The sequence below is a fragment of the Lacerta agilis genome, chromosome 5, assembly GCF_009819535.1.
Source record: "Lacerta agilis isolate rLacAgi1 chromosome 5, rLacAgi1.pri, whole genome shotgun sequence".
Taxonomy (NCBI): domain Eukaryota; kingdom Metazoa; phylum Chordata; class Lepidosauria; order Squamata; family Lacertidae; genus Lacerta; species Lacerta agilis.
Genome location: NC_046316.1, coordinates 33,240,277 through 33,308,561, shown reverse-complemented (window position 1 = coordinate 33,308,561; position 68,285 = coordinate 33,240,277). Strand labels below are relative to the sequence as shown.

The 68,285-nt window shown below is 44.2% G+C and overlaps 2 protein-coding genes across 2 annotated transcripts; one reads left to right on the top strand and one right to left on the bottom strand.

Moving 5' to 3' along the window:
• Nucleotides 1–17,758: 17,758 nt before the first annotated feature.
• Nucleotides 17,759–28,048, top strand: ANKRD1 (ankyrin repeat domain 1). Its single transcript, XM_033149237.1, has 9 exons — nt 17,759–17,902; nt 21,086–21,265; nt 23,503–23,640; nt 23,734–23,841; nt 24,673–24,771; nt 25,089–25,187; nt 25,358–25,456; nt 26,432–26,530; nt 27,025–28,048. The coding sequence occupies exons 1-9, from the start codon at nt 17,876–17,878 to the stop codon at nt 27,133–27,135; spliced, it is 960 nt and encodes a 319-aa protein (XP_033005128.1). The 5' UTR covers nt 17,759–17,875; the 3' UTR covers nt 27,136–28,048.
• A 2,512-nt stretch (nt 28,049–30,560) lies between these two features.
• On the bottom strand, nt 30,561–55,517 carry RPP30 (ribonuclease P/MRP subunit p30). Its single transcript, XM_033149238.1, has 11 exons — nt 55,392–55,517; nt 54,027–54,082; nt 52,148–52,204; nt 49,955–50,029; nt 47,954–48,025; nt 44,198–44,287; nt 42,420–42,536; nt 39,638–39,667; nt 38,977–39,014; nt 32,832–32,911; nt 30,561–31,101 (listed from the first exon to the last, which is right to left on the bottom strand). Exons 1-11 carry the CDS (start codon nt 55,471–55,473, stop codon nt 30,995–30,997), a joined length of 804 nt encoding a protein of 267 aa, XP_033005129.1. The 5' UTR covers nt 55,474–55,517; the 3' UTR covers nt 30,561–30,994.
• Between the last annotated feature and the right edge of the window lie 12,768 nt (nt 55,518–68,285).

Genomic DNA, 68,285 nt, shown 5'->3' with positions numbered 1-68,285 from the left:
TTTCACACGCTAGCAAGGTTATGCTTAAAATTCTACAAGGCAGGCTTAAGCAGTATGTGGACCGAGAACTCCCAGAAGTGCAAGCTGGATTTCGAAGGGGCAGAGGAACCAGAGACCAAATTGCAAACATGCGCTGGATTATGGAGAAAGCTAGAGAGTTCCAGAAAAACATCTACTTCTGCTTCATTGACTACGCAAAAGCATTTGACTGTGTCGACCACAGCAAACTATGGCAAGTTCTTAAAGAAATGGGAGTGCCGGATCACCTCATTTGTCTCCTGAGAAATCTCTATGTGGGACAAGAAGCTACAGTTAGAACTGGATATGGAACAACTGATTGGTTCAAAATTGGGAAAGGAGTACGACAAGGCTGTATATTGTCTCCCTGCTTATTTAACTTATATGCAGAATTCATCATGCGAAAGGCTGGACTGGATGAATCCCAAACCGGAATTAAGATTGCCGGAAAAAATATCAACAACCTCAGATATGCTGATGATACTACCCTGATGGCAGAAAGTGAGGAGGAATTAAAGAACCTTTTAATGAGGGTGAAAGAGGAGAGCGCTAAATATGGTCTGAAGCTCAACATCAAAAAAACTAAGATCATGGCCACTGGTCCCATCACCTCCTGGCAAATAGAAGGGGAAGAAATGGAGGCAGTGAGAGATTTCACTTTCTTGGGTTCCATGATCACTGCAGATGGTGACAGCAGTCACGAAATTAGAAGACGCCTGCTTCTTGGGAGAAAAGCAATGACAAACCTAGACAACATCTTAAAAAGCAAAGACCTCACCTTGCCGACAAAGGTCCGTATAGTTAAAGCTATGGTTTTCCCAGTAGTAATGTATGGAAGTGAGAGCTGGACCATAAAGAAGGCTGATCGCCGAAGAATTGATGCTTTTGAATTATGGTGCTGGAGGAGACTCTTGAGGGTTCCATGGACTGCAAGAAGATCAAACCTATCCATTCTCAAAGAAATCAGCCCTGAGTGCTCACTAGAAGGACAGATCCTGAAGTTGAGGCTCCAGTACTTTGGCCACCTCATGAGAAGAGAAGACTCCCTAGAAAAGACCCTGATGTTGGGAAAGATGGAGGGCACAAGGAGAAAGGGACGACAGAGGATGAGATGGTTGGACAGTGTTCTCGAAGCTACTAACATGAGTTTGGCCAAACTGCGGGAGGCAGTGAAGGATAGGCGTGCCTGGCGTGCTCTGGTCCATGGGGTCACGAAGAGTCGGACACGACTGAACGACTGAACAACAACAACAACAACAAACAATCCAGCTTCATAGACGGAGTTTCATCTTACATGCAGAAACTCATGAAGACAGTTTCTGAAAACGAATGACCAATACCCCCAACAGTCCCTCTCAGTCTTTTCAGAACAACTATTTACAGAGCATAAACAGAGTGCTTACTTAGTATGGTTATCCAAACCCAAATGTTCAGCCATCATTTAGCATTCCAGGAATGTCAGAGGTTTTGTCATTGCATCAGCAATATTCTGGTTACTTTCAAAGTACACTGGCATAATTACATTCTGTGCTGCATTACATTTTACATTCTGGTACAGTGGAACCTTGATTCTCAAACGGCTTAGTTGATGAACAAATCAGCTCCCGCATGCCGAAAACCTGGAAGTAAGTGTTCTGGTTTTCAAACATTTTTTGGAAGCTGAACGTCCGATGCAGCTGTCGGTTATTGTTTCTGGGACACCTGCGCCAATCGGAAGCTGTGTCTTGGTTTTTGAACGTTTCGGGAGTCAAACGGACTTCCAGAACGGATTACGTTCGAGAACCAGGGTACCACTGTATTTAATTTCAATATGTTTTGATCGTCCTTTAAAATGATCAGATTTAGCAAGAGATATACATATACATGCCTGATTATCTATAGAGAATCTCTATTGGAGAGTCACATTTCTCTCCCATATCAAGCAATAACTGTTTAAAATAGACCAGTTCACAGCACAATTCACTCAGATTACTCAGCTTCAGTGAAGGATACACTTGCAAGACCCTGTTTTCGAGATTTCCATCCTATCAGGGAACCTCCAAACTGTATTACCAGTCCAGTTATTGACTTTCTATCTACCTATTGCTGAATGATAGAGATCTGGATGCTCAAAGTCTGAGTTCTCAGATTGTAGCCCTTTGAGGAAACCAGTCTCCATTGGACTCCCTGCTCACTTGCAGTTCTTCATATTAAACCTCTCTAGTAACTGAACTATTTTATCATTCTGGCTGAGCAGAAAACTTCCATCATTGGTTCTGTGCACTTCTACTCCAAGATACATTTCCTAGATCTCTTACTTTGAACTTCAGACCTAGCTGAGTGGCAAAGCTTTTGACTGGCTCCTCACTCTTCACAGCCAATAAAACATCGCCCACAAATGACAAGCAATATCCACGTTTGTCACCTGACCCCTTGGTATACTTGCAATTGTCCGCCACATTTCTCTTGAACCCAAGTAAAGTATTATCCAGGCATTCTTTCCAGTTTCTAGCTGATTGGCATGGACCATAAATAGCTTTGTGTAATTTGTACACCTCCCCTGGATTCCCAGTCTCAAATCATGGGGCTTTATCCATGTAGATCAACTGATCCAAATCTGCATTTAGATATGCTGTCTGAATGTCAAAATGGTTTACTTTTAACCCACGCTGTGCTGCAATGGTCAGGAGTAAAAGCATACTTTCACTATGTGCTGTTGGAGCAAATACCTCATCAAAATCACACCCTCTCCGTTGGGAGTAACCTTTGGCAACTAAACGTGCCTTGTGTTTAACTTCACCAGATACAAGCATCTTTAGCTTGAACACCCACCAATGGCCTTCTGTCCCTCTGGCAGTGGTGTAACTGAAAACACTTCATGATCTTTTAATGACTGCATTTCCTCCTGCATGGCTCTTTTCCAAAGCACTGCTTCCTCTGGAGGTAACTGCATCACCTGCTCACAGCTCTGTGGCTCACTACACCATACATGATATTCTCTAGCTCCATTGATAGTATAATTGATAGTATTCCTCCTTTGTGAGTGTCTTGGAAAAAACCTCAGCTTCCCCCTCATCTTCCGCCTCAGAATCTGTGTCCTGCTTGGGAGAGATAAATTTTTGCTTTGAAGAGCTTTGACTCCTCCTAGCCCCCAGCTGTTGTATATTTGAAGATGAGGAGGTGCCTGTCTTCCTCCTCCTCCTCCTCCTCCTCCTCCTCCTCCTCCTCCTCCTCCTCCTCCACTGTTTTGCTTTCTGAGCTCTCTGCACTCTGAGAATTATCCCTTTCAGACTCATTTCTTGAACCCTCTAACAAAACCTCAGAGTTTGCTTGCAACCGTGACCAACCATCCTGTTCACAAAAACTTGCATTTTTGCTTATCACAATTCTGTTTGCACCAGCTGCGAACCGACATCCTTTAGTTAGGACCTGGTTCGAATCCCTGCCACGGGGTGAGCTCCCGTTGCTTGGTCCCAGCTCCTGCCCACCTAGCAGTTCGAAAGCACGTCAAAGTGCAAGTAGATAAATAGGGACCGCTCCAGCGGGAAGGTAAACGGCGTTTCCGTGCGCTGCTCTGGTTCGCCAGAAGCGGCTTTGTCATGCTGGCCACATGACCCGGAAGCTGTCTGCGGACAAACGCTGGCTCCCTCGGCCTATAGAGCGAGATGAGCGCCGCAACCCCAGAGTCGGACACGACTGGACCTGATGGTCAGGGGTCCCTTTACCTTTACCTTTACTTCACAAAATGCAGCTTTTGGCTCACCCTCCTTTGTGATTGAGGAATGTGGACCCATGCATAGACTCCAAAAGTCCTCAGATGGTTAACAGGTGGTTTCTTGCCATGCAATAGAAAATAGGGAGTGTTTCCTAGGGCAGAATGAAACAGTCTATTCTGCTTCTCCCCAGAATAAAGCAGAGTCACTTAACAGCACATCTTGCATTTCCTGTAAATATTGGTTTTTTCTCCCACAATCCCATTTTTGGGGGACTGTGAGCATTAATCTTTCTGTGGTTTATTCCTTGCTTTCTAAGCCAAGACGGAAACCCGCCAGACAACCCCCCCCCCCGTCTGACTGCAACTGTGCCACCTTGTGAGAAAACTTCCTCTCCACAAAGCGAACACTACACAATACCCACTTCTGTATCAAGCAAGAAATAGATATCAAGTTGTTTTCCACATGTCATTGTCCAGATGCTTGCCAAAACAGGAAATATACACAGATCCCCAACCCTGGACCTGAGTCCCCTGCCCGTCAGTCAAAACAATGTCCTTCTTCGGCGCAGAGCTCTTCTTGGCAAACCAGGCCTCGGAGTTGACTAGGTGCTTTGTGCTGCCAGAGTCCAGCAACCAGGAACATGCCTGCACTGCATCTGAGTCGTGCATCAATGCTGCAACATAATGAGCCCCTTCTGCTCTTTGGACTTCTTGCTACGCTGCTGCTGCTGCTTGCTGCTTGCTGCTTGCTGCTTGCTGCTTTTGTTATCTCCACTTACAGGACAGGATTTGCATAGGTGTTTGCATGGGCGTACGCAGGGGGGGCAGCTGCCCCTCCAGAAGCAAAAAAATAATAAAAAAATTAAATGGTTATCTGCAGCCTAAAAGGAAAAAAAGCTCAAGACTGGTCTTTCTCCCCCTCCCCAAATCTCAATAACAATTGAGCTCTTCCGCTCTTGCCGAGGCAGTTGCCCACTCTCTCTCTCTCTCTGTGTGTGTGTGTGTTGCGCCAGCTGTTTCCCCCTCCCTCATGCCGACAAAGAGCTGGCGTGCCTATCAGAGACCGGATCCCAGCCTGCACCCTGCTTGGTCAAATGGGGATGCAGGCTGAGACTTGGGCAGTGTCAGGGGGCGAATTCATCGTTGCCGGGATTCATCGTTGCAAGGGAGCTTGGCAAACTGAGTTCCCTTGCATGGTGAGTAGTTCCTTTGCAAGGACTGAGGATCCTGGGAAACTGAGTTTTTCAGCCATTTGGGGCTTTCTGTTTGAAGAAGAAGAGTTTGGATTTGATATCCCGCTTTTCACTACCTGAGGGAGTCTCAAAGCGGCTAACATTCTCCTTTCCTTTCCTCCCCCACAACAAACACTCTGTGAGGTGAGTGGGGCTGAGAGACTTCAAAGAAGTGTGACTAGCCCAAGGTCACCCAGCAGCTGCATGTGGGGGAGTGGAGACGTGAACCCGGTTCCCCAGATTACAAGTCTACCACTCTTAACCACTATACCACCCTGGCTCTCAGACGGAAGCACGGTCCTGTGGCCATGAAATCCTTCCTCATTCCCCTTATTCTGCTGACCTCGCACCATCAGACTTCCACTTCTTTCCAACCATGAAGTTATTTTTGGTGGCCATTGGTGGGTGTTCAAGCTAAAGATGCTTGTATCTGGTGAAGTTAAACACAAGGCACGTTTAGTTGCTTGCCTTGGGCACCTTTTAAGTTTGGAGCCAAATCCCAATGGCAGCCAATCCCTGCACTCGACACTGACATGAAATCAAGTGGGGCTGTGATGGAAAAGGCCCTGCCACAGGCTCAAGCCTGTGAAGGTAGTTATTCTGCCATGGCTGAGGCTGTGAGCTATGAGCCAGGACATCAGTAGCGTCATTAGGTTGTACCTCAGCCGCAACTGAAATATTTGTGTTTGGAAAGATTCTCTCAACCTCAAGCCTCCATCTGCAAGATGGTGGTGCTGACACGGTCCTACCTTGCTGGACTCTTAACAAAGATTACCGAGGGAATGGATACAGAAGAGCTTTGAGCACTTCAAAGCCTTTGTCGGAAATCTGAGCTCTGGCGTGAAGGGCAAACTAGAGTGGGGAGTGTGGAAAAACAGGTGGTGGCTCTTGGTGAGGATTAGTGGGGTGTGGAGGTATTTTAAGTGTTCGAGATTGATGGAATATGGCAAGTGGCTGCTGCTGCTGGGTTAACCATTGTGAGAGTCTTTCATGGGTACTGTTTTTTTAAATTAGTCACATTTTAGTATTGCTAAGAAGATTTATTCTCAGGGATGAAAATTCCAAATGGCAAACCATTCTTGATAAAACAGCAAATATTTTAAAAATACACTTTTTAAAATCTTTTTTTCATCGGAGCAAATCCTGCTCTGGATCCCTGTGACAATTGTTCTCTCTACTAAACCATAGCAAATGTTTTTTGTGGGGCCCGTGGGACTGATACTAATGGGCCTCTCCTTAGAGATGGGCAAAACTGTCAATTCCAGTTGCTCTCAGCTTTTCCCAGGTTTAAGTTCAGTTCTCTACATTACCATATCAGTTTGTGATTTTTTTTTAAGTCCTCATGAAAATCCATCAACATTTAAGTGTGAATTTCTCCAAACAAACATATTTTTGTATGCACATTTTTTGCAAACCAATTTTCCCTAACACAATTTCCCACAACTTTTACATTGCTTATATTTGAGCAGGAAAACAGGAAAATCCAAGGAACTTGCAACATTTTTTCCTGGTTGCTGCGAGGCAGACTATTGCACAAAGATGAAAAACACTGCATAGTTTGAACATTTTAGGGAGAAAAAAAAATCGCTCATAATTGATATTTTGCACACGATATGGCGGAACTTTTATTATATATGCTACCCGTTTGAACATTCTTGAACAGCTGCTCACAGTACCCCTGGAAATTTGGAATAAAATATAAAATAGTCCTGATTGTGTACCCATAATTGTACACACACTGTACCTGCATATACATGTGAGACACATACTGTACATATCTTTGGTTGATTTCTTCTCTTGTTCTTTTTTGTTTCTCTCTCCTCTGGATTTCTTGAATTTGTTTTCCTGGTTTATGCAATCATTTAAAAAATGCTGGGGTTTTTAGTGTGCCACTTAAGAAGATTTGTTTGGGACAAATGAAAAGCAACAGCACAATCCTGTCTTCTTCCAGGGAATACCAGGCACAAGCATTGCTTCCAAACTTGCCTCGAACTGCGATTGTTATTGCAACCTTTGTATTCCTTTCATGTCTGCAACACAACTCAAATACATAAAGTGATTTGCTGCAAGCAACATTCAATAAGGCTTAATCTGAAAATTAAATACCAAGTGATAATCATAAACATTTTTATTTTTACTCATCCAGGCTACTTGGCTGGAGCCTGGAGATCAGTTACCTAAGTATATGTGTTCCCAAGTGAGCAATACTTTAATACTCCGAGAGTCGCGATTACATTAGCAAGCATTCCTCTCGCATGAGAATATATTTGTTCTCTTCTAGTTGTAAACAATTTATAGCTGATAGAGAATAGCCTGCCCTTCCTTCTGAAAGTCAGCCACCACCAACTCTTTAGTGAACCTGAACTTTAAAGGGAAAATGAATGAGGAACAATACCAGGGGCGATGCAGATAGCATCAGAGAAGATCCAGATGCCTCTGCAGGGAACCATTCATGTTGTTGATCCAACTCCCTCACATCAGTAGCTTGTGAGACCGGAACATCCACATTTCCCTCACTCTTGTGCCAAGAGTGATGGTTTCTGTCCCAACCATCTGGGAATCTCTGCCACCCTTCTTACTTCAGTATGAGTGCTCTTGCTGCCATTTCTTCTACTTGCTGCTGTTAAATGCCAGTGACACTGGATGAAGATGATGCCGTAGAGATAAAGGAAAAGTTCCTGGAAAGCATCTCTGGAAAGGAGCAAGAAAAACGGTTGACCATGGATTTGTGGGTGACAGAGGGACAGATGGATCTGTCAATGTCAGCTTCTCTCAGTTTCTAATTTTTGCAGTCTTAAATTGAGCCCCTCACATTTCCATATGTTTTTTCTAATAGTTATCATGAAAATTCACCAGTGTTTTAGTGCAAAGCTCTCCTAATTTACGCAGTTTAGCAACACAATTTTCCTTAACACACACATTTTGACAAAGCAATTTCCCCTAACAAAATGCATTTTTTGAGCCCTATTCTCACCCATACCTGTATTTTTATATACACTTTACCTTAGCATATGCGTTTTTGTACTTGGCTGGAGAACTGCATTGAAAAATTCAGAGAAATGCAAATTTCAAAGGATGGTTGTGTTTCAGTTCACTTATTGTTTCTGAAAGCTCGAATCAGGTAGGTTTGCCTTTAGATGCAAATGGCATCAAATCTCTCCCCCTGTCCTTGCATATTCCGCCTAACTCCCATAACCTTTGTGCTGCAGATCACGCACCTTAAGTATAACACTTTTCTGCCATGCTGAAGATAAGGGAGGTTTAAAAAACAGAATGCTTGAATCTTTTAACATATAATCTTGTATTGTACATATGGAATTGGCCACAGGGACATGGCAGGTATTCTGCATTGTTTCTTCATACCTTCTTCATATGCTTACTTCAACACAGTCTTTCCAGTGTGCTGGTGCAAAAATAAGAAAGAAAAACGGTAAGGAGATTCTTCACATTTCCCCAGTGCAATTCTTCCGTATGTGAACATTTTGAGCAGGTCACATGCTGTGGGAGATTAACAGTCTTTGAAAAGAACTGACAATTCTAGCATAATTTGAACAGCAGGATTCTTTTAGAAACTATTATTTTAACAGTATTGCTGGAGGCAAGTGGAAAGGAAAACCCAGTGCGCAAGCTGCAAGCCACAGGTTTTATTGTTGTCTAGTGACAGCTCTGATCCAGCATGAAAAGCTCAGAGTTCAACCAATTATTGGTGTAGTCTTCGCAGTGAGAAGTTTCCTCTGCACATAATGTGAAAGTCAATATTCTATAGTGAGGGTGGTGAGTGTGGGCCCCTCCAGATACTGCGGAGTCCGTTCGGACCCAGCCAGCATGGGAATTACATCACATGACTTTTGGAGGGTACCACACTGGCTACCCCTGATCTACACCTAAAACTAAAAGAGCAATTCTTACTTTAAAGCAGGGTTTTCCATACTTGGGTCTCCAAGTACACAAAACACACCCACCCAAAAGTCCCTTTGATCCTGCAGAACAGCTGTTCCAACTCTCCGTCTTTTCATTACTCACATCATGCAACATGCCCTTGGAGGTGTGTTCAATGTAAATCGGGTGCTCCCTCAAAGAGGGCACGTGTTGCGGTGAGACCTGGAGACTGATCCCCTGTGTTGTGAGTGGGTAAGATTGGTCAGCCACAACACCCAATTGGTAGGTCTCTTGTTGCTGGGTGGAATCTGGCCAATGGGGTGCAGTCTAAATGTATTGAGGGACCCATGCATGTGTCCCAGAGCTTCCTCTTTTGGCACGTGCATTCGGAACACCCACCCACCTCTCCCTACTTTTAGGGCTTTTTGCGCTTGACCTTGCTATGCCGTCGTGAGTCACCTGTCATTGGGACAGGGGCACGGCAGGAATTTTCCCCACTTGGCTGATTGGCTGTTGCCATTTGGGTTTCGCCTGCCGCGTACCAAATCGTCACAACATGTAAGGTTGCGGATAGGTTCAGGTGATAGGGATGGGTGATAGGGATGGGAGAACGCTCTCTCCATCCCTATGTGAAGGGTATTCCGTTAAAGGAATCCAGGGACTCAAATGGTTTGGTCAACCCCTGAGAGGGGGTTGTGCCCGTGCCTGAGTCCAGGGGGACATTTGGGTGGTGGACATAGTCTGTTCCCGGCTTTCCGCTTATCCAGGTGTTCACCCTTGGCTGACCTATGCTGGTGCCCTGGGTCAGCGCTACCTGCAAGGGTGCAGGGAGGTAGTGGAACCAGAGCCTATGCAACCGTTCACTTTCTGTAATCAATAAAGTTGTGGCCTAAATTCTGCCAAAAACCAAACTAAAATTTGAGTCAGATGTGAGTTCATGGGGGGGGGGGGAGGTCTCTGGGTCTGAACACGCAATTTCCCAGTTGCCACTATTTTTTATTTTTAAAAAAGTTTTATCCTACTCCTTCCTCCAGTGTGCTCAGGGTTCCCTCCCCATCTTATTGCTGCAACAACCCTGCAAGGTAGATCAGGACAAGCAAGCGTGGCACATCCCATTTCAGCACTTCAGACGAAACAGGAAATGCCGCCTTGCACATGCTGCCACTATTTCTGCTTGCCCTGCCACCTCCGCCGCTGGCAGTGAAGCAACACCAACATCAGTGCCAATTTGTTTTTTTTTGTTTTTTTTAACAAAATTTTATTAGCATTTTCATAATAAACACAAACCCAACCCCACACCTACAAATACAAAAACAAATACAAATACACATAAAGTCAGGATTCTTCTTCTTATTTATATACCTTACCAAAAAAAAAATTCTAGTTCTAAATCTTGACGTTTGACTTCCCCCGCCTTTTCACCTTCGGTTTTAATTCAATATACTATTTCCTTAACAACTTTTCTCTATAAAAAGATTTAACTTTACTTAAAAAAGAAAAAAAAACATATTTATCTCAGTCTTTGCTTTATAACCTAAATCATAACCAAATATTCTTATAGCTAAACTTATTTCTTCTGTCCTTTATCATGCTGCTTTTAACTTAAAAATTCAATATCTCCTTACTTATTTAAAATAAACTTGTAATTAACAGACTTCACACTCCGATCTCGGGTACCATGGCAGACCATTTAGATTATACATTTAATACTTCAACCCACTCCCCCTCTATCCATTGTCTTTTCCTGTCTTTCTCCAAAACCAAATCTCCAATTTTCTTCCTCTGAGTGTCCACAGTGTCCACAGATCCAGGCAGCATCCACAGCAAACCCCGCATCGAGCCTCAGGGCATTCCTCATCTCCATTCTGGGCTCCTCCTTTCCTTTTTCTCCTTCTTCCTGTAAAAATCTTGATTCCATGTCCCTTGCCCCCGAGCTGCCACCTCGGAGTCTGGATATAGTAAGTTTTCCCGTTTCAGGTTCCTTTTCCATTTGCCCAGCCATTTCAGACCATCCTTCAAGCGCCCCTCCCAGCTCTTTGCCAAAGCTTGATTCCATTGTGTAGAACTTTTGAAAAGCCTCCTCTGTGGAAAGTACATCCTTTTTATGAATAATTCCACTCAAGACTTGTAGTTTCCGATTAAGCAATTCCATCTGCAAGACAGTGAGCATTTCCTCATCCTTTAAATCAGAGTTCGATACCAGTGAGAGCGCAAAGTCCAGCATTTTAAGAGAGAGGGTGAGTATCAGATTTCAGTTCCTGTCTCTTCCTTCCTTTGTTTCAATTTTTTCCCACGACAAACCAAGTCGCCGCCATTTCTCCGAAGCCGGAGTATAAAGACCAAAACTCCAAGCGGAGATATTTTTCCCCCAGTTAACCCCCGAAGGGAGATCTCAACAGACTCAGTTTTCAAATTCCAAATACTTTCTATTGATTGTTGTAGCAGCAGTCACTTAAAGAGTTAATTTCTTTCGCCACCGAAGGGAGGGAGGCGGGCTGCCTTTCTTCTTTCCCCCAGATCGTTCCAGGAATACAAAGAGTCAATCAATTACTCACAGCCTCTGGGTTCTTATCAGCTCCTTAATGACAGGTAGAACTTAGACGCTCATCACAGGCTTTGTCGCCGCAATTCCATCCCGGTTGGGGCATGTCCCCTATAGCCCGGCTCCGTCGTCCCTTCACCCCCACTCCCCCTTTACAGGGGGCGTGGGGGAAGGGTTCGGAGCCACAACGGGCACAGCCGGGGAGCCCAGAGTGCGGGACGCTCTTCCCGCACCCCAACCGGAGCCCCGCTATGCGGTTGCAGGGCTCCTAACCCCCGGGATGAACTGGGTGCTTCGCAGCCGAAGCATCCCACGACCACCCATAATGGCGTCAGCCGCCGGAAGCCAACATCAGTGCCAATTTGGGGCAAAATCTCATTGGCGCTGCCTCTGCACCACCGCTGGGGCAGCCATGAGGCTTCTGCCTTGGGGACTACTGCCACCTTCAGATTGTCTAATGACTAAGCCGGCTCTGAGGTTGAGGAATAGTGATTGGCATAAGAACATAAGAGGAGCCTTGGATCAGGCCAAAGACCCATCATGGTCTAGCATCCTGCCCTCACAGTGTGCACCAGATACCTATCAGAAGCCCACAAATCAACTCTGAGATCACCCAATTTGTGGAGATTTGAAATGGGTCCCCCAGTTCTAGTTGAGCTCCAAAATCAGTACACTACAACAGTTCAATACAAGTTGGAAGTCGCCCAGAGTGGCTGGGGCAACGATGTCAGATGGGTGGGGTATAAACAGTAAAAATTATTATTATAAGTAGTAGTAGTAGTAGTAGTAGTATGGAATAGGATGTCTCTATTTTCATTGGAGAAATGTTGGAGGGTATGGGTTTGCCTAGGGTGGGTTCCCACCATTTTCTTTCTTTCCACCCCTCTAATGACACCACTTCCTGTAGTTTTAACAGTGCCGTAGACATGTGGAGATTTAATAAGCAAAGCCCTTCCTGGCATGAAGGTAAGAGGCCAGGAAAGCTTCACCTCCTTGAGTTTCTGCGTGAGGCAGTTGCTTCTGCTGCTTCCGTTAAAGGCGAGTGCCACAATAACATCCACACACCCCAACAACACCCAAACATTCACCACTGTGACATTCAGAGATAAAATTGAATGCTACGTGCAGTTATGGTAAAAAAAAAAGGATGCCGTCATCACTGAAGATCTGTTTTTAAAAACCCTGTAGTAAATGATGCAACCAGCATGATTCAGTTCTATTTTAAGGACCTGACACAAGAAGGCTCTGCTGTTCCGAGCAGGCATGTGCCAGATTCTGAGATTTTTCACTCTTTCTTTTATTATCAGCTCTTTTGTCTCAACAGCCTGGCTGTGCATCATCACAGCTAATTTGCTGAGCCACGCTGCTAGATTTAAAAGAAATTTATTCATTTAAACAGAAATTGGTTATTTTTTATTTTTTGTTTCACACTCAGACGGGAGCCGTGCACAAACAATAGGCAGAATTAGTAGTGGGTGGACCACCCATGTCTCACACCAAATTGACTTGGAAATAAGCGCAGCCGTTTCCCACAAAATCTAGAAATAGTTTAACAGTTAAACTGGTCCAAGTTCAGCCTAGCAAAATTTGAATCCCCCACCCTCAAGTCCTCCTTTCCTTCTTACCGATCCTTCACTCCTGGTAGCCCCAAGGAAATGACCTTGCGGTGACTCTTCAGAAAACCACATTTTCCAAGGGGCACCGGGGTCTTGGATTTGGAAACCTCTTCCTTCTCCTCACCCTGTGGCTTCTTGTCATCCACAGCCAGGCAGGTAAGTGGGGTTAAAGGGAAGGGGTGGTGGGGGTTGATGTAGTTTGGCATAATAGTTAGAGTGTTGGACTAGGACCTGGGAGATCAGGGTTTGAATCCCCGCTCAGCTGCTCACTGGGTGACCTTGGGCCAGTCTTGTAGCCTAACCTACCCCACAGGGTTGTTGTGAGGAAGAAATGGGGAGGATGCAAACCATGTGCCCCACCTTGAGATCCTTGGCAGATAAAAGTGGTATGCAAATGTAATAAATAAATGAAGGCACACAAATATCATTTAATCCGTCATATATGGAAATTCAGACCCACGAGATGTATTTTTTATTCGTATCTCAGAACTTGTGGCCCAACACTAACCAGCTCTAGCAACGCTAAAAAATTAAATAAAAATGGAAAGGCATCTCAAATTCCTTGTAGCCCAGATTCCAAGAGCAAGACCAGTGAATGTGATAGGCATCAGGGAAGTCATCCTCCTGTCTCTAAACCTTGGAAATTATTCAGTCAGTAACATGAAACAAAATGCTTACAGTAAAGGGAAGGCTCCTCTGTGGCCCCACCTGCCCTGTCCTCTTGGACCTTGTCATGCTTGTGATGCTTGTGGGCACAACTACAGATCCAGGATTGGAGGGTGGTTTAATACACCAATAGCATTGAGTTGAATCATCGTTTTCAAGACTCCGCCGTCTACATCTTTGAGGTTCCTTACTGTGCTGATGGAATGACTATCAACGTCTAGCCAGGAGGCTTCCAAGAAGCGGAATAGTAGATCATATCAGGCAGAGCTACGCCTATTTGCAGCAGCTGGGAATCTAGGCCACGTTCCACCAAGAGGCAAGTCTGCAGGTGTTTCTGCCATTATATACACACACACAATGGTGGTTGCTTTTTTAATCGAAAGTGAAAAGCCAAATTGATGGCCTTTTGGCTCTGGGCTAGAAAGAGCTCGCGTTTTAAGAGAAAATGGCAGATAAGAAGAAATGGGAGGCAGCAAGACGATAGCCCTTTCTGCAGTGAACCAAACAGTCAATCCAGTTCAATGTTATTTGATTAAATGCAATTTATTACTGAGATCATGCCAGTGTTGGGGCTGTGCATCTGTCGACGGAGGTGAAATTTGATGTAGTTTGTACTTAAAGGCAAACTTAGCAAGTTCACACACTTCCCAGAAAAATCAAGCAACATTATTCTTAGAAATTTGTATTTCTATGAATTCTGCAGTGCAGTTCTTCAGCCAGGTGCAAAAATGCATATATTAAGGGAATGTTAGCGAAAATAACATGCATGTATTAGTGAAAACGGCTTGCAAAAAATGTGTATATTTGTTAAAACTGCAGATGGAAATGTGTTGATTAGGAAAAGTTTGCAACAGAACACCGATTAATTTCCAGTATGATTGCCAATAAACAAACAAACAAACAAATAAATGGCGAACTGCTGCAGCAACGTTGCAAACTGAATTTTAGACTGGGGGGGGGAAGAGAAATTGGGAGAACGAAAATTGACAGCTCGGTCCATGCCTATTTCCTGGGCATTGCCCACATTTTGTTTTTCAGACATGCAGGATGTTCCTGCCTCACCACTGTGGGAGCAGCAGCCTTTGTGGGAGCTGAACTAAAACTTTACAGCCGGGCTTTGAAATCTCTTTGTTAACAAACAGGAGAACAGGGCAGACACAAGCAGGTTGGAAGCAGGTTGACTTAACCGATTAAGCAATTAAACACAAATGCTATGCAATTGAAGCTGTCTGGGGACTTCTATCACTCTGTATAGCTTTTGTTTCTGAGGCTTACCTGCCACTGCCTCCACTAGAATCAGGAATATATATATATGTATATGGCTTTGTTTTGGTTGCATAGGTTGAGCGAGGACGGGCAAGCACGCCTGGGAAGTGTCATGTTACAACTAGTGAGTTCAATGGAGGGCAAAGGCCTTGGGATGCTACTGCTATACGCAGAGGGAGTGCCGAAGTTCTATAACTTGTTTTGACTTGACTACTCAAGACCATTCCATTCCATTCCATTCCAATCAGGCATTCTGAGTGTCAGTTTGTTTCCTGGAAGTCACGCCATATTCAACAAGGTGACCCAACAGGCTGAAACTGACATCGCTGTTGTTGTTTTTCCCTTTCCCTTTTGCCCTTCATCCAAAGAGCCCAAGGTGGCATGGCTTCATCCACCCATTTTTTCTTACAAAGACTTTGTGAGGTAGGAGAGGTTCAGAGAGAGAGAGAGAGAGAGAGAGAGAGAGAGAGAGAGGGGAAGATCAGCATACCATCCAAAACTTGGACACGAGTCTTCCAAGATGCATTCCCGGGTGAATCACAGGACCTGTGCCGTACTCTCGACCTGGAAAAGCACCTTTTCGGGGAGATCTCATGCGGCACCAAAAGAGACGATTGTTTTTTTCAGGGCCAGAGCACACTGAAAATGGCTGCCGTGATCTCATGCGAAAAAACAGGGCGTCTCGTTTTTTCCAGGCCACTTGGCAGGTATGCATGTAGTGATCTGATCCTAGGTGAACACTCTAACCTAACCTTGCCCAACCTGGTGGCATTCCCAATATTCTGGATTGTAACTCCCATCATCGACGACTATTGATCATGCTGACTTGGGCTGGCAGGAACTGTTAGTCCCAAACAACTGGAGTGCCACAGTTGCTGTAGTGATTACATCACACTGGCTTTGTAATGTTGATTAGAGAGTCTAGCTATTAAGGCTCACCTTATTTTGAACCACAGAAATAGATGGGGTTGCAAGACCCTCATCCCCAAAGATACAACCATACTACATTGGCTCCCAGCACTTTTCTGAGCACAGTTCAAAGTGTTGGTGCTGACCTTTAAAGCCCTAAACGGCCTCGGCTCAGTATACCTGAAGGAGCGTCTCCACCCCATCGTTCAGCCCAGACACTGAAGTCCAGCTCTGAGGGACTTCTGGCAGTTCCCTCACTGTGAGAAGTGAGGCTACAGAGAACCAGGCAGAGGGCCTTCTCGATAGTGGCACCCACCCTGTGGAACGGCCTTCCATCAGATGTCAAGGAAATAAAAAACTATCTGACTTTCAGAAGACATCTGAAGGCAGCCCTGTTTAGGGAAGTTTGTAATGTTTGATGTTTTATCGTGTTTTTAATATTCTGTTGGGAGCTGCCCAGGGTGGCTGGGGAAACCCGGCCAGATGGGTAGGGTATAAATAAATTTATTATTATTATTAAATGCACTGATCAACCTGAATTTAATTAACTTTGATCAGCAAGGGAAAACCTTCTTGTTTGCGAAAGCTTTTGCCATTGGGTAAGGGGAAATCCTGTTAGAACCCAAGCACACCTCACAAAGCAACCTATTTGTTGTTCAGATTTGTACATTGTCTCGAGTCCTTTGGGGCAGATTGTGATGTATAAAAGCAGTAAATGAATGAATATACCTGAAGGGGAACAGATTTAACTTAAAAGTTCATAACAAAATAAAAAATTCTTTCCAGTAGCACCTTAGAGACCAACTAAGCTTGTTCTTTGTATGAGTTTTCGTGTGCATGCACACTTCTTCAGATACCAAGAACAAACTTAGTTGGTCTCTAAGGTGCTACTGGAAAGAAATTTTATTTTGTTTTGACTATGGCAGACCAACACGGCTACCCACCTGTAACTTAAAAGTTCATATATTCCTATATTTCTCAGGGCTCATGGGACAGTCAGCTATTGCTGATTTTCACGAGTTAGTACATCTTGCGCAATTTCCTTACAGTTAAAAGCCAACAAATGTACATCCCCAAAACACCACCTTGGGGCAACTTTGTGAGGATGTTGTGGTGTTCCTATCTGTCCAGTTTCCAATGGAAGTCATCACCACTCAAGGTTTAATTTTATTTCCCCCCGTCTCCTTTTCGAACTGCAGATCGTCACTCATTATTCTGTTTATAAGGAGTGACAGATTTCAGGGGGAGAAAAATGCAAAGCTGGCGGGTTCTGAGCTCTTGCTCTGATGGCAACTTATCGTGTCATTGAGCCTTTTTAGCACCAGAGACATCATTCTGGCTTCATAATCCCTTCGGAGAATTCCTTCTTCCAACAAATATAGACGAGTGCCGTCATGGTGAGCGGAGGGAGAGGAAAAGAAAAGCCCTTTTCCTCCGAAACTATTTGCCATCCAGGAACAGAAAATAATGCAAATAATGGCTTCCCATAACCGAGAGGATCACATGTTTGCTTATCAGAAAGTGATGCTGCGAGCTCAGTGCCTGGGTCAATCATCCTCCCCCCCACCCCCCAGTGTCTGTTGCTCATGTGAAAGTCACTTACGGGATACAGTGTGGTATCTGCAGACAGCTGTCCTACTGGGCACTGGACAGACAGAATGGCTAGCATTGCTGAGCTATGTTGTCATTTGCGAATGGAATGAAGCTCTTGCGTTTCACAGTGATTCACATATGCAGTACTGTTACACTGCAAGACTCATCCCTTTCCCCCCTCCCTCCCTCCCCTTGACACTAGATCTGGCTAGTTAACATGCCTGGAATGAGAAAGCACCTATCTCGGAGCTGGCGGGGCTGAGGGCGTACTCGGATTCCCAGGTTGGAAGATTATCTCACTCCAAAGAAGTTCTTCCAGCAATATATAAACTAAACTAGATTGGCGTTATCTCAGTAAAGCTGCCTTGGGTGGAGGAGGCATCCATTCTTAAAGGAGTACCACACACACACACACACACAGAGAGGGAGCACTATTGTTCTTTGATAAGCAGCAGCAACTATGATGATGCTGAGAGTGGAAGAGCTGGTAGGTACAAAACTCACCTTTCGTAATAACTGCTAAGTTAAGGTTTGAACTGTGTCCACTTTAATTGTGTGCAGGGTATTACATTCTTCTGCAAATTGTCTCTTATTAATGCGGTGACTTATATCACTACGAAAAGCTTGGTTGTTCTTTTGGTGGTAGTTTTAACTCATGCCATGCATGATGAGTTGAGCGGATTGTGCTGGGATGCAATTTGCCCAGGTGAGTTTGTGTGGTGGTTAAGAGCATGAGCAAAGAGCTGAAAATCCGCCCAATTCAAATCTCAACAGAGCTGTGGGCTTGCCTGGTGGCTTCAGGCAGGCTGGTATCTCATGTTCTCAAGCCTTTATTGCATTATATCACGAGGTAAATAATGTTGGAAGTATTAATGAAATACTAAGCATCTTTGCTGAAGAAAATGGTCTAACTTTAGGGTAGTCCCAGAGTGTATAAATCGGATTATGTGCTGTAAATCATTATGCATGTAAGGAAGAAGGAGGTGGTCCTACCCTAGGAGATATAAGGGACTCTTAAAGAAAAAAACAAAATAATGGAAGGAAGGAATATCTGCTTTTTTGTCTTATTTTGATCCAATGGGACCTTCAAGGTGGTTCAAAACAAAATGTAACTATTATCTGTGCTGGGAACAGGGATGGATTGCAGCTCCTAATCTGATAAATTACATGTGATTCAGCTCTTGCCAGCTGCATCCGAATTAGCATCTAGGTAAAGAAACTCGTGAGCATGTTTCCAGCTATGTTTGCGCTGTGCCAAGCACGCAAGCTGGACTCAGAAGTAATTGGGAACAATTCCGGGCAGGATAATAAAGAGCCAAAAGGAGCTGAGTGGCTTAATGGGCCTCTTCTCACCTCTGATGTTTATAACTGCGATTGATGACAGGGATTAGTAATGAAAGTAAGCAAGCACAAGGCAGGATTCTTCTGGACTTGCGGCTTGCATGAAAGGGTCCAATGAGTGCATTTCCTAGCATTATTGTATCCGCTTCACCCAGGAGTTGCCCAGTCTGTCAAGTAAAAGAGACATTTACTGAGTTCACTACTTTGCTAGAGGGGATGTTTGTCAAGCCGTTCTTGCCAGATGCGATAATGCTTGTTGAACGCTCCAGTGACTTAAGTCAATGAAAACTGATCAAGGCTGCTATCCCAGACACAAGTATCTCACAGCAAGTCAGATCAGTGGCTTACTTCTGAGTAGACATGCCTAGGATTGAACTGTTAAGAATTCGATCCCTGGAAGGGTTGGATCAGATTCTCAAATAAAAGTGCATTCCTAACAAATAAATACATCTAAGCAAGAAGTTTGGAAACGAAATGCGTCTGGATCTAAAGAACCACTCCATTTATTTTGTGCATGTAAAGGACCTTTGGACTTGTGCTTTTTGACAGCAGGTGCCCACACTACACGAGGAATTTCAGAATCAGATGGCATAGAGGTCTGCCAGTTAATTGTGGTGGGGGAAAGATAATTTTTTTAAAAAACCCATTGAGTTTAAGTAAGCTCTTGGGCACTCTCCTGTTGGCTCTCAGAATCCCAGTTACCATCCCCAATCCAGCTAACGTTAGTCAGGAATAACATACATTAGTCATACGCATCTAACTTGCTTCCTTGATTTCAGTGAGATGTAGTCGCAACTATCTTTAGCTTGCTCCAATGCATGCATTGTACTGCCTGATTACAGCACACTTCCAACAGGGAAAGAAAAACACTTGATTTTAAATGTGATGTACAGAATGCCTGAGGCCACAGATTTAGTTCGTTATTTCTAACAGACAGGAGGAATTTTGTACCTGGACATGCGTACTGCTGCGTCCATGTATGACATTTGTATAGCATTTGTCCACCATGGAGAATTCCATTTTAAACTTACTCACTTCTCAGTCTATTTGTTTCCAAGGGCCCAGTTATCAGATGGTTACAAGATGGTTCCAATCAATATGTGAAATTCAGCCCATCATTCACTGCTTCTGGGCCTTTGACGTCCTTTTAGAGTTGCCAGGTCAACAATGCTTCAGTGACAGGAGATGGCACAGCCAAGACAATTCTCCTGACTGGCCTTAAGCCTTAGGATCAAGGAAAGCCCTCCAGAGGTTTCCATCAGCCCCAACCAGTACAACCAGGGATAACTGTACATTGTACAATGATAATTCTATCTGAGGTGACTGCATAGTAGGTGATAATGTTTAGGTCCAAAACATCGGACGGGTACCAGGTTGGCTAGCCCTACTTTAGACTTAGCAACCCAATGCACCCTTGGACCACAGCCCCGCCTCCAACTCTCCTTTTGCCTGCCCATTTCCTTCCTCTGTGGAGTTCACAGACCCTCCTACCCCTAAGCCCAAATATGTGGCTTTACCCAGTTTTACTTTCCCCTGGATTTCTCCATTCTCCCACCTGCAAGCCTAAAATGCCCATCCCATCCTCAAGTCTTTATTTTTCAGACCACTGTCTCGTTGGGCCACTTACTTCAGTAACCTTGTCTTTTGATGTCCTCCCTCTCATTCCTGTCTTCCTGCCCCAAATGGCAGAGAGCTCATTGTGCCATAAGCTAAAGATAACCCAAGCTGCCTGCTTCAGCTCCCTTATTTCATTCTTCTCCAGCCTGGTTGCTGGACTCCAGATGTCACCACCCTTGACCTTTGGCCATGCTGGCTGAGGATGATTAGAGTTGGAGTCCAGCAAGGTCTGGAGGGCACCAGGTTGGGGGTGGCTGACTCATTTCCTCAGGCCCTTTCCTCAAGCCTCACCTCTTTTTCTTTCGGATCAACTTCCTACTTTGCACCCTTTCTTCAACCTCCTCCTTGCCTCTGACCTTCATGCTTCTTATCTCTCCTGAATATATCTTTCCCTCCACCAACATACCTTACAAAGCAGTCTCTGGGTCATGCGAGGGGTGTTAAATTGACAGCTTTCCTTTCCAGATGCTGGGCTATGCACATTTCTACCTGTTCCCTGAGCATTTGGAATCAGATGAACAACGTTCAGTGCCATGATTTCAACTCGCCCCTTGTTTTCTGAAAAGGCACCCTGTCTTTGAGCCATCATTTTCACCTCAGTTTCCTCGGTATTTCTCGAGGGCTGCCTGACCTGTCCTCATGTGTTAGCTCTGCTTCTCAATCTGTCAGAAAGCAAGACGTTGACACGCTTGAACCATTGTTCCTTTGACAGGTGACAGGCAAAAAGGCAGACGGTAGAGAGACGGGAGATTTCCTCCCAGAGGACTTCAAAAATGGAGAGTATGAAGCTGCTGTAAGGTTAGAGAAACAAGAGGACCTGAAGACCCTCACAGACCACTCACTGGCACGACACAATCTGACCTACAAAGAAGAGAAAGCACTAGAAGCTGAGGTAAAATTTTGTGTTTCTTGTGTATCTTTTTGCACTTCTGGAGCTCTGAAGTTTTGAATTCCTGTGGTCTGCCCTCTAACTAAGAAGGAAGTTTACAAAAATAGAAAGGTCCTGATAGATGTACATTGGAAACCAGTAGAAAGATTCCCACCCCCAACCCCCAGGGTCTTGTTACATTGCCAATATGTTATTAACCAGGACTCAACATATCCTAATTATAACTAGAAAACCAGGAATGAGAGGAAATTAGAAGGGATAGGCCACAACTCCCTAGGGAATACACCTGTTTTACATTTTAAAAAAATCCATGCTCTACATACAAAAGTATATTCAGCTAAGCGTGTAACAAACTACAGGATTTGGGGAAAGGTGTCTCTGAAAATCTGGGAAATGGCTACCAGTTATGGCTGAAAGCCATGGATTAGATGGACCATTAGCCAGAGACAAACCAAGACATTTTGGCATTTGAGGCAAAAAGTAATCTCAAGTCTCCAGGCAGATGACTCTCCTCTTCAATGGAGATGCTGGGGATTAGGGATGGACAAATCTGTTAATTTCGTTTTCTCATTTCCCCACATTTTTTCTGCATCAATTTGTGATTTATATATTTTTAAATAATGTTCTCATAAAAATTTATCACTTTAATGTAAATGTCTACTATACATATACTTTCATGCAGTTTTGCCTGCTATACATACCCCCCCCCTAAAAAAACAGAATGCATTTTATGTGATTTTAAGGAAAATATGAATTTCTATGCAAACTTTGTCTTAATATATGAATTTACAAAAGAACTGCAGCAAAAATTCAGAGAAGTACAATTTTGTAAAGATAGCTTGTGTTTTGGTTTTGCACATAGGCCAGTTTGCATTAAAATGTGAACCAAATTTCTCACCCCTCTCAGCTGAGACAATTCACACTGAGACTTTCTGCATGCAAAGAATGTGTTACCCCATCCCTCACATGTTGGAACATCTGGGCTTTCCTCCTTAAAAACATTTTTGCCTTCCGTTTAGAAGATATGGTCATCTGTAATTGTTTGGTTCAATGCCCACAGAATTTTGTCCATCATTTCAAAGCATGGCAACATTATTAAAATCTTCCTCAATGAGAACAAAAATTTAAGGTGGGCAATAAAAATAAGATTCCACCAGCCCTCCCTCAAAGATACATGAAAATAGGAAAGACATTACTGGAATTTAAATCCACAGACTTTTCCTTTGAAGTAACAGATTATTGTGAGCTGGTGATTTTACAGCTTCCCTGGCGATGGATTATTCAAATGAAGAATTACAGAATAGTGTTAAGTTTAAGGGGATCCAAATTCTACATGGATTTTAAAGGGTTTTGAATCAACCGCCCCTTCCCCAGCCCAACACACTTTTTGCAATGAAGGTTCAACTTGAAACTTGATCAAGAATCACTCCAAAAAGGAGATAGGGTGAATCTGCCAGAGCAAGAATCATTCTACATTTGGGGGATAAATTATGTCACTCATTAGCAACTTGTTCTGTGAAAAGCAAGTTGGGTTGTTACTCTATATTAAAGATGTAGCCTGTGCTCTAAATACAGGCTGACACATATTTATAAATAGAATAAATTCTAAGGAACATGTGACCCTATGTTATGTCTGGATGGTTCCTTAATCACTTATCCGTCTTACATTTAAATAACTAGTAGCATTTTTTTCAGCAGGATTTCAAGTGGTATCTTTAAATTTGAATTGTTGTATTGACATAACCTCCTGTGGTATTAGAAGCTGAAGTAACGCCTTTTCTGATTATTTTAACTGTTGAAAGGGATCCCAGAGATTGTATGTTGAAGCTAATGTTATTGTTCCTCATATTGCTCTAATTTCTTGGCAGTCACTCACAATGGCTACTTCCAGTGCCCTTTTCCCTAGAAAGACGTGCCGGAACTCACCATGAACAGTTCCCTTGTTCTCTTAGAATGGCAATAGCGCCCACCTAAGAGGTGCCGGAACTAAGCTCCATTGAGTTCTGGCTGAAAAAAAGCCCTGGCTATTTCCACCATTAGAGGCCGTATGACTCTGAATATGAGTTGCAGAGATTCACAAATGGGAGCAGGACATTTACACTCAGTTCCTGCTTGCAGGCTTTCCATAGGCATTTGGTTGGCCACTGTGAGAACAGGATGCTGGAGTAGATAAAACAGCTGTCTGGTCCAGGAGGGATCTTCTCATGTTCTTATTTGCTTTTGTTGTTGTTGTTGTTCAGATCAAGAAAAAGAAATTAGAGGCGAGACCAAAACTTGAGAGCTTGGAAGATCTTGAAAAAATCATTCAGCTGAAGAAAAGGAAAAAATTCAAGAAGGTGAAAGTGCCTGTTGTAAAGGAGCCTGAGCAAGAAGTTATAGTAAGTTCAGGGGGCAAAACAAGTCTTCTCTGCTGTCTTTATTGGGTTCCCCCACACGGAACTGAACTAACGCTTATTTCTGCTCTCCATCAGACTGAACCCGTGGATGTTCCAACATTTTTAAAGGCTGCACTGGAGAACAAGATGCCAATAATTGAAAAATACCTGGCAGATAAAGGAGATCCAAACGTTTGCGATGAAGTATGATTTGTTCATCAATTTCTGTCCCAAATCTCCTGTAAGGTGCACATCTTTGATCTTAGCTTTAACAGTCATGGCTTTCCCGAAGGATCCTGGGAGTTGTTGTTTGATGAGGGTAGAGAAGGTTCTCTCTCTTTAAAGAGCCTGATCTCTCCCTAACCACTGCTGTTTCCTGATCTCCCTAGGGGGAATGACTCTCAAACCAGTTTTTAGAGGTTTTTATGTCCTCCTTAAAAATTGTATCTTAAGGTTAAATTTAAAAACAACCACCACTCTGTTAGTGTTACCTTATGAAGTAGATACACTTTTCATGAACTCCCAAGACAGGAGAACATTGTTTCTTTAAATGGGCATTCAAGCAATATCAAAAATCTATTTCCTTGTGCTTTTTGGCGTGTTTTATCTTCACGAATTTATGCTGTTTAAATTGTACAGCTAAGAGAGCCTACTGTTACTGAAGGGTGGCTTATAAACTGACAAAACTAAACAAGTACAGTACATAAATGCCATACGGGGCTGTTGTTAACACAGACTGAAATTATGATTTATCTGGCATTGTATACATATATCTGTACATGACACCATACATGGTAATGAAAGAGAAGGCCTTGCCTTCAGGAGCTTCATTTAAATGAGGGGGAGGGGAGTTTAGCGAGGCACGAAGGAAATGAAAAACTTTACATGTGCATGTCTTGTTTTGGTAAGGGCGAGACTGGCAGGGTGAATTTATGTGTGAAGCGTTTCGAATATTCAACTTGCGAAGGGTTGTATGATTTATTTCAAAGCCATGCAGGTTAAAATTGACCACACTATGACTATTCCATTTGACAGTACAAGCGCACAGCCTTGCACAGAGCATGCTCAGAAGGGCACCTGGCAGTTGTGGAGAAGTTAGTAGAAGCAGGAGCCAACCTTGAATTCCAGGATATGGTAAGTGCTCATTGGATACATGCAGAGTTCCTTGGGGTGGTTCACAGAGACACGTGTTCGCTACTCATCCACTGTAACAATCAGTAAGCCATGCCTAGCTTGTTGCACATGGAACCACTATTACCTCCTGCTATCTCAAACACAAGGCTTTTCTTTTCAATAATTTATTTTCCAGTGTAATAAAACATTTATCAACAATAACTGGGTCCAAGTCTAGTGGCCAAGACTCACCAGGACATGAGTAATTAGGTGCTGAAAACTCACCATTATATGTGAACCAGTTGACAAATATTTATTATTATTTTCCTCTGGCGTAGCTTGAATCCACAGCTATTCATTGGACCTGCCGTGGGGGCAATGTGGAAATCCTGAAGTACTTGCTGAACAAAGGAATAAACAGGAATGCTAGAGATAAGGTAAGCTATTATTTCCGTTTGAAAAACTGAGGTGGGAAAAAGTTAAAAGTGGATTTGTGAGCTGTTTGTACAAGAGGCCCTTTTAGATCCAAGCTTCTTGTTTCTCACCTTAGAATGCCTTGCCTTGCTTCTGTTGATTATGCCTCTCCCTGCCCTTCCTTTTCTACCAGCTGCTCAGCAGTCCTCTACACGTGGCTGTAAGGACAGGTCAGTACGAATGCGGGGAGCACCTCATCGCCTGTGAAGCAGATCTCAATGCCAAAGACAGGGTAAGTGCATTCCAGATGTGTGAGCTAGGCTGTAAATTCCACCATCCCTATTAGTTATGCAAGCTGGGGCTAAAGGGATCTGGCAGCCCCAGCAACATCTGGGTGGTGGTGGTGGTCAAAGGTTATCCTTTTAGCTGAAGGTCCATTTCCATGGGGCATTCTTTTTCCATATGACATTCTTATTAGGGCAAGCCATATCAAACAACACTCCCATGCAGTAGAAGGGAAAGTGGATGTACAAGCCTTTCCCCCAAGGCTACATGTACAGGATAGCTAAGCAGCAAGTCACAATGCTGCTCAGAGAAGATGCCAATGGGTACTACATGGGTCCAGCTCTGAGGCCCTTCTAGCAGTTCCCTCACTGTGAGAAGGGAACCAGGGAGAGGGCCTTCTCAGTAGTGGAACCCACCCTGTGGAACACCCTCCCACCAGATGTCAAACAGATAAACAACTACATGACTTTCCAAAGACATTTGAAGGCAGCCCTGTATTGGGAAGTTTTCAATGTCTAATGTTGGAAGCTGCCCAGAGTGGCTGGGGCAACCCAGTCAGATGGGTGGGGTACAGCATGCTGGTCTGTTTTCAAGGAATGTGCATTATTGCAGGAATGAGGGCCTGTAGCCCTATTGTCTCCGAAATCCACCAACCCCAGCGAGCATAAGCAATAGTGAGGGATGATGGAGGTGCAATGACTTCTGCAGTTTACAGGCTCCCCATTGCTCAGTTAGTGTCTTTAGGGCGGTAAAATAGCAGGTGATTGTGATCTCTAAAGGAAACTTCAGGGAGAGAATAGCAACAGTACTTAACATTCCTTTGAACCACCCATTTCAACTCAGCTTCACAACAGCACACTTAAATAATAATCATTATCACTATTGGGTGTAAGATGATGGTGTATTTTATTGAGTGCTTTCACTGTTACGCCAGTAGAGTCCCCAAAGCTCATCATATTCATTTTTGTTTCCTCTGTTCTAGGAAGGAGATAGTCCTATGCACGACGCAGTGAGACTGAATCGTTATAAAATGATTCGACTCCTGATCATGTATGGTGCCAACCTCAACATGAAGAATGCAGTAAGTATTCCCTAACCCTTTGCTGTTTTCCTAAGTAAGCCATGTTGAGTTTATAAAGAAAACCAGGGCACTAGTTACTAAAATAAAAACACCAAGACGACTGCAGTAGGATTCGATTGCATCTAACTTTTGCTGGTTTCCACGTTCGTAGATTTTGCTGTCCACATTCACTTTCTAGTCTCAAACATTTGTGCTAGCAAATTGTCTGGTTGTGAGGAATAGGTGCAATTGGGCAAGAAAGATGCACTTGTTGAATGGAATTAAGTGTGTGTGGGGATGCACATTCATTGCCCATGCACCACCCTCAAAGTTGACATGCACCCGGAAAGACACTTTTGATGCATTTGTCACTTCAAAGAGGCGTAAACAGTCATTATTCAGACAGCTTCCCACTACCACAACTGCAGAAAGCTAAGTCACAGAAACAGAGGAGAGCAATGATGACATTTCAAGGGTGTAAAAATTAATGCCATTTCCCTAACTTTCCTCCACAGGAAGGGAAAACTCCAATGGATCTTGTTCTGCAGTGGCAAAATGGCACCAAAGAAATATTCAACAGCCTGAAGGCGAACTCTTACAAGAGCTCCCCTATAGACACATTCTGAAGACTCAAAACGTCAATGGACTGGACAGTTTCCTTGCAAAAAGCAAGATATCACCAATGTGAAGAGCAGTAGCATTATAAATGCCGCCACCTTCATAGAATACAAGCATTTTGTCTTGCTGCCTTTGCTAAAGCCACAAGGAACCAAAAGGGGGTCCTGAAATACTTCAAAGGCAGTTTCAAGTGTTGAGACGCCGCTGATTTCAAGCTGGTTTATTTATTTCTATTCCATCATTTCTCCCAGAGTGTTTCTTTGCCGATATTTTCAATAAGTCATGTTGGTACTGCTGTTCTATAGAAAAAGACCATCCTACTAATGTGGTAATCTGAACCAGTCAGGAGCTTTAAAAAACACACAAGCCAACAGGCTTTCATAGCCTGTTAGTAGTGCTTCCCATTAAACCCTCTTTCGATAGGCAGCATTTGTTATTGTCACCCGTTTCTGCTGAATTGCTATTGTCAGAGCAAGCTGTTAAAAAAGCAAAGATCAGAGGGTTGGAGAACAGTAGTGAGAAAGGGGAAAGCAAAGTGGAATAATAATAAAAAAGGAAGGGCTCTGCTCTTCTGTGGAAGTTTTTAATTCAGGCTACCTGAACTACACAAGAGGCAGCCAACATGGCACTGTCCTGGTGTTGTGGGATTAAACCTCCCTACCAACCCCATCGACTGGCCATGCTGGCTGGGGCTGGTGGGAATTGGGAGTCTAGGAACCTCTAGAGGCCGCCATATTGGCTACCTCTAAACTGCAGCGTTCAAGACAGGAAGTTGGGCAGACGAGGAGGACGGAATCCAAAGATGAAGAGGGAAAGTTGCCATTACTGTCGAAGCTCGATATTGTTAACAAATGGTAGTGTATATTTGTATGGCTTTTATGTACATTTTGTATTAAACGCTATTTAAACGTTTTAAAAGAAGCAACAGAACCGCTCGCTTTTTTCTTCAATTGAAGATGTTAAGAGGCATAGAAGATGCTGGAGATAACGAGTCACGGGGAAAAGAAAGTACACCCTCTTTGAATTCTGTGGACATAATAACAACAATCTGTTCCTTAGCAGCTCTTAAAATTAGGTAAATACAACCTCAGATTAACATATTACAGCACGATTTATTCAACAAAAATCAAGCTAAACTGTCCTAATGTAAAACTACAGAATTCAAAGAGGGTGTACTTTCCTCTCCCCACTCCCTCACTATATTTAAGGGTCTGGTGACTTCCGTTTCAGTGTATCTGAAGAAGTGTGCATGCACACGAAAGCTCATACCAAGAACAAACTTAGTTGGTCTCTAAGGTGCTACTGGAATGAATTTTTTATTTTATTTTGTATTTCCTTTTCCCATTTGTGTGTGTGTGTGCACACACACACGTATGTTTCAACCAAGACAAAAAAATGGTTACCATCTTCTTTGTTAGCAGGAGCCCTGAAAGTTATTAACTCTGAGGCAGGGGAAAAATCTTTAAAGGCCACATTTCTCAATGATTTGAAGGGTACTAAGACAGCCCTATCCCAAACCATTCCCATTGTCTAGCTCAGGTCCGGATTCTACAGAAACCTACCACCAGACCATTTTATAACCGATAAAGCTCAAGTAGCATCTTAGTTGAATTAAAGGAGGAAAAGTCAGTGGCAAGAGGACACACACACTCTGCAGAGTAAACATTTCTGAATGATTCTTAAGTTTACTCAAGAGATCAAAGCCAAGCCCAATCAGTTCTGCCAAGGCAAGAGTTTCAGGCGGCGACGCACGCCAGTTGCAAAATAAATATGAAATACTTTTGAAGCTGTAACAGCAACACCTGAAGCTACTTGGTAATAAGCAATCCTGACGGTATTTGCTGGCATTCCTGTTGAGAGTTTCAGAGCCACAGCCCACAAACAGCCATTCCTTTATCTTGTCAACCGCTCTGAGATCTTCCAATGAAGGGGAGTATATAGTTAATTAATTAATTGTGGCACCAGCAAGCAGGTCTTTGGGACACAATGTAGTTGCAATGCAAACCCTTTCAAACTCTTTGCTAGGCTGCTATTGGGGGTCTAATTAGATGCAAGGGAAGCCCAACCCATGTGGTAGAATATACAAATTTCGGAGAGAGCACACATTGGTGCCGAGAGAAGAATTAGGGGCAATTTAAAGTGGAGAAGCAGAAGGAACAAAGCTGAGCACTCCCTTCCAAAATCACCTATCCCAGGCTTCCTCAACCACAGCCCTCCAGATGTTTTTGGCCTACAACTCCCATGATCCCTAGCTAGCAAGACCAGTGGTCAGGGATGATGGGAATTGTAGTCTCAAAACATCTGGAGGGCCGAGGTTGAGGAAGCCTGACCTACCCTCACTTAATTTCCTCCTGGGAAGGCTTGCTTCTGGCCTTGGATCCTAGACAGAAGAAAAGCAGCACCATTCTGCTAACCACCCCTTCTCTGCATGAAATCGCCTCTGCCCACCCTCCCCCACTCTGTCTCCTCTGGACGGCAACCTGTGTTCCAGAGCAGTTCTGCTAGTGTCATAACGAGCATATCCTTTTAATTCAAACCCTTAATTTAATGCAATAAAAAGAAAAGCTCTTAGAACTTCTCTTCCTCCTCACACACACACCTACCTTTGGGGAGAAAGCCAATTACAGCCGTGCCTTAGGAAACTGAAGATAAAAGGGTGTCATGTGGAAGAATAGACATTCCAAGATAATGAGACAGAAAGCACCAGCCAAGTCTTAATTCTCTTGTTCCCGTCAAGGGGAAGATGGCTGTTGCAGTTACAGCTGGGCAGCCAGTAAGCTGTCTCTTATATGTGTAGGCAACAATCTTGTTAGTCAATGGCAGAGGGCCTTCTCCGTGGTGGCCTGATGTTAAGGAAATAAACAACCACCTGACTTTTAGAAGACACCTGAAACCAGCCCTGTTTAGGGAAGTTTTTAATGTTTGATCTTTTATAGTGTTTTTAATATTCTGTTGGGAGCTGCTCAGAGTGACTGGGGAAACCCAGCCAGATGGGTGGGGTATAAATTTTATTATTATTATTAGGCCCCTTGCTCAGGATGTGAAACAACCATTGTGCGTGTTCAAATAGTTCTGAGAGGGGAACAAATACATCAGGCAATTGATACTACACTCAGCTGCAATCCATCCACAGGTGTGGATAGGAAAATGGCAGACCACGCTAAAGAAAAACATTGAAATCTACCAGTGGTGGAGCAGGTTTGTTGCTGTTCCACAAACAGCTAAAAACGTAGAAGCAACAGCAGTGGAAACCACTCTAGTTGCACTAGACCTAATGCACGTTGCCCAAAATGTTCCAGATGGTCAGCTCTCCTTACTATAGACACACATAAGGAACGGCTAGCAAACGTATAACCTCAGCTCCCACTGCAGAGTACGCAACTTCTTTCCCTGGGCACAAACAATAGAATATGCTCACAGCTCTGCTGTTTGTAATTCACAGTTGCAACCTGTGACTTTAATCTGGTGGTCAGGTGCCAGGAAAACTCTGCAATCATTTGTGTGTGTGCGCACGAACTGATTTGATAGCGATCAGGGCAATTACGCATGTAGGGAGATTCCAGTCCTAGAAACTTACCGAACAACAGGGTTGGTAAAAATAAAACAAGTCTTCAGTACAAAAGGCTTCATCATAAAAGAGTGTGTCCATAACCTCCCATTCCTATTCCACTGGGAAGCCATGGAGGAGTGTCTCCTTCAAGATGCAACATTATCTTCTGCCCCGGCATCCACAGTCAAGTCACTCCACTGAGGCTTACCCACAATGAATTGTCAAATCGTAAAAGCACCCTATTCTCATCAAGCCATGCAACTGGGTTATTTTAGACGTTTGGGGGTTGATGGGCTCCCTTGAAAAGAGCCTTCTTGTCACAAAGCTGTCTTTGCTTTTTTACTGACTGGAGTAGTCTCATCTTCCTCCGTGGCTCGAGTTTTTTTCTTGGTGTACACTACGCCAGAGGCAGTCTTCCGGGCTTCTGAAATCAAAACGGAGGGGGACATTTAGAAAGGATCCTTGAATCACAAGCTGCTGGCTTGCAAAACGGCACCCGGAACGAGGCACGGCTAAGTGCACAAGGCAAGGGCTCCACACCACTGTGCTATAGCGACTTCAACCAAGGAAGCCACACCTGTACAACTAAGGGAGCTGACCTATTGCAGTGGAAACTGCCACCATCACCATCATAGCAGCGTTTTGCTATCAAAAAAGTGACCAGATGGATGTTGAGCAGATGAAATGTGGCACATGAACAGGTATGTCAGCTATAACCAAGCAAGATAGGCAGCCTTTGCATTGGAGCATCATTATTAACACTGCCACTAATTGGGCAAAACAAAATAAAATAAAAAATTCCTTCCAGTAGCACCTTAGAGACCAACTAAGTCTGTTCTTGGTATGAGCTTTCGTGTGCATGCACACTTCTTCAGATCTGAAGAATATATAGTATCTGAATAGGTATCTGAAGAAGTGTGCATGCACACGAAAGCTCATGCCAAGAACAGACTTAGTTTGTTTTGACTATGGCAGACCAACACGGCTACCTACCTGTAACTGGAACTAATTGGGCAGGTGAACAGGGCAGGTCAACCGGCTCTTGCAAGATGCCCTAGAAACTAGGTCAGCACAAACCTATTCTGCGCACTCCCGAGCTCCACAGACCTATAAAGTCAAAGCACTTCTTTGGAACCATTTAAATGAAGGCAGTGCTGACACATCCGCTGCTCATCCAGGACAGTAGTCTAGGCCAGGAACCTGTGGCCCTCCAGCTGTCGTTGGGACTCTTAAAACTCCCCTCAGCGCCAGCCAGCATGGCCAAACGTCATAGACAAGGAGAGCCGTGCTCCAACAACTGCTGAGTACATCGTGCCAAGCAATCCTGGTCTAGGGAACATGGCGTTTTAAATGCTGAACTGCAACAAAATCAGAAAAGGTGCTCTTTCACCGTTTATACCACTCAGGGTGAGGGCCTGGATGGCTGGAGGGTGTGGGGGAAAGATGTTAGGCTACTCAAAAGCCACAGAGTGAGAATCTGTTGGCACAGAGCGCAGCCCACTTCGTGTGACGGACAGAGAAGTAACACTTGGGCTGCATTAAGTGGAAAAGTCGGGTGGGAACTGCAGCTCAAACCACCGGTTGTTTATCCTGTTTCAATCTGCTTGAATGTTTTATTTACTTTTACCTAGGTGTTTGGTTAAATTGGAAATAATTTTGATGCTGTAGTTTTGCTTGTTTACCTTATGGTAGATTGTCAAGTTGTTTCTTGGACCTGTTTATACGATTTTGCAATTTATGTATCTTGCCCCCGCTCTCCCCCACCCACCCGGTGACTTTTCCTATGACTTCTTTGGGACTGAACACATTCATTGAAGAGCGGGCAGAAATACTATAAATAAATAAAGCTAGAGTTTTACATCAGCGCAGGTATACTATTTCCCCCCTGTGGTTTTCATATGTTACAATAAGCCCACATTGCACTTTTTAAATAGACATTATGAATACATTGCTTAGATTTAAGTAGGTAGCCGTGTTGGTCTGACGCAGTAGATATATATATATATAAATAGAAAAATTGTCCAGTAGCACCTTAGAGACCAACTAAGTTTGTTCTTGGTATGAGCTTTCATGTGTATGCACCCTTCTTCAGATTTGTTAACTTTGGACATTCTTGCAAATACGTCCGTTATCCCAGTTACTGTTCCAGCTTACCTCCATGAAGCAGGACTCCTCGGCCATTTGTAGAAACTGCTGCCTTGGCATTGCTTTCAGACAGGCCAAACAGCCATCCTCTTTCCACTTTGGTTAAGGATCTTCAAGCACAAAGAGGGCAAAACACACTTGAGGCATAGCTAAGCACAGCTCCTCTACCAACCTACAAAAGCTACTATGGTACACAGGACAGAATATTGAAGTTGTCAATGTTCAACATGTTCAAATCACTCTTTCAGTCTCAGCTCCCCAGATATTGTGAGGACGGAAATCAGAATAACCTGTCTGACAAAAGTGCTTGTCAAATTAAAGGGGTGGGGAATCTGCAGCCCTCCTGATGTTGTTAAGACCACAACTTCCACCATCCACTGCTATTTGGCTCCAGCTCCCAGCCAGCATGGACAGCATCATCATTCTAGAGGGCCACACCAATATTTTAAATTGGGGTGGCTGTGGCACTATATTCCACTATATATGGCCCCAAAGGGAAGAAAAGTTCCAAGACAGTTAGTGATTGCTTGATTGTGTTCAACAACAGATATCAAAGAGACTATATCTTGGACCTACATTACAAGAACAACCTAGTGGTGCAGCAAAATAGAGTTGTGCTTTTTAAAGACATCCCCAAATTTTTCCTAGACAGAAGACCACCTTACAACGATTTAACAACAGAGCTAAGAAGAAGAAACATCTCCTTTAGCTGGGAATTCCCAGAAGGACTGACTTTTATGTTCAAAGAAAAAAGAATTAGGATAAGATCCCTGGCTGACAAACAAAAATTTCTGGACAAACATTTGGAAGATTTCAAGGGTTCCGCTTTAGACCCAGCGTTTGCATACTCACTCCCTGGAGTGTTCCCACCACCAGGGACCCCAGGAGTGTTTTCAGTACCAGGGACCTCAGGAACAGGGGATTCAAAGGATCCAGAAAAAGACAAGAAGGACCTAGCAACAGGAGGAACAGAATAAAGATTTAAAGATGGCTCTAAAACTGATGACTTGGAATGTTCGGGGATTGAACCAGAGACCAAAGAGACACAGAGTGTTTTATAGCTTGGAAAAAAAGAATTTGGACATAATATGTCTACAGGAGACCCATGTAGTTCGACGACATAGAAGGATTTTACAAAACAAAAAATTAGGCCAAGAATTTATATCATCGGATAAAGTCAAGAAGAGAGGAGTGATAATATATGCAAAAGAGAAATACAGCCCAAGACAGCTATTCAAAGATGAAGAAGGGAGATACATTGCTATTGAAATCAAAGTACAAGGCGAAAAATTCCTGATTCTGGGACTTTATGCACCTAATGATGGTAAGTCAACTTTTTATAAGAAAATACATGACCTGCTGTTGGAATACTTGGACTATAAAATAGTATGCCTTGGAGACTTTAATGGGGCAGTTTCCACTTTAATGGATAGATCTCAGAGGGCCAAAATAACAAATGACGGGAAACTGCCGAAGACTTTTTTTGAAATGGTGGATAATTTGAATTTGGTAGATGCTTGGAGGTTAAGAAACCCCATGGAAACAGAGGCAACTTTTTTCAGCGAACCTCAGCAGTCATGGTCGAGAATAGATTACATCTGGATTTCGAATGAGTTGGCACCAAAATTGTGTAAAGCAGAAATTGGCCCAAAAACACACTCAGACCATAATCCTGTACAAGCAAATCTAAAATTAATCTCCAAGGATTCTTTCAGATGGAGAATGGATGATGCCTTGATGAGAGATACCAAGCTGGTAGAAAGGGCAGCTAAAAAGATGAAGGAGTATTTCCAATTCAATTTAAATTCGGAGGTGGAAAAGAGGACTGTTTGGGATGCAAGTAAGGCAGTAATGAGAGGGTTCCTGATAAGTGAAAAGGCAAAAAAGAAGAGACAACAAAATGCAGAAATGGAAAGACTTTTGAAATTAATCAAAGGAAAAGAGAAAGAATTAAGAGGACACCCTAGAAATCAAAAAATACAAAAAGAAATCAAATATTTGCAATCCCAATATGCAAAAATTATAAACCAAGATATTGAGTGGAAGATCAAAATGATGAAACAGAGATCCTTTGAATCGGCAAATAAATGTGGGAAATTACTAGCTTGGCAATTAAAGAAAAGACAGAAAGCAAATATCATCAACAATTTGGTTGTAAATGGTAAAATCGTGGAGAACCCAGAGGAGATTAGAAGGCATTTTCAAAAGTTCTACAAACAATTGTACAAGGAGGAGAAGACAGATGAAACAGAGATGGACCAATTTCTGGAGAAAAACGGATTGCAAAAAGTCCCAGAAGATAAATTAAGTACACTCAACCACCCCGTATCTACACAAGAGATTGAAGAAGCAATCAACAATATGCAGATAGGAAAGGCCCCAGGACCAGATGGATTGACTGCAAAATATTATAAAAGTTTGAAAGATTGGCTATCACAGCCTTTAAAAGAAGTTTGCAACAAAATACTAGAAGGAGATAGGGCACCAGAGACGTGGAAAGAGGCCTATATCACACTGATCCCGAAACCAGATATGGATAAGACTATAATGAAAAACTACCGTCCAATTTCACTTTTAAATGTAGATTACAAAATATTTGCGAATGTCATGGCTACAAGATTAAAAAGAGTGCTGAAGGACTATATACATAAAGATCAAGCAGGTTTTCTACCAGGTAGACAATTAAATAATAATACAAGAATAGTTTTGGACATTCTAGAGAAACTGGAAAAAAACATAAACACAGATGCGGCATTGATGTTCATTGACGCAGAAAAAGCCTTTGACAACATTTCTTGGACATTTATGAATTTTTTTTTGGAAAGAATGGCAGTTGGACAAAGATTTTTAAATGGCATTAATGCCATTTACACAGAACAAAAAGCAAAAATTATAATTAACAGTGTGATATCGGAAGAGATTAGAGTGGAAAAAGGAACAAGACAAGGGTGCCCTATCTCCCCTCTACTTTTTATTACGGTCCTGGAGGTTCTTTTAAATATGATACGAAAAGAGAACCAGATCAAAGGAATAAGGGTGGGAGAGAAGGAGTACAAAGTACGTGCCTTCGCAGATGACTTAATGTTATCCCTACAAGATCCTGAAGACAGTGTCCCCAAAGCAGTAGAATTAATTGAGAAGTTTGGGCATGTAGCCGGCTTCAAACTTAACAAACAGAAGACCAAAGTTTTGACTAAAAATATGAAAACAGAACAGATACAAAAGTTACAAGAAGGCACTGGCCTCAATTTTGCTAAGAAAGTAAAATATCTGGGAATCAATCTTACTGCAAAAAATCTGAACCTGTACAAGGATAATTATGAGAAGCTGTGGACTGAGATAAAAAAGGATTTAGAAATATGGACAAGATTGAAACTTTCACTAATGGGCAGAATAGCTGCTGTTAAGATGAATGTCTTACCAAGGATGCTGTTTTTATTTCAAGCCATTCCAATTCTAGATAAGCTGGATTGTTTTAAAATATGGCAAAAGGACCTATCAAAGTTTATATGGCAGGGGAAAAAGCCTAGAATTAAATTTAAGATATTAACGGACTCCAAAGAGAGAGGAGGCTTTGCTCTGCCGGACTTAAAGATTTACTTTGAAGCGGCGGCCTTTTGCTGGCTAAAGGACTGGTTTAAATTGGATAATGTTGATGTGTTGGATCTGGAAGGCTTTGATAACATGTTTGGCTGGCATGCTTATCTTTGGTACGACAAGGTCAAGGTCCACAAGACTTTTAAAAATCATATTGTCAGAAAGGCCTTGTATCAGGTTTGGATAAGATACAAAGACTTATTAGAGAGAAAGACTCCCAGATGGATCTCTCCGGTGGAGGCCAAAGCCTATAAGAGACCTAATATGTCTGCAAGATGGTTGAGGTACGCAGATATATTGCAGCAGGAAGGCGAATCGTTTAAATTGAAAAGTTATGAGCAAGTAAAAGACGAGGTCGCCAACTGGCTGCAATATCATCAAATTCATGAGATTTTTAAAGCAGACAAGAAAATTGGTTTTCAAGTTGATAAATCAAAACTGGAAACAGAGCTAATTGAACCTAACTCTAAAAACCTTTCCAGAATGTATAACTTGTTGCTAGAGTGGCATACGAAAGATGAAATGGTTAAATCAACAATGATAGACTGGGCAAAAGATGTGGGCCATAATATTATGTTGGAGGATTGGGAAAAACTGTGGAAGGAAGGTATCAAATTTACAGCCTGTAACAATTTAAGAGAAAATATTATGAAAATGCTTTATAGATGGTATCTAACACCAGTTAAGATTGCTAAGATGAACCCGTCAATGTCTAACATATGTTGGAAATGTAAAATAGTAGAAGGTACCTTTTATCATATGTGGTGGACATGCCCAAAGGTTAAGGCCTTCTGGGATAAGATTTACAATGAACTCAAAAAGGTAATGAAAATTACCTTTAGTAAGAAACCAGAGGCGTTCCTTTTGAGCATGACCAACGAACAGATACCCAGTCAAGATAGAGTATTTTTTATGTATGCCACAACAGCTGCTAGAATTTTATTGGCAAGAAACTGGAAGGGTGAAGAGACTTCAACAGTGGAAGAATGGCAGATGAAGTTAATGGACTTTACGGAGCTTGCCGAACTGACCGCGAGAATCCGAGACCAGAGGGAGGAGAAGGTGTCGAAGGATTGGAAGAAATTTAAGGACTATTTAGTTAAATGTGTAAAATTGAATATTTGAGCAGAATTAGCTACAGAATAGGCTTTAGCTAAACAATTTATATTGAATTGTTGGTATGAAGTTTTACTGTATAAGATATAAATGATAAAGAATGTCTTAAGATATTGAGGATAGATGATGAACTATGTTTTCGCTGGAGGAATCTAAAGACAAATAAGAATTCTGAATAACATATGGGAAAAAGATATATAGCTACTTAAAGTATATTTGGATTACCAATGCAGTGGAGGGTGTGGGGGAAGTCCTTTATGTTTGGAAGAAAGAACTAGAATGAGAATAAGATTGGTGATTTGACAGGTATGTATGTGTTTCTTTTTTATGTTTTTTATGTTTTGTTGTATTATTGTTTGATTTGTTGTTTAATATGGTTATTGTAGTTGTATATGTTTTGTTTTTATATGCATATGGAAAATAATAAAATCTTTATAAAAAATATATATATATATATTCCAAACAATGATCTGAACCACTTAGCTGCTTCTTTGGTCACAGGTGTTTAAATACAGATTCATTTTCAAGGTTAGCTAGGCAGGTTGGAATCTTTCTGTTCATTTAGTGTTTTTGATGCAACAACCAAACATCAGAACCAAAACATCAGCACTGGACACCCGTGGTTCCGGTCTGTTAACGTTCTGTAGGACTACAGTAAGCTAGTCCTGTACAATATCCTGTAAATGCTGCAAATATATATATTTGCAGCATTTACAGAGTGCCAGAAGAATATATATATTTGCAGCATTTACAGGATATTGGGAGACTGTTCTTTTTATTGGCTGCAAAACAACAAAAAGGAATCTTGGGGCACCGGAATGGGGATGTTCTAAACTTTCTTAGAATGCTTTATCTTAATTGGTAACCCTTGGCCATTATTCTAGTAATTTTATGGGCTGGGTCTTCTGTTTTCCACTTTGTTATATCTGTGTGTGGATTGTATTTTTTTTTTTAAAGGCTTTTAAAAGAGAAAATGTTGAATGTCACTCCCAACCCCAAACTATCAATCTGTCCTTGCTGAATCATGAAGGTCCACTGTCAGCCAGGACCCATTTGCCTCACTGTGCAAGAAAACCCCCAGGAGATGATTCCCTCCCTGGTCCTTCTCTTTTTCAGCTGCATGCTCCCTCTACAGCACCCTTTGCAGACACCCTCCTTTTCAAATCACTGCTTTGTCTTCCTCCTCCATTTCCTTCAGCTACTTTCTCACCCTCCTAGCACTGCTTCAGCCTCACACCTTGTCTCCTGCCCTTCCTTGTCTCTGGACTCTCTTGCGTTATTTCCTCTCCAAACAAACTGACCTTTCACTCCTCTCGCAAAAAGCAGGACCATTTACGAGCATTCTGCTGCTGACAGTTTTACCCTTTAAAGGATAGGCTAACAGCTGTATCTCAGGCAGCAAAGTTCTGAAGGTCCTAACAAACACACTTGAAAAGGATACAGGTTAGCCACATCGTACGGACCTCGTAGTTGTAGAGGCTGCAACAGAAGAGAAAGCCATTACGCATGCGGATGCTAGGTGACAAATACACGATTGTATACACTAGGGCAGTGTTCTCCGCCCTTGGGCCCCCAAATGATGCTGGACTCCCAACCCCATTGGTCTGAGTCTGCCTGGTCAATGGCCAGGGATTAGCCATGCCTAGGAGTTGCTAGAAGAAAACAATGAAATGCCGAATTTTAGGTAAAGGCTATGTGAGTTTCCCCAAATGAAATGGGAGTGTGTGGGAAGACATGTATGTGCAAATGCTTCTTGGTTAGCAAAAGATAAATACAAAGGGATGATCATTCAAAAGGAACCCAGGAAGCTACCAGAGTCAAATCCTTGGTAGATTTAGCTCAGTATTGTTTTCAATGACTTGGAAGCAGCTCTCCAGGATTTTAGAAAAGAAGCAACCCTAGTTCTAATGGGAGATGTCACGGATCGAACCTGGGATTTTTTTGCATGCAACCCAAGTCCTCCAATGAAACACAAATGTGAAGCACCCATTAGTCATTGCAGGATCTCTCTCTCTCTCTCTCTCTCTCTCTCTCTCTCTCTCTCTCTCTCACACTCTCTCTCACACACACTCACACTCACACACACTCACACACACTGTTACCTTTTCTGCTGCACTGGATAAAATTATATTCTAGGAAATAAGGCAACACAAAAAACTAATTAGTGGAAGTTTCTGAACGCATTCTCTTTCTTCTTCAAAAGGCTTCCCCCAATGGAGAACCACCATGTGGACACAAACGGCACATTATATACACACACACACCCTCTGAGCAGCCTTGTGCACTGCAGTGCACAATTCACTGTGCAGATGTCACTGGGAAGCAAACATACCATATGCACCTTCCCCACAAAATAATGAAGAACACCTGGTTGGGGGGGGAGGGATGAGTCCTGTGGGCACAGGGGAAAGGGCAAGACAAGGAAATGATTCAATAATGGTGATTAATCAAACCAAGACACTGCTATAGTGCACTCAAATCTGGATTCCCTTAATGTGCTTGGACTGAGCAGTTACAAGTCAATGTGCTGCAGAGATTTGAGAGGTGAAATAGGAGCTAATAGGCCAGGGTCCAAAACCCTCCTTAGTCATGAAGTTCACTGGGTGACTTTGGGGCTGTGACTTTTGCTTAGCCTAACCTACCTCGCAGGGTTGTTGTAAGGATAAAATGGTGTGTGTATGTACATGCCTGTGTGTTGGGGTGGGTGGGGGAGAAGCCATATACAGCCGTACCTCGGAGGTTGAACGGAATCATTCCAGAAGTCTGTTTGACTTCCAAAAAGTTCGGAAACCAAATTGCGGCTTCTGATTGGCCCCAGGAAGCTCCTGCAGCCAATCGGAAGCTGCAGAAGCCCCGTCGGACGTTCAGCTTCCCAAAGAACGCTCGAAAACCAGAACACTCACTTCCGGTTTTCAATTGTTCAGGAGCCAAGGTATGATTGTGTTGTAAGAACATTAAGGTCTTATATATATAATAATTGTTCATAAGTGTGCCAAGCAAACGTGTACATGAATGTATGGGCCACATGTGTGAAGCAGCACCATTTTGACTCCCAGCTGACCAAGTATTTCTCTGCAAGGAGGAAGACAATAGGAAAAGCTTCCCAATTCTCTTTGGGACTTACACCTCCCTGTAAATACAGTCTGGCAAGTATCTGTTAAGCTGAGCACACTCAATATGCAGTATTTACCATCTCAAAGGAATGGCCGGGCTACCCAGGAAAGGCAATCGGATAAGGCATTGTCATACAAACTGGTAGGCAGGGGAAAACAGACTTCTCAGATTTCTGTTGAAATTTGTTGGAGACCGCCTTTTTGTGATGTAGTTATGATGTATCTGGGGGTGGTGGTCTTGGGTTACACCCCTTCTGTGATGTATGTATGATGTTTCTGGGGGTGGTCTTGAACGGCAGCGTGGGCAATTTCAAATTTCTATATAAGGGCAGGCGCTCCTTTGTTCTAGGTCTTTTCCCTGCTCTCCTGTGTGTGGGGAAAACACCCTGTTGCAACAGCTTTAATAAAGATCAAGCTTACTAGCTGCTTTGCTTCTAAATATTCTCTGGTTGGCCTCTGTTATTTACTCCTACCGATGGAGAACCTGCAAAGGACTCTACGAGGGCTCTTGTGTACCCCATAAGGGAATAAGAGCAGATTTTGTTTATTACAATTGTATGCTGCTTCAGCTCCAGGAGGGAACAGTGGGCTATAAATAATAAAAAAACATGACATGGACTTTGGAGAATATATTCTAAGAAAAAACTGGAATAGGTTACATATTTCATGCAAACCTGACTTATCCTAATTAAAAACCACAACATTCACGAACGGCAAGAACAAAATTATGAACAAGACAAGCACCCATTCTGCTTTTGCTTGTCATGGGCAGGGGGTTGGTAGTCTGGGGCACATCAGCTGGGGATGAAATGCCCCCCCCCCCAAGACAGAACTTCGCTGACCCCACACAGGCATGCAGACAAATATTGGTCTGCCAAATAAAAGTAAGAATAAAATGACCCTTTCCAACAGCACAGGACCCATTCTCTGTGGCTTTCAGGACCTATGCAATATTTAGCATTTTAGCTGAAGCAGAAGAAAGGAGGAGGGGTTGGTCTACTCGAGAAGGGGTGGGGAACACTGGGTCTCCCAGATTTTGCTGAACTACAATCCCCATCACCCTTGGTCACCGGTCATGTTTGCAGGGGCTGATGGGAGTTATAGTTCAGCAGTATCTGAAGGGCCTAAGGTCGCCTACTCAAATCTTATAATCTCCCGAAGTTGTGGATTACTCTTGGGAGGGCAGCAGGCTATGTATGCACCATGCGGTTAAAACAACAACCCCAAACACTTTCCTGTTTTAAATAGGTAGGAAAGAGAGTGACGGAGGACCTCTTTTCTTTCTCTTACTCTCCACAACCTCCCTCACGCCAAAAAAATAGCCAAGAAGTGCTGAGGTTCTGTTCTGACAGAGAGGGAAGGTTTCACAGAGGCTAATAAAAAGCGTCCTCTCCCTGAAACCTTCCCCAAACAGCATTTCAAGGCTCCTGTTTTAGGATGGCCCAAATTCTGCTGAGAAGGGGCAGTGAAAGGACTGACCCAGACGTTTCCCCTCTCCCCTTCCTTCAACAGGCAATCTGATGTTAATAGTTTGCCCTCCTTCAGGAGTTCCGCAGCTTTTCTGAGAAAGTTTGCAAAGTCAGAAACGTATCAGTCAGTCACACCGAGCTCTTAGACAATGATCATTTGCTGTGATGATCGAAGACCAACAGAAGGCAAAGGGGAACAGTTCAAGCTGCCTATTCTTATTTCAAAACAACATTAACTGGAAGGGGGGGGGGGAGTTCTGACGAAAAAGAAGTGGGGCAAACCTGCTCATTTTTAGCCTCACCTTCCCTCGGCAGATCTGCATCAGGCTGAGCGCATTTGAAACCGTGTATCTTCTCATAGTGGAGTCTTTGATGGCAGGCACATAAATAAGTTCAAAGTAGATGCCTCGATCTATTGCCTTCACATGAAAGAAAAGCAAACAGAAGCTGAAGGGAGTGTGACACAGTCAACGTCTCACAGCTATTGTATATTATTGATGTTTTTCTCCCGCTGTCTCATCTCCACCAAAAAGCAGAGGCACCCAGTGGGAAAAACTTAACGGCTCTCTAGAAAAACAAAAGTCCCTCCTCCTCCTCCTCTGATGTTGTTGTTCAGTCGTTCAGTCGCGTCCGACTCTTCGTGACCCCATGGACCAGAGCACGCCAGGCACGCCTATCCTCCACTGCCTCCCGCAGTTTGGCCAAACTCATGCCAGTCGCTTCGAGAACACTGTCCAACCATCTCATCCTCTGTCGTCCCCTTCTCCTTGTGCCCTCCATCTTTCCCAGCATCAGGGTCTTTTCTAGGGAGTCTTCTCTTCTCATGAGGTGGCCAAAGTACTGGAGCCTCAACTTCAGGATCTGTCCTTCTAGTGAGCACTCAGGGCTGATTTCTTTGAGAATGGATAGGTTTGATCTTCTTGCAGTCCATGGGACTCTCAAGAGTCTCCTCCAGCACCATAATTCAAAAGCATCAATTCTTCGGCGATCAGCCTTCTTGATGGTCCAGCTCTCACTTCCGTACATTACTACTGGGAAAACCATAGCTTTAACTATACGGACCTTTGTCGGCAAGGTGATGTCTTTGCTTTTTAAGATGCTGTCTAGGTTTGTCATTGCTTTTCTCCCAAGAAGCAGGCGTCTTCTAATTTCGTGACTGCTGTCACCATCTGCAGTGATCATGGAACCCAAGAAAGTGAAATCTCTCACTGCCTCCATTTCTTCCCCTTCTATTTGCCAGGAGGTGATGGGACCAGTGGCCATGATCTTAGTTTTTTTGATGTTGAGCTTCAGACCATATTTTGTGCTCTCCTCTTTCACCCTCATTAAAAGGTTCTTTAATTCCTCCTCACTTTCTGCCATCAAGGTAGTATCATCAGCGTATCTGAGGTTGTTGATATTTTTTCCGGCAATCTTAATTCCTGTTTGGGATTCATCCAGTCCAGCCTTTCGCATGATGAATTCTGCATATAAGTTAAATAAGCAGGGAGACAATATACAGCCTTGTCGTACTCCTTTCCCAATTTTGAACCAATCAGTTGTTCCATATCCAGTTCTAACTGTAGCTTCTTGTGGACACTGTATTCCATGCTCACGCACTTGGGATTTCCAAACTGTAAAGTGTTTGGCAATTCCACACCCCTGCAAATCTGGTATTGCTTCTTCTTCTTCTTTTTTTAAAAAAAGTTTGAACAGGAGAATTTTGATTTCCGGAGGGTGTATAAAAGTCCAAGCAGTGCCACAAAACCTCACGCCCACCTTGTTAATTTATATACTGCTTAATTACTGCAGAATTCTATCCATTATATTTTATCTGCCCAATCAGAATGAATTTCAGGAACCAAAAAGTGATATTGAAAAATATGAATTTCAAGCTGCCTGGCCCCCAAATGGGCAACTAGGCATTCCATTCTGGCAACTGTAACCCTGGTTTAAGAATCCATTGGGTGCCTTGGCTTATATATCTGTGTTTCTAACATGATACCTGACCTTCTCCACAGAGGACAAAACTGTTAATGGACAAGCAGAAAAACAAAAGGAGAAAGAAGCGAAATGTCACGACATTTGCAGGCCACCTTACCACATTCACAGAGGGCCTCTTGATGTAGAAGGGCAGCTTTTCTGTTACGTTGATGCACACAATATCTACGTCTAAGGTTGTGCAGGCCACCTGTATTGCAAATTTGAAAGCAGAGGGTTACTTTTTTTAAAAAAAGGGCGGACACTGACATACTTGCATAGTTTCCCTACAAGTTCTAGTATTGTGCCCTGCAGCAGAATAACTGACAGGAAAGCAATTGTTGCCCAAGCGTCAAGGAAAGAGTTAGCATCCAAGGACTCTACTCCAGACCAGGGATGGGGAAAGCTGAGGCCTTCTAGGCGTGGTTGAATGGTAGCTCCCATCAGTCCTAGCCTACATTTGTCAGCTCCCATCTTTGTAGCATGGAAATAAGCGGTTTTACTGGATCGCTTCTATTCCGTATGTTGATTATTCTTAGTAGAAAATTTAAGGGTTTCGTTGAAGTGAGAATTGAGTAGATTGGGTGGGCGTACAGAGAGCCTGATGGTTGAATCAAGTGTATGTGGGGGCTGTTGTGTTTATGTTACAGTTTTGTGTACTGTATGTGATTTTGGAGACGGTATGATTATGTGTTTCTTTTTATAAGATGTACGAGATTTCCAAGATATTATCCTATAATTATGCTGCATTTTGATCTTTTCCACAGGATCAGCTTTTGTGGCTCTTAAGTTGTCTTTACAAATGTACATTGTGTAAAAACATTTATTGTTGTTTAATTACGTTACTTAAAATGTGGAGCCGCTGTGAGGTACAGAATGGAGAATCCAAATTGCATTTCTTATATCGGTACCATTTTGTTGAGATATACAAGCTGCTTAAGAGATCTCTGTTGAAGTGCAAAGCGGTATATAAACTAAATGAAGTCCAACAGCACCTGGGAGACAACAGGTTCTTCATCGCTGCAATATACCTAGTGTATTCTTCCAGCATTGCATGTTGAGGTCAAAGCAGTTAATCAGAACAGCATTCAAAGAGCAGAGACCTCATATGCTTGATGAAAGTATGTAAAAACCTGGAGCAAACTGTACCTCTAACTGCTGGGAGGAAAGAAGGAATATTTCTGAGCCAAAAGATGAGGGAGGTTCTCTTTGAACAACTCACTGAGCTGCAAGCCCCTAGGAATATCCATTTAACACCCCCATCACACATTCCTCATGAGTCCCAAAACTTTGGGGAGGTAGTCTGAGAGGAAGGAATGCAAAGGAGGAATCCAACTAAAAAAGGTTACGTTCCAGAGAATTTGGAAAGCACATACACTCCCTTCATATAATATCAAAACGTAGTATATCCATGGGCTTCCTCCTCTTGAGCGTCACATACAGTGATCCTTACAATAACTCTGTAAGGCAGGACAGTATTGCAGAAGAGAGGCTAGGATAGAGGATATAGTTTGCCCAAGGACCCTCAGGGAGTGTCTAGGGCTGTGTTAAAGCCCGGCAGCCAGCAACTTCCTTGCCACCAGAAAGAAAACTCGGCTGATTCCATTCTTGAAACCGTGGCAACGTAATTATTCACACCATCAAAAGAAATCTTAAACAGAATCTGCATCAGCCAGGGACACAAAACCCATAAGAAAGGGAGTTCTTCACATTGCAGCTGCAGCAGCAGCAGCAACAAAGCTGGCCAACATTTGTCCAGAACGATGATGTTAGAAAAGAAAACTTAACCGCTGGCTTTTGGACAAACTCTCGATTTTTCCATGACTTGTAGGGATTTAAAATACAGTCATAACTCGGGTTGCGAACGTGATCCGTGCGGGAGGCACGTTCGCAACCCGCAGTGTTCGCAGCCTGAAGCGCCGCGACTGCGCATGCGTGTGACGCAATTCAACGCATCTGCACATGACATCATTTTGTGCTTCTGCGCATGCGTGAGCGCCGAAACCCGGAAGTAACCCGTTCCGGTACTTCTGGGGCTCTGCGCAGTCTGCAACCCGAAAACGCGCAACCAGCAGCATTTGTAACCCAAGGTGTGACTGTACTAACTATGCACAGAGAAAAGAAAACCCTGGGGTAGGGGTGGGAAGAATGCTTACATGTGGCCTATTATTCTGGATAAATTATTTCCTTCCTTTAACAAGAGGCAACACTGCCATCTGCTGGATACAGGGTACTCTTCATACCAAATATACCACTTGAAAACCCAACTAGTTCCTGTTCCAGTGTGCAACTGTTGTACGTTTATAGTTTAAAAACCCTATATTGTTGCTAGATAAATAATAGCAGTATTTTTTCTCTTGCCTTGGCATTCGCCTCAGAAGCAACGTTCGGTGAAATCTTTCCTCAAATCAGAAAGAACAGAAATCTCCATTACATCCCTGCTTGTCAATCACTACAAGAAGCAGTAGTAGCATGCATATAACACTGTGGGATGCATTCCCTTTGTGGGTATAAACCTTCTTGCAGTGGGAAAGGCAAAACAGGCTACACTTCAGTCAGGCAAAAGGAGTCAGAAATTCTCACGCAGGAGAGAAAACAAGAGTCACTCTCACAGTTCAAGGCCCTTGATGAGGGACAGAAGTGAAGGGGGTAGCCTACAGAGAGGGCCAGTGGCCTGGGAGAGTCTCAGCAGCCGGATACGAGGTCTGAAGGGCCAAATGTGGCCTATAGGCCCAAGACTTCCCAGCCCCATATAGCACTTTGAACACTTCAAAGCCTCTCACAAATGTGCTTGGACAACAGTATCTTGGCTTACTAAGCCAATATGAAGGAAGCACATGTCCGGCTACAGTTTTCTGTTATGCCCAGTCCAGGAAACTGTGCTTAATAGTTTCAGAACGAGCCAGGATATGAAGGCAACGTCATCCAATAGCTTTGAAACCTAGCTCATTTTGAAGCTTTTGACCATAGTTTCCTGGCTCACACGTAATGTGAAACAATGGATAATACCCACCAAGTCCTACTTGGAGGACATCCATCAAAAACAATGGGCCTAAGTGGGCTAGCATTGCCTTGCACTCCGTAATTAATGGAAGACTTTACAGTTTGTTCCTTCGCTCATGTGAAGGGATGAACAAAGTAGGGCACAACACTTGCAAATATCTTGGCTTATTAAAAAGAGATAAAATTGGACACGCTCAAAGGTTCTCGGTGATCTTACATATCCATATTACAAACAGAGAACCAAGGTTGAGAAAACAAGAGTTACGTCCAAAGCGTTCATGACCAATAAGAGACCTAGATACATTCCTGGCTTCCAATGCCCTACAACTTTTGCCAGTGTGCAATTCATACGTGGGGCCTAATTTGGCCTGCCTGACACCTGGAGTTGGCTTGCCAGGCAAATCACAGCCAACTTTCCCACCTTCAAGCCGTAACTAGAATGAAGGAATTCAAGAGCACACTTGAAGCACACTCCTGATCCCATCTTTGAACTTCTGGGCTTGAATTCAACTCTTCATGGAAGAGGATCTTCCTCATCAGATGCAGCTTGAGCTGTGGCCACCAAGGAAAAAAATGTCCATTTGGGTCATCTGACATCACTGTGATGTCAGATGACTGACAAGCGAGCAGCTTTCGGAGGGCCCATCTTAGCGAAAACACAGAGCGAGTCAATAATCTGCAAGTGCTTTGGGGAGAGTCACTCTTGGGCATCAATCACTGAGTTGCCCATTGGCAGACCTGTGATCCACAGCAGCAACTACACCACATGAAGAAATAAAGAGTGAGATCAGGCATTAGCAGTGCCATTAGCAGCTTCTGAATTTTTGCAACCTCCTTCACAATTCAGGGGTGGGAAGCAATTTTTAAAACTTACATGAAATAGTTTTCCACTCTTAGGAAACACAGCAAAGATGTCATAAAATTTTATGTTGGTAGATGTCGATCTCTAGGGCAGAAAAAAAGAAAACAAAGTGTAACATATAAGCCTGGACACAGCCCAGCTCAGCCAAAGCCCCAACAAACAGCAGGGAACTGTAACTGAAGGGACTGGAAGAAGCTGCTTGTAGTCAATATGTCTCATCCAGCACTTTAAATCCAAGGCACTTTCTAAAGGGGGGGGGGGTTTGCCCTGTTGAAAAATGGAGCATCCCCCCCCCCCGAGAAAGCAATTTGCATTCAAAGCACTAGGGGAAGAGTTTGGAATACAAACTGCTTTCTCTCCATAGGGGAGAATGTTGGCTCCCAGAGAACAGCTTACCGTTAAGACTACAAACCTTGGCTACAGATCGTGGTTGAGGAAGAGACACTTTAACCATGACACCAAGTTTGGATGACACACTAAACCAAACCTTGACTTGGCTCCTGCACTGTGCTAACAGAACTGGAGGCAAGCAAAGCAGGCTTCAATGCCTCTGTGAGTGGGCACAGTCCTGATAAATTTGGTTTACCATGGTGTGTTTTTCCAGTGCTCATGAAGCCAGATTGTCGGTTGATCCATCCAACATAATACTAAATAATAAAATAAATCTTTATTGTCACTACACCACCTGTGTGCAGTGAAATTAAATGAGCACCCCTGCCCCCCCCCCCACATACACCCAGTCTTGTTCGCACTCTGTGTGCTTGTTGGAAGCCGCCTTAATGCCTTTCCTGAGCTTTGTTCTTGCCTCTCTGTATATGTCCCTGTTCCCTGCCTTAAAGGCATTGTCCCGAGCTTTCAAGCGTAACCTTGCTTCAACAGTCATCCAGGGTTTGCTGTTCCCATAAACTCTAATGCACTTCTCCGTTGTCACATTATCGGTGCACACTCTGATATAGGAAAGTACAGCGTCTGTGTATCTGTGCAGATCTTGTTGTTTGAACACACTCTAATCAGTGCTTTCAAAACAGTCCTGGAGCTGACAGAGAGCACCCTCTGGCCAGATTCTAACTGTTTTTATAGCTGGCCGAGTTCTTCTCCTTAGGGGGATGTACTTTGGACATAGAAAAATTGAGGAATGGTCTGATGAACCTAAGTGGGGAAGGGAAATTGCCCTGTATGCCTGCTTCAGATTGGAATACACACACATTGGCTAGATGCAGGCCTTTTTTCATCTGGCCTGGGAGGGAGATGCCCTGACTAATTCCAGCTACAAAAAGCTGAAGCTGTGGTGTAGTGGTTAAGAGCGGTAGACTCGTAATCTGGTGAACTGGGTTCGCGTCTCCGCTCCTCCACATGCAGCTGCTGGGTGACCTTGGGCTAGTCACACTTCTTTCAAGTCTCTCAGCCCCACTCACCTCACAGAGTGTTTGTTGTGGGGGAGGAAGGGAAAGGAGAATGTTAGCCGCTTTGAGACTCCTTCGGGTAGTGAAAAGCGGGATATCAAATCCAAACTCTTCTTCTTCTTCAGCACAGGGTTGACTTGTAGACAACCATTTCCCCGAGGGACGTTAGTGTCTTCAAATGGCCAAATACAGAAGTTTTTATTGCTGTTCCCCCCCCCCCCCAGATTCCCAGTGTGACATTTGTTCCATAAATAACTAAAAGATGTGCTGGCAGGCAAATTAGTAAAATTATACTGTGAACTAGTAACTTTGGTAGGCATTTATGAAGGTGGTGGTGATGTTCCACGCCTTGCCAACCATTCTTAAGTTTCTGACAATTCTGGAGCATTTATTACTCAAGAACTATGGATTTTCTTTACTGTCTGCAAATTTGACTAGACTTTTAAAAAAACTACATATTTAGACATTGGGGGCCATTCAGATTTCTGGTGGAAGAGAGTTCCAGAGGTCAGCAAAGTTGTAGTCTATCACTATAAAGCACAACAGATTCTAAGCCACTCTTCCTCTTCTTGTGAAATAGAAAAGGTTGTGAACTGCACCATAAGCTTACTAGAATATTGCAGTGCGATGGATCAGAAACGACAAGCGTTAGCCTCGATAAAATCTTAATTGGCTTGGATTTCCCCTGCAAAGAAGAGAAGCAGCTGTGAGGAAAAGGAGTGAAACAGAAACCTTGGCAACATGCCTCCTACTCATCATTAATACAAAAATGAAGAATGATGCTGTGTTCAGAATTGGTGCCCACACAAATCTTGTATCTTTGCCCTTTCTTTAATTCGTCAGGAGTGTTGGCAACCAAGGTCTATTTTTAGTCAGACAAAAGGGCTATAACTGTGCTGTTCATAGTCAAGTAATACCTGTAAGCCCTTACACAGAGGAGTCAAGGACTCTCCGCCTGCTGGAGAAGACTCAGTTTTCACTAAAGATGCTTATAACTGCTGCAGTTAAGCAGCTCCTTGCTTAGAAGCCCACTTCTAACAACTTCGCCCAGAATTACCCTTAAGATGCAATCCATCAATGGAAAGCGAGACAGATGACCATTTCTGCTAATTACCCCCCTGCTTCCTTGCTGCAATGCACTCTACGTGGGGCTACCTTTGAAGGTGACCAGGAAACTACAACTAATCCAGAATGCAGTAGCTAGACTGGTGACTGGGAGCGGCCGCCAAGACCACATAACACCGGTCTTGAAAGACCTATATTGGCTTCCAGTACATTTCTGAACACAATTCAAAGTGTTGGTGCTGACCTTTAAACCCCTAAACAGCTTCGGTCCTGTATACCTGAAGGAGTGTCTCCACCCCCGTTGTTCTACCCGGACCAGAGCTGTCAACCTTTCTTTTCTTTTCTTTTTGCATTGGGAAATGGCCATAGCTGTCAACTTTTCTTTTTTCTTTTTCAATGGGAAACGGTGCTGGAATAAGGGAATTTCCCGCAAAAATAGGGAAAGTTGACAGCTATGACCCGGACACTGAGATCCAGTGCCGAGGGCCTTCTGGCAGTTCCCTCACTGCGAAAAGCCAATTACAGAGAACCAGGCAGAGGGCCTTCTCAGTAGTGGCGCCCACCCTGTGGAACGCCCTCCCATCAGATGTCAAAGAAATAAACAGCTACCTGAAGTTTAGAAGACATCTGAAGGCAGCCCTGTTTAGGGAAGTTTTTAAGGACTGATGTTTTAATGGATTTTTAATCTCTGTTGGAAGCCGCCCAGAGTGGCTGGGGAAACCCAGCCAGATGGGTGGGGTACAAATAAATAATAATAATAATAATATTTGAAAAGTGCAGACCTTTGATTTCACATCCTCCCAAACTCAACCTCCATTTTATCTCTGAAAGCTTCTCACACCCTTCAGCATTATGCAGAGGGAGTCCACGGTGGGAACCTGTGGCCTGAAGGAGGTCGCTACAGCTCCATCACCCTTGACCACTGGCCATACTGGTTGGGGTGACACAAGTTATGAGGCGAGTGCATCTGGAGGGCCACAGCTTCCCCACACCTGGAGTAAGAGTTGAAGATCCTACCATATTAGCCCTGCTCTCCAGTTGACAAGCACACGTTTAATCTCCTTGCAGTCAGAAAGACTACAATAGAGTCCTCTCCTTGTGGGGCTGGCTCACCCTCACCTGCTTTGGTGCAGACCTGAATTGTACAGGTCACAAGCAATCACCAGTTACTTGTGTTAGCTTTCTATGAATGCCTGGTCACATTTTAATGCACTGACTGCCAGTGCTAACTCATTCATGTATAAAAATAGCAGGCTGGTGACCCAGGTCTCTGAGATACCAACAAGAATAGGTCAGTGAAGACGACAAGTACATTTAAGGTCACATCCACAACGTATATTTAAAACACAGCTATACCACTTGAACAGCCATGGTTTCCTCCAAAGAATCCTGGGGAAATTAGTTTAAAGGGGCTGGGAACTGTAGCTCTGTCTCCCAACACCTCTCAGCGCCCTTAAGAAACTACAGTTCTCAGCATTCTTTGCACAGTCAGTACTAAAATATACAGCTGCTGCTACTTCTACTATTTCCACATTTTAAGTAATAGCAGCAATAAATCTCAAAGGAAGTACGTAAGTGAAATAAGGAACACAGGAAATGTTTTGATGCAAATGACTCTCCAGAAAAATTCCCCACAGAAAAAAAATTATCCAGAAAACCCACATCACTGCCTTCAATAGATACTCTAAACATGTGCTTGAGAACAAATTATAGCTAGTAAAAACACATCTGGACATACCTGTACAAGAGGCAGGGCTGTAAACAATTCTTTGGGAGACAATGGCTTGACAATTTCCTGGAAACAAACAACACACAAACATGCTTAGCTTTTTTAAATGAAGCATGTAAGCAAAACCTAGGAAGCTTTTTTTAAAAAACCAAAATGATGTAAAGTAGCAACCAAACTAAGCTGAATGGGATTTTTTATACACTGTGCTTGCTGGACTGGAGAAGTATTGGGAGGGCCAAATGATGAACATATGAGCTCCTGATGAACATATGTTGCACAAGGCTTTGTTGTGAAGACATACAATTAAAGTGCATTCCTATACATTGTCTACTCACTTCTGAATCGAAATGGGTTTAATAGCATCTGATCCCAGTAAGTGCGTATAGGATTGCAGCTCCAAGTCAGCTTTTTTGCTTCTAACTAGGAAACTCTAACAGCATATAAACATGTAAGAAAATCAGGGCTTATACAGACACATTTATGATCAGACCCACTGAAGCACTCAGATGACTGTTGGGGTAGCTCAGTCAGTTGAGCCCCATGTTGGGCAAAAAAAAAATCTGGCACTAGATGACCCTCATGGTCCCTTCCAATTCTATGATTCCTTTTTTTTTTTTAACTATACACATCCCACTGGCTGGGCATAATCCTCCCAAAGTTAATGAGAGTGAAATCCATGCCCATGTGAAAGATGACGAGAGTGAAATGCACTAATGGCTCAGATGTTCTGATCATGCTCACTTATGTTTTCTGGTGCGTGTTCAACTTCAGCCAAGACTGAATTTCAGAGTTTTCTTAAAGATTCAGCATCAGCCTCCTCATATGCGAAGCACACTTTTATCTCCCACCCAATCTGAAGCACAGCTAGAAATCATGCGATACGAGAGTGTTTATGTTTGAATGTCACTGCCACGGACACTTAATGACTAGTGGCTTATAGCAGCCATTATGGCTACTCCACAGCCTTTTTGTGTGTGTGGTGGCCCCAACTGACTTCCATGGGGCTTACCTCCAAGTAAGCATGTCCATCAACCAGAAAAACGATTCCATGAACAAAAGTGGGAAGGTGGAGAATTTATCGGAATTCCTCAAACTGCTGAGCCTATTTATGTGTCGGTTGAATTACCATTAATCTGGATGTCCTACTACAACCACAATACCTTTTTTACACAGGGGGTGGTGAGACTTCCTCCATTTAGATAGAGGTAAAAAGGTAAAGGTAAAGGACCCCTGGACGGTTAAATCCAGTCAAAGGTGACTATGGGGTGTGACGCTCATCTCACTTTCAGGCCGAGGGAGCCAGCGTTTGTCCACAGACAGCTTTCCGGGTTATGTGGCCAGCATGACTAAACCGCTTCTGGTGCACGGAGAACCATGACGACTGCCAGAGCACACGGAAACACCGTTTACCTTCCCGCCACAGTGGTACCTATTTATCTACTTGCACTGGCATGCTTTTGAACTGCTAGGTTGGCAGGAGCTGGAACAGAGCAACGGGAGCTCACCCCGTCGCGGGGATTGGAACCGCCGACCTTCCGATCAGCAAGCCCAAGAGGCTCAGTGGTTTAGACCACAGCGCCACCCGTGTCCTGCATTTGGGTAAAGCTGCAAAATGAGCATGTGAAAAAGACCCCTAACACACACACTGTGAGCATGGGCTTCTGGAGTGAGTTCAGTGCCCTTGTTCCTCTTCTGCATGTTCAGTATATATACACCAGAGCGAAGAAAGACACACCTGTATAGTATGTAATTAGCAGCATGATCGCTGCTAGCATACAACCCTCCCAATACTTTTTTGCAGTCATTTCTCAATTCAGCAGTTTCTATAACAGTCTGCTTTGCTGCACCTGCACAAGCCTCTATAGTGTTTTAAAATAAAAAGTCCTACCTTCTTCTTTTCATCATAGTCAACGACGTAATTGATTGCAACAGTTGAATAGCCAACTAAAAAGCAAAGCACAGGTATTTTTTTAAAAAAATGATAATAACAAAAAAAATAAAAAACAATTGATAGAATTGAGTTGTCATGTTCAGAGATGCACAACTCAGAGGACCAAATGCTGGGAGCAAGGGGGCAAAAACTGAAGAGAAAGTGTCTGAAAAAGAAGATCAAAGGCCTATCTAGCCCAGCTTTTTGTTCTCACAATGGGCAGTCAGTTGCCTGTGGGAAATCCACAAGCAGGATGTAAAAACAATAACACTCTCTACACTCATTTCCCCCAGCAATTGCTATTCAGGATTATATGAGTTTGTTTGCTTGCTTTCCTCTCACCTCTCCATCCTTTCCTTTTTGTGTCATGCCTTTTTCAGATTCAAGTCCAAGACCAGGGAATATGTTGGGCAGTTAAGTTTTATTTGTTTGTAAGAAAGTCTGATAAATTTTCTGGCTGGAAACCTGGGTATAAATACTGGTACTTCTATCTGATGAATAAACAGAATTCCTCACGTTTCATACAATGAAAACAAGCGTAGCTTTGTTGCATGTCAGGATCTGCCAGTAACTGAGTAAAAGAAGCCCGAAAAACATTATCTCCTCTATTTCAGCTTAGGTCTGGGAGGTAGAAGGGAGCAGTTTCTTAGAACATCCTACAGACAAAAAGCTCTCCCACTGCAGTGGTTTCATTTCTACCCTTCTATCCTTGTCTAAGAAACCTTGCTACCAAAAAATCATTCTTGTACTGATTTTGAGGAGCTAACCCCAGGTCTATTTCAGTGTGCCAGAAGTTCTCAGGTACCATCAAAGTAAGCCTTTCTTAGGCTTCTTAAAAGAAAATCGGCTTTAGGGACTGTGCTCCTCCTCCTCTGAGCGCATGTGCGGAGCTTTCCCCAACCCGACCATTTAGGGACAACCCTGAAATCCTGGGGAAACCGAGGCAAGTCCAGCCCAACAACGTGTCGGCAGCGATCCTTACGAACCATCTCGCCTGGAGGAACAAAATGATCATCCCCGCGCCCCCGGGGATGGGAGCCTGAGCGCGCGGGCTGAGAGGGAGCTCATGGGGGTGGGAAGACGGGAATGAAGATTTCAACTCCAATTAGAAACTCTGTACATAGCTTTAAAAAAAAAATATAGTCCCAATTTAAGAGTGGAGCAAAGGCGCGCGCGCACAACCCCGCGCGTTATCCCTTCCAAAAGCGCAGATGGAGCATCGACACAGGGGGCAAGGCAGGCGCCCCAAAACCGCGAGGGGGGGGGGCAGAGCCAGCCATTTCCTCCCCCCCCCCGCTCGCCCTTTGCCCGCTGCCCACTCACGGTGCGCTGCCGCCTCCACCAGTTTCTGCAGCGACGCCTTCTCCGCCAAGTGGGGAATGTTCAGGTCCACAAACTCAGCCATATTGAAGCCACGTGGTGGGGAAGCGTCGCTTCTAATGCCCTGGCGCCCCGCTGCATGCTGGGAGTTGTAGTCTTTCCGCCCCCTTTGTTTCTCCTCCGCCCTCGTCTCGCAGCGGGCGGGGTTGTGGGACGGCCCACGCTTAAAATCATAGCAGAGTTGGAAGGGGTCCATATCCTCCAACATTTCTCCGATGAAAATAGGGGCGCCCCATTACTATTTATACCCCACACATCTTACTGGGTTGCTCCAGCTTCTCTGGACAGCTTGCAACATATATAAAAGCATCATAAAAGATTAAACATAGGCCTTGTGGTGCATGTGATTAACTTACACCAGACTACACACATAGGCGTGCACTGCCTCAAAATAAAAAGAAGTGAACAAAAGAAGGCTCACTAGGGGGGCATTGCTAAAAAAATGTCAACTTTGTAACCAGAGGTTCAACTGAATAGAATCTGAATCACATGCAGCACAAGGCCTATGCAGCCTCAACTTAAGGTGGCTCCCAGCCTGGCTTTTTACAGGCCCCAGTTGACTGCACAACCTGGCCTTTGGAAAGGCCATATAGACAGATACCTTTAGCTTCTACACCCCTCCTTTGCACACCTGTCAACACAACCACATAGGCGTTTTCCATAACAGTTTCGCAGCACAAATCCCATCTGCAGGCAGGCACCCGTGCGCAAGAAATGCGCTCCGCTCCCCACAGTGGACTCATGCTCCCTCGCCCTCTTGAATTTCCCCTCTGCAAGCTGCATCCATGGGTAGAATATCGCACCTAAATATTTCCATTCTGCACAACGCGCAGCATTTGCACGACCCCCTCTTGACAGCACCACACATGGAGGGATAATTCCCACACACAGCTTGATGGGCACATGTGCAAACCCAACCCACCCCACCCCAATATATATATATATATCAGATCTGCATCAGAGGGAATGGCACATGCCTCTTTGTCAATTTGAGCATAGTTGCACTCTGTGGGCAACAACGTACAGGAATAGAAAGGGCAGGCCGCAGGCCTCTTATATACCTGCTGGAATTGACAAGTCATCTGACCCGGGTCATCTGACAAGTCATCTGACCCGGGTCGTCCTCTTATATACCTGCTGGGATTGACAAGTCATCTGACCCTCACCTGAATCTCATAGCTCTCCGGTAGCTGCCTCTGATCAGTTACCATTTAACTCTTGGGGGAAATAATTAGCATCACACATGTGCCTGGAAGTTGCCAAACCAATTAACCAACCAGAAGGATTACTGTTAATAGCACCAGTTTGCCTATAACTTGATATTGCTGGATAGTTTTGATCAAGTGCAAAAGCATTTTTAGTTTGCTTTTTGTTGCCACACTGGAATGTTTCTTTATTAGTGCCACTTTGTTTTGTATGATTCCTTGCAAATGAAGGAAAACAACTTTTCTGCTTGTATACGTTGATAATATAATTTTGGTTACTGAGGACAAACAAGATTGTACAAAAACAAGATTGGGTGCAGGCCATGCTGTAGTGTAGTGCTTATGCGGCTGTGAATAAAAGGTGGCTGGACTCATTGTCTCAGGGCTTGGGGGGAAGAGGTGACAAAACTGATTTCCAATAAGTGCTCCCCTTTATTTCCATAACACGTCCTTGAGTCTGTACTCTGAATGGTGGCATCAGGGACCTAGAAGGTGTAGGACTTGTCAGTCCAAACCCTACACAGTCTCATCAGGGCTGACCTTAAGTCAATTGGAGCAACTCTTTAGTTGGGGTAGGCTAAGAGACAGTGGGCACCCAGTGAGCTTCATTGCTGAGTGGGGATTTGAACCCAGGTCTCCCAGATCCTAGTAGCCCAACAATCTAACCGGTATACCAAAGACTGATAGAAGCAGAAAGCTTTCCTGAAGAATATTTACCATCCTTTCAAAACTGAAGGATGTTCCATGGTGTGGCCCTTTGTTCATACATATATAGGCCTAGGCCCTAGTCTGTGCCCTGCTTGGTGCTTCCAGACGAGAGTTTTTAATGGGACTAGTGTTGCACATGCAAACAAGTTTTTCACAGCAGCTACATGGTGTCATCAGCATCAAAATCCCTACTCTGCGTTCCCCACCACCACCCCAATTCATCCTTTCTACATCTGATAAGTTTTTTTAAATAAAAAAACACCTGTTGCCAACATTCTGTTTGTGACATCTGAACGACCCATTTGCAACAATAAGCCCTCTTCTGAAACCACCTTCACTGGGATTCTTCTTGCCAGTTTTGCTCCCCCCCCCCCGCCCCCTCACCTGTTAGCTTCATGTGTTTCATGGCTGTGCACAACCCCCCAGCAGCAAGCAATCCAGAGAGCTGATCTAGTATAGATATGTAGTCAGAAATAACATATGTGATATATGTGAGTTTATGTACAAAACAGTGAAATCATTTCTACGCTAAGTCCTCCTGAGATAACATTTGAAAATCACCTTTCCACTGCATAGCGGAATCTGCAGGGATAACGTCCATACCTTGCAGATACATGGAACAATTTTATGGCAACAAACACACAAATCTGCTGGTTTTACCGACGACAGTTTAATGCAAGTGTCACAGGTATCAGTTGATCAACATAAGGCACAAGAATTAATGTCGTTATTCAGTCTCTAGTCTCCTGGCGCAGACCAGATGCCGCCAGAAAACAGCCACTGCCTCGGTTTTTTCAAAATTGGTACTGTCTTGCTGTACCCTCTTTACTGATGTTGCCTTATGTGAGGTGTCCTTTTTTGGTTCCAGTCCAGTTCAGTGGCATCTTGTTAATTCTTCTTTGTGACCGGCCGTGTTCTCTATCTGTGTAGCTCAAGGGGAAAGAAGAGACAGCAACAGGTTTCCATGTCTCTGTGTTGTTTCAGCAAAAACACACACAAACAAACCAGATGGTATCTTTGCCTTTGGGAAGAGCAGACAACTTGTTTCCGTGGAACACATGCCTGATTGTGATTGAGAGTGATTTTCAGGGCACAAAACTCCCTCCCTCCAGAAGCACAGCATGCTTCATACTCTATGCACAAACAATTATTTCTTCTCCAGCACGACATCCTCTTAGGTGGCTCACAGAAGAAGAAGAAGAAGAAGAAGAAGAAGAAGAAGAAGAAGAAGAAGAAGAAGAGGAGGAGGAGGAGGAGGAGTTTGGATTTGATATCCCGCTTTTCACTACCCGAAGGAGTCTCAAAGCGGCTAACATTCTCCTTTCCCTTCCTCACTCTGTGAGGTGAGTGGGGCTGAGAGACTTCAAAGAAGTGTGACTAGCCCAAGGTCACCCAGCAGCTGCATGTGGAGGAGCGGAGACACGAACCCGGTCCCCCAGATTACGAGTATACCACTCTTAACCACTACACCACACAGGATAACCTTTCCAACAATGATGTCGTCTTAAGAAAGTGTTTGTGTTGTGAGTATGTCAGAGCCAGACTGGTCCACTGTTGGCTTGGGATATCCTGGTTCAAATTCTGGTTCAGCCATGGAATGAATCTCTTACTTGAATAACCATGGGCACATGGCCATTTCTTCCCCCAGTCACTGCACTCCATCTCTACTAGCCATGATGACTCTGCTCTGCCTCCACAGCTGGAAGCAGCACTGCTTCTGAATACCAGTCGCTGGAAACCACAGGAGGGGAGAGGTACCCTGTGCTTAAATCTTGCTTGCTGGTTTCCCACGGGCATCTGTGAGAACAGGATGTTGGACAAGATGGGGCAATGGCTTGAACCAGCAGGCTATTTTTGTGTTCTTACTCTCTAATATCAAAGCACTTATGGTTGTTTCCAATCTAGCACTAAATTAAAGCCACCTAGTGGTAATCTGTAGTGCAAAAGAATGCATACAGAGTTTGCTGGTAACTATCTGTTGTGCATTTCCGCTAGCACAGCTGTTGTGTTGGCTTCCTCTGTAGCTCAGCATTAAGACTCATCCACCCACTAGTGCAAGCGGCCTGTCCTTAGTGGACAGAGATGGTTGGATGCAGCCCATAACTTGCAAGGCTGTTCTTAGGTTGGAGAAGATAAAGGGACAACTAGGGACTCAGCTGCACAGCTTCAAATAAAACATTTAAAATTTGTTGTAAAGTGCAATATACAAATGTGACTGGATGGAGACAGTGAGCTGTGCAAAATTCAATGTATTTTTCAAAACTTTTTTTATTTTTTACTTTAAAAAAGCATTTTCACAGCGTTTTTAATCTGTGTGTAGATTCTACCTAGGACTTAGCCCCGAAACCTCCACGGCAGGGCTCAGCTTTCAAAAAATAAACAATAAATAACATAGTTTGGCTATGTTATTGTTCAGTTCCTCATCCTTCACTGTGACACTGCAGCAGCAGGAAATGGCAGTCTCTGAGGACCATATTTGGGAATGTGGAAAAAGTTTCCAGGTTTCTGCTAGAATCAAATGTTTTGCAGTCAGGGGGTAGATGGATGTTTTTCAGAACCTTTGCTGTTGATAAAGGGCAGCAAACAGCATGCTATCTACTTTCTCCCATGCTGCGGATTACTAATTTACATAACTCCAAAATTTACCTTGATTCCCTCCTACCTAACACTTGAGGTCCATACTTTTTAAGGAAATAAAAAAGATGGTGAATCATCTGAGGAAAGAAATCTGAGGAAAGATCATGCATGTCATACAAACAGCAGTGCCGATGAAATATTCTCGCAAATATATTTATCCTGCAGAACTTGTCCTTTCTTCTGTCAGAGCCAGGGCTGTGGGCAGTTGCACGGAAATCCAGATAGTCTCATACATCATTTTATTTGTATGCTTTCCATAGTTCAAACCATGCTCAAGGCAGCTTACAACATGGCGGGGGGGTGATCATCACAAAACTGCAAACATAACCCAAAGTAGTAACAAACAATAAACAAAACATCAAAAAGTACACAACCAAATTTGAACAATTTCCACATAAATAATAAGCTCTAAAATAAAGATTAATAATAATAATAATAATAATAATAATAATAATAGCAATAACCGCAACAGCTCCTCTCCATTAATTTAGTGAAAAATTGTTTTTACACTTACATTTATACTCTTATATCTTACATTCTACGCCCATTGGAATGTCTAGGAAAATCAAGACATCTTCTCATACAATGATAGGGGGCAAAGTAACCACACAAAATGGTTGTTTGATACTGGTGTTGTGCCCAGAACCTGTTCTATCCATTTCATGTGAGAAAGGAGAGTAGAGGATGGGAAAAGCAATATTTTGTGTAGTTTCATAGTAGACAAATCACCTACTTCTGTTAATATTACCACAAACGATATCTGGAGTCAATAGTATGTCTAGGTTTACAAAGCTCCTTCACACATCTAAACGCTTCTTCCACAGTTGGAAGCTTCCCTGTGATCCAGCAAAACTGGGTTGTTTTTGTCTGATTTTGCATTATAGCTATAATTTTGTTACTCCAGGTTTTGGAGTCGCTGAGACCTCAGTTGCATCTGGAAATGTCTGTGGATGCTCAATGCTTCTGAGGCACAATGTCACTGATCCTCACAATAAAGTCCTCAAATTTGATTATTGGCTAGTGGCTTCAGTGCCAAACCAACAAAGTGAGAGACACGCTTGCCCCTGTGTGGGATCGCCAATAGTGTACTCTCCCAGAACACTTTGTACCAGGTATGATCTCCACATATAGTTCCAAGTGGGACACAGGTGGCGCTGTGGTCTAAACCATGCTGATCGGAAGGTTGGCAGTTTGAATCCCCGTGACTGAGTGAGTTCCCATTGCTCTGTCCCAGCTTCTGCCAACCTAGCAGTTCAAAGGAACACAAGTGCAAATAGATAAATAGGTACCGCTGTGGTGGGAAGGTAAATGGTGTTTCTGTGCACTCTGGCACTCGTCACAGTGTCCTGTTGCACCAGAAGCAGTTTAGTCATGCTGCCCACATGACTAAACTGTGGGAAAACACTGGTTCCCTCAGCCTGAAAGCGAGATGAGTGCCAAAACCCCATAGTCGCCTTTGACTGGACTTAACCATCCAGGGGTCCTTTACCTTTACCATAGTTCCAAGTGATCAAATGATGGTCAATGGTGGTTGTTTCAAATTTGGTGGATTGTCTGCTTAAAAGCCTACATAGTTTGGAGGCTGAAAAACCCACAATGATGTTGTTATGAATTGTGGAGGGGGTAGCTTTATTCATGAGCCCCCTTCCAATTCCTAGATCAAGCAGGGATTAGCATCCTGGTGAGGTTATGGCCCTCTAAGCATGGGCCATTATAGTTATAGCATCCCAGTAGTAATGTACGGAAGTGAGAGCTGGACCATCAAGAAGGCTGATCGCCGAAGAATTGATGCTTTTGAATTATGGTGCTGGAGGAGACTCTTGAGAGTCCCATGGACTGCAAGAAGATCAAACCTATCCATTCTCAAGGAAATCGGCCCTGAGTGCTCACTAGAAGGACAGATCCTGAAGTTGAGGCTCCAGTACTTTGGCCACCTCATGAGAAGAGAAGACTCCCTGGAAAAGACCCTGATGTTGGGAAAGATGGAGGGCACAAGGAGAAGGGGACGACAAAGGATGAGATGGTTGGACAGTATTCTCGAAGCTACTAACATGAGTTTGGCCAAACTGCGGGAGGCCGTGAAGGATAGGCGTGCCTGGCGTGCTCTGGTCCATGGGGTCACGAAGAGTCGGACACGACTGAACGACTGAACAACAACAAGCATGGGCCATTAAGGTAACAAAGGAAGTGTTGGGCCTCTGCCTCCTTCAACTTGCTGGTAGTTAGAAAGACAAAGGCCAGAAGCTGGCAGGCTGGGCAGCTGGAACACAGGGCTATGCCTGATTTCTGTTGGAATCTAAGGCTGTGGTCAGGGGTAGATATATACTATGAAATTAATGAATCTTAAACTTCAGGGCCCCTAATCCCAGCAGGGCCCCAGAAGTGACTTTGTTACATGTTGCTTAATATTTGGGGGTCTTGTAGACCAGTGTTTTTCAACCTTTTTTGGGCAAAGGCACACTTGTTTCATGAAAAAAATCACGAGGCACACCACCATTAGAAAATGTTAAAAAAATTAACTCTGTGCCTATATTGACTATATATAAAGTAATTCTCTCGAATTTTTCAATTTTTTCCCACGGCACACCAGGCAACACCTCGCGGCACACTAGTGTGCCACGGAACAGTGGTTGAAAAACACTGTTGTAGACCCAGTTTGAGTCACACATCTCAAACTGATTATGTTTTTGTTGTATATATTTCAACAATCCCAAGTTTGAGAGTCAGTAGCACAGATGTTGTAAAGGTGCGGTGATCTTCTGCAGAACAACCCCAGACCTTGTTGCTGGTTGCGAAGGGGCCCCCATGACAGTTCAAGCATCAGAGTCCCCAAAATGTAGGTCCACCAATGGCTGTGGCTATAGGAGAAGCAAGACCCTCTTGGGATGTTAATGCTGTGAACCCTTCCACCGTAGGTTCAGGTATATATGTGTAAATAAACCATATATCACAAAGACACCACAGTCTCTGCTCATTCCAAAGAAAACATGAACCATGAGTAAGCACCTGGAACCCCTGGAATCTTGCACCGCTCAGAGATTGGGGTGGCCACAGAAAAGAAAAAGGTTGTTTTGAGGGTCAACACAATGACAGGAATTCACAGCAACAGTGTGCTTCATTTTGTCTGTCCTGGTCAAGAAGTTGTGACATGGTAACTGTGCATAGTTGCATATGCTACACCTGGACTGTCTGCGAGACACCAAGACTGATGTTATCAGTAACCAGTCTTGATTATTGCAGTGTTATACTTCGGCAACTGTTATAATTATGCTAAATGCTAAATGCATGTCACTGGCACAAGATTTATTATTATGAATTGGCTCTCCAGAGCCACCAAAACACTGACCCTCCACTTACCACTCCAGAAGGATACCATGGTCAATGGTACTGAAAGCTACTGAGAAGTCCAGGAAAATTAGCAGGACCACACACTTCCTCTCTCCCCCCCCCCCAGCATTGGCCTTACACCAGAACATCCGAGGCTCTTTCTATGCCAAACCCCATTTGAAATGGATCCACATAATTGCCTCTTTTCAACAAAGGAAAGGTTAGTCTTTTTAATATTTCTGTTAAGCCAGCATTTTCTCTTTCTTTTTCTTCTGACTCCAATCTATTCTGCATGCTGGGATGAAATGCCTCTTTTTATTTGGGATGAAAATGTCAGCATACGTAATTGCTATGCTTTTGGCACTAAAGAGGATTTTACCATTTCTATGATTGCCCTACTATGCTCGGCAACACAGAAATACTTACAAAAGGCCGCCTTTGTGAGACATATACTGCAGGAGCAAAAGCAAACTGTGCTGTGTGGCTGCCCTATTTGATAAAAGTCCTGGGAATTTATAACAGGTGCACTGGACTGACATAAACTCCTAGGAGCAGAGCAATTTGCTTCGTCCAAACATGTGCAGAGATCCCATTTTTCTACTGCGGTTGAGTCCCAAATTATTTTCAGTGAATAATTTCTGCTTTAAACACTGCATGCAGCCTCAGATAACCCATATTGTGATGGACTGAGCTGCATATGGAAACCATAGCTAGCAAAAATTAATTCAGCATGTGGCTGGCATGTCCCACATGTTATGCGCTTTTATTTGTTTGTTTCTTCCCCACTCCCGATCCATTTTCTTTTTGTGTTGTGTCTGTTAGATTGCAAACCCATCCTCCCGAGGGTGGTATTCAAGCAACATATGGGAAAATGAAACCAAGCTGCTAAGGGTCAGGACCACGGATAGCACCCTGTGAAGCAAGGTGCAGAATTAGGCTGCTGGAGACTCACAGGAGATGGGAGCGTTTCTTCAGCACAAGTTTGGGGCTGACTGATGGTTTATATAAGTGTTTCCTAACCGTATATAATTCAATATAATTATAATTCTTCAGCGATCAGCCTTCTTGGACCATAAAGAAGGCTGATCGCCGAAGAATTGATGCTTTTGAATTATGGTGCTGGAGGAGACTCTTGAGAGTCCCATGGACTGCAAGAAGACCCCCCCCCCCTGGAAATTTAGCTAAAGCATCCACAACAGGTGGCCACCCAACCTCTGCTTAGAAACCTTCAAGGAAGGAGAGACCAGAACCTCCTGAGGGAGATCCATCTTCCATATACAGTATTATAAAAAGTAAACAACACTTATTTGACCCCAGTTATTTGACACAGAGAGGGGAACCTACAGACACAATCCAAAAGGCACACAGGAAGTTCTGTATATATGGGAGAATATTAAAAAGCAAGTGTTCCTCACTGACCTGGGGAAGAAAGATCTTGTCATCCAGAGGAGCCCTGGCTGCCTAGGTAAAGCACTATATTTCCACACACCCTTACCTGGGTAACTCAGTGCGGCTTTCTTCTGAGTAGACATCCTGCGATGCTGAAGCCAAAGCATTCACCACAGATGAATCTAGGGCCAATTCACACACACAAACCACCGCCATGGCAGACGTTGTGTGCATGCATGCTTTCATACGTGCCAAGGTCCAGTTCACATAATCACATGATTAAATTTGGGGAAGATAGGCTTGGCTTATGCTTTATGCTGTGTGCACACATAGGGCTTTGTGTGGAATGCCAGGCTTACACGATGCCATATGTGCACAACAAGGAACAGGGCGCATGGCTACTGCCATCGTCATGAACGGATAATCCTTGGCTAGATAAGTGTGTGGACAGAACCCCTGACTTTGGAACTCTTTCCTGTGGAGCAGGGCCGGATTTAGGTTTGATGAGGCCCTAAGCTACTGAAGGTAATGGGGCCCTTTATATGTCCAGCTGTCCTTTGTCAACAACAAATTGTCTCTGTTTTTTGTGTTGAACATATGCTATATGGTAATTTATGGACCTAATAGGTATCTAAAGCCATCTGCACATAACAAAACATGTATTTTTATCAAAGTAATTGTTGAACTGAAATACAAGAAGAAGTATATTAATAGTAAAAGTAATTAAGAAGTATATTTTTGGGGCCCCCATGAGAGTGGGGCCCTAAGCTATAGCTTGTTTAGCTTATACATAAATCCGGCACTGCTGTGGAAGCTTATCATAAGCTGGCTTCTCTAGGTGCGCTTTCACTTTCTCCTGTTCCAAGCTCGAGTCAACCTTAAGTTTATGATTGTTGTTTTTTTATCATGCCTATGTACAAAAAAGCCTTTTGTTATTGTGTGCTTTTGAGACACTAAAACGACTACTACTAAATAGCCTTTAAAACTATTCATGGGGAAATCGCATTTCCTCTTTATGCTGTCAAAACGTTTGGCGCTTCGGATCAGGCAGTGTTCTAATTTGGAGCATGGCAGATAGTGAAAATAATACTTGCACTGAGTCAGATGCCTTTTACAACACCTTTCAGTGCTGGACTAGATCAGGGGCCAGCAAACTTTTTCCCTCTGTGATGGCCTGGGAGTCAGACTCTGATGCTGAACCTGAGGGATCCCAGCCTGCACAGGATTCCCCGCCTCCAGAACCAGCTGAGCCGGGGCCAGGGCTTGAGCCTGAAGGATCCCCACCTGTGCTGGATCCCCAGGTGCAGGCATCAGCAGAGTCTGCTCTGGCTCCTGATGGGAGGGAGGACCCATTGCCTGCAGGTGCTCCACTCCCAGCCTCTGCAGAGGAAGCTGAGGCATCCCCTGGGTCCAGTAACCCACCAGCCTCTCCTGAGCTACAGAGGCTCAGGGCAGAGAGGCGAAGGGAGTTAAGTGTCTGCAGGAGGAGTGCTCGCCTCCAGGCCCGGAGGAGAGGCGAGTCTCCGGAGGATCGGGACCGCCCTAAGCATAGGGCCAGATAAAAGCCAGCCAGACCCAGCCCAAGTTGCGTGAGCAACTTAGTTGCAAGCGTGTGCTCAACCTGCAACCTTGTGCCTGAACCTGCCTTGGACCTTGACCTGCTCCCTGCCTTGCTCCCCGCCGGATTGACCTCCTTTGGACCCCTAGACCCAGGACTGGACTTGGACCTCGCTTCATGGACAAACCCTTGGGGCCAGCACAGTTTGCTCACGCCACACCCGCACTCCCCCTTCGCTGGGGTGCGTTCGGGAGGAACTAGTAGCCATGGCTGACCAGGCGGCTGCGCTAGTGGCATTGGCCCAGGAGAACCAGGCCTTGACCCACACCGTGCAGCAGCTAAGCAATGCGGTTACGGCGCTTCAGCAGCGTTTGGATGCCCTACCGGCTCCTGGGGCCGCCGCCCCAGCTCCTGGCAAGTACCCAGTGGCCCTGCCAGAGAAATTTGATGGGTCCCCAGCCAGCTTTCCCATGTTTCTCGCCCAGGCCAAGCTGTATATTCAGGGGCGAGCTCGGGATTTCCCTGACGACCGCACCAAGGTGCACTTCCTGATCAGCTTGCTGAAGGACCAGGCGGCCAAGTGGGCGTTGCCGCTGCTCCGGCAAGACTCCCCCTTGCTGACAGACTATACGGGGTTTTGCAATCATCTGGAAACCACGTTCGCCAACCCTCAGAAGGGGAGTCAAGCCAATCGGGCAATTCGGCGGTTGAAACAGGGCAAGTCCACAGTGGCCACCTACGCCACGGAATTTCGGCTGCTGGCGCAGGACTTGACCTGGAACGACTCTGCCCTGCGGGACCAGTATCTCGAGGGACTTTCAGACGAGATACTGGATCAGCTGGCCACGTTGGATCGCCCTGCCACACTGGATGCCCTCATCCAACGGAGTCTGCAGATAGACGATCGGTTGGAGGACCGTCGCCAGGCCCGGGGCCGCCGGCACTCCGGGCTCCCGGCGCCGGTGCTTCCCTGCAGTTCCGTGGCCAGAGCTGAGTCATTGGAGGAGCCGATGCAGCTCGGGGCAGCGCGGCCTCGCCTCTCCCCCTCGGAAAAGACTCGGCGTCGGGAGGGGAACCTGTGTCTCTACTGCGGTGGGAGTGGACACTACGCCCGAACCTGCCCTGAGAAACGCCAGCCGCAGGGAAAACTGCCAACCCCAGTAGCCGATGGCCCAGGCTACCTGGGGACCCAAGCATCGCATGATGGGCCCTCACCAGTGGAATTGCAACACCTCATGATACCGGTGCGTCTATACCCCCCCGGTGGGCCCTGGATTCTCACCCACGCTCTGGTGGATTCGGGGGCAACCCGCTCCTATATGGACTCTGCCTTCGCCACTCAGCATCAGGTGCCGCTTCAGAACAAGCCGGAACCAGTACAGGTGGAGGCAATTGACGGACGGCTCCTACGCTCGGGCGCTGTTACTCGGGAGACCCAGCCCTTGGTCCTGTGCTACCAGCAGCACCGGGAGGTGCGAACCCTGGACATTGCCACCATGCCCCGGTTTCCCCTGGTGCTTGGGATGGACTGGCTGGAGTCACACAATGTTCAGATCGACTGGGTCAATCGGACTGTACGCTTCCCAGACCCGGGTTCCCGTGCTCAGTCCGAGTTAGTAGCAGCTGCCCCCATGGGGCAGGCTGTGTCAACGCTCCCTGCCGTGTACCAGGACTATTTAGACGTGTTCGAGGAACAGGGAGCAGACAAGCTGCCGCCTCATCGGTCCTTCGACTGCGGCATAGACCTACAGCCTGGGGCGCCCCTGCCTGTGAGCCGCCTATATTCTCTTTCGGAGCCAGAGCGTGAAGCCTTGCAGGACTTCCTTCGCAAGAACCTGGAACGTGGGTTCATTAGACCCTCTACCTCACCCACTGCCGCTCCTGTACTCTTCGTTAAGAAGAAGTGTGGGGAGCTTCGCCTCTGCCATGACTACCGGGCCCTGAATAAGATCACCATCCCAGACCGGTACCCCTTGCCCCTTATTGCAGAATTGCTGGAGCGGGTGCAGGGGG

What these genes read in the sequence shown, in the direction of transcription:
- ANKRD1 (XM_033149237.1), top strand. Translation starts at nt 17,876, where the DNA reads ATGATGATGCTGAGAGTGGAAGAGCTG. An exon ending in AGAAAGCACTAGAAGCTGAG is followed by an intron (nt 21,266 to 23,502) that starts GTAAAATTTTGT and finishes GTTGTTGTTCAG; the next exon opens with ATCAAGAAAAAGAAATTAGA. An exon ending in ACAGGAATGCTAGAGATAAG is followed by an intron (nt 25,188 to 25,357) that starts GTAAGCTATTAT and finishes CTTTTCTACCAG; the next exon opens with CTGCTCAGCAGTCCTCTACA.
- RPP30 (XM_033149238.1), bottom strand. Translation starts at nt 55,473, where the DNA reads ATGGCTGAGTTTGTGGACCTGAACATTCCCCACTTGGCGGAGAAGGCG. An exon ending in ACTATGATGAAAAGAAGAAG is followed by an intron (nt 52,205 to 54,026) that starts GTAGGACTTTTT and finishes GTTTGTTTCCAG; the next exon opens with GAAATTGTCAAGCCATTGTC. An exon ending in CAGCCCTGCCTCTTGTACAG is followed by an intron (nt 50,030 to 52,147) that starts GTATGTCCAGAT and finishes TCTTCTTTGCAG; the next exon opens with GGGAAATCCAAGCCAATTAA.